Source organism: Neofelis nebulosa, chromosome 5, assembly GCF_028018385.1.
Source record: "Neofelis nebulosa isolate mNeoNeb1 chromosome 5, mNeoNeb1.pri, whole genome shotgun sequence".
Taxonomy (NCBI): domain Eukaryota; kingdom Metazoa; phylum Chordata; class Mammalia; order Carnivora; family Felidae; genus Neofelis; species Neofelis nebulosa.
This window is the reverse complement of record NC_080786.1, coordinates 4,921,887-4,992,795: the sequence shown is the minus strand read 5'-3', so window position 1 is coordinate 4,992,795 and position 70,909 is coordinate 4,921,887. Positions and strand designations below refer to the sequence as shown.

At 49.8% G+C, this 70,909-nt stretch overlaps 1 protein-coding gene across 1 annotated transcript; it reads left to right on the top strand.

The window, feature by feature from the left end:
• The first annotated feature begins 17,808 nt into the window (after positions 1-17,808).
• DCLK3 (doublecortin like kinase 3) lies at positions 17,809-70,709 on the top strand. The gene is made up of 5 exons (XM_058729351.1): positions 17,809-18,296; positions 40,757-42,591; positions 60,655-60,787; positions 65,266-65,433; positions 67,528-70,709. Exons 1-5 carry the CDS (start codon positions 18,230-18,232, stop codon positions 67,719-67,721), a joined length of 2,397 nt encoding a protein of 798 aa, XP_058585334.1. The 5' UTR covers positions 17,809-18,229; the 3' UTR covers positions 67,722-70,709.
• The last annotated feature ends 200 nt before the right edge of the window (positions 70,710-70,909 follow it).

Sequence of the window (70,909 nt, the reverse complement as noted above, 5' to 3'; positions counted from 1 at the left end):
CCGATGTGGGCTACCCCAGGAAGGGGGCCTTCTCCAGCCCTTCTCAGCTGAGGGGGTTTTCTGCAGATGACCCCAAAGGAAATGATGATGTAGGCAACATGTTCTCTCTCAGTGGAGACCCTGGGTGGTTCATTTCTACGTCTGAAGCACAAAGAAGGCCCAGAGCCCCTCCTTGAGGGAACTCTGTCCCCTTCCTAGTGAGGGGCATAACTGGTTCTGGGGTAGGACGGAGGGCAAGATACCATGGGAGGTACTTCTCTGAAGGTCATCAGCGGGGGGTGGTGCCCAGGGGAGGCCCATTCTGAGAAGTCAAGAGGTGGGTTCTCTGTGACGGACTGTGGTGTCTGAGGAACGGGCAAGCCTCTGCTGAGGGGAGAGTGGAAGCAGGACTCAAGGGTGGGTGTGGGCAAGGTCAAGAAGGGGGCTCAAAAGTGGAAGGGGGCCCCAACCCTAGTGAGGAGCCGTTGCCGGCATTTGGCTGTGCTAAAGCCAGCGAGGGGGTAGCCTGTCTTATGACCGATCTCTACGCTGACATGTGAGGAAGGAGCAAATGTCATCTAGATGGAAGGCTGAACAAGAGCATTTGGGGCAGAGGGTACAGGCTGGGCAAGGACCCTGAGGTGTAGAAGAACTTGACTGAGTCTTGAAATGAGGCCAATGTTCAGACCAGATCAAAATGAGCAAGTGTAGGAGAAAAGGCCAGAGAGGGGTACACATGGACCAAATCATGTGAGGGTATAGGCTGTGAGCAACTGACATTTTACTCTGAGAGCAAGAGAAGCCATTTGAGGACCCGAAGGAGGGGAGAGCCGTAGAAGAAAGGTCCAGGAACATGTAAGATATGGATCTGGGCTTCCTTGAGCAAAGAACGTGTGTTGAATTCTGAAAGGTGACCAGGAGTTAGACGGATGAAGGTGGAACAAGCAAGCGAGAGTGCTTGGAGCCAGGGATTGGCAAGTTTTTCTCTAAAGGGGCGGGTGGTAAATGTTTTCAATTTTGTACGTCTTACAATCTCCGTGGCCCTTGTCCTACCAGACAACTGTAGACAATATATAAATGAATGGGCACGGTTAGCTGCCTTCCAATAAAGCTTTCTTTACAAAAACAAGGAGCAGGCAGGATTGGCCTGTGCACCAGCTACAGTTTGCCAACCACTATTTCAGGCCAAGGGAACGGCAGGTGCAAAGCCACTGAGGCGGGAAGTCATGAGGTACCATCAAGGAACTGATTCCGGGTCAGAGTGGCTAGAGTTAGTAAGCCAGGGGTGAGTGGTTCACAAGAAGGCTGGAGGTGTGGGCAGCTGCTAGATGATTTACGGTCCTGTGGCCAGGCTGAGGATTTGGAATTTCTTCTTAATGGCAAGGGATGGAGTCATCTAAATAATTTTTATTTAACCATAAACACATACGGAAAAGTGCACGTAAGCACACAGCTTGCTGAAGTTTTCACAAATGACATATCCATATAATCAGCACCCAGATCAGAAAACAGAACGTTACCAGAAATCAAGAGAGATTCCTCCTGCGCCTGCCTCCAGTCCTGACTCTGCCTTCCCGGAGTAAGCACGATCTGGACTTTCAACAACATATACTGTATTCGTGTGCCTGTTTTTGTCCATTATATAAATGGAATTACAAGAGGTAATGGAATTACAATATGTAGTAATAGCTACAATTATGTACTCTGGTTTCTGGCTTCTTTCCCTCAAAATATTATCTCTATGAGATTCATCTGTCATTTTCAGAGATGTAGATTGGTCATTGTCATGGCATGAATATACCACACTTGGTTTATCTATTCTTTTTTTATGTTTATTTATTTATTTTGAGAGAGAGAGAGAGAGCACAAGCAGGGGAGGGGCAAAGAAAGAAGGAGAGGGACAATCCCACGCAGGCTCTGTGCTGTCAGCGCAGAGCCCAAAGCGGGCTTGAACTCACGAATGATGAGATTATGACCTGAGCCCAAATCAGGAGTCAGACGTTCAACCCACTGAGCCACTCCTTGGTTTATTCTAATGTGGATGAGCACTGGGGAAGTTTCTAGTTGGTGGCTGTTGTAAACCGTGCTGTGTGGAACATGCGTGAACATAATAGAGAAATGTAGGTTAGTGTTGGATATATACACTTAATGGTGTAATTGCAGAGTCACAGCATGGCTATATGTTCAGTTTCGGTAGACGCTATCAAATTGTTTTCCAAAGCGGTGGCATCATTTTACGTTCTCCTCAGCAAGTACGAGAATTCCAGCCCTCTCTCTCCACACTCACCTACACTTGGCATTTTACATCTTTGTTTGTTTTCAGCCCTTCTGGTTGTTTTGTAGTGGTATCTCATTGTGGTTGTTTTTTTTTTTTTTTTGAATGTTTATTGATTTGTTTATTTAGAGCGAGCGAGCGAGCGTGCATGCGTGCACGCACAGGCAGGGGAGGGGCAGAGAGAGGGAGGGAGAGAATCCCAAGCAGGCTCCACGTTTGGTGCAGAGCTCAACCGGGGGCCGGTCTTACAACAGCGAGATCATGACCTGAGCTGCAATCAGGAGTTGGCCACTCAGCCCCCTGAGCCACCCGGCACACCTCAGTGTGTTTTTAACGCCCATTTTTCTAACGAGTAAACAAGGGAACATCTTTTCGAATGTTTATTGGCCGCTGGAGACTTGCACGCAGGAACATGATCCAATCATATTTGCGTTCTAAGAAATCTTCTTCAGCTTCTGGTGTGGGATAGGTGGGTGACGAAAATTTAAGCAGGGATAGGAATCAGGAGGTCGTGGAGGTGATTGGGGCAGGTTGTGATGACAGATTGGAAGACGATGGTGGCAGTCGAGACGGAGACGGATCATCTGAGCGTCTCTTTGGAGGCAAGTTGGCAGGACTTGTGGTGTATTAGATGCAGGGGCTGAGAGAGAGAGGCATAAAAACTGTGGCTGGAAAATTTCTCGTGAACCCGCCATCCCCTTCCTTCTATATTTAGGTTGCTTTCATTACATATATTTTCTTTTAAGATTTTTTTTTTTTTGGTTACTTTCCAAAGACCAAAGAAGAAAGTTTTAATTGGAAAAAAGAAACAATACAGCAATTGAATATGACCTTTTTATTATTCATTTTTTATTTGATGCTTCTCTGCTCTTCTCTAGCGCCTCTGAATTTTAAAGTTTCGGATGACTCATAGATGAAACAATGCAAGGACCTGGATGACTATTATGTTGGTCGTGAGGGAATTCTCAGAAACGCAGAAACCTTTGGGGACTGTGGGTCTGGCTGGTGGGTGAAGTGTTCCGGGAGATTTCCTTATGACCTGTTCTTTCTGTGGCTTGTCGTCACGCAGATTTTGGGAAGGATGCAAATCCTATGGGAATCCAAAGGTTCCCCCAAGTTCTTAAGTGCACCCGTGCTGAGAAAGCCCTCCTCCCAAGCTGGCAGAGCTGAGGGTGTGAGAAGCAGTAAGGAGAAGGGTGGCGAACTAGGGAGGCCAGGCAGCACCCTGATTCCTGGCCAAAGCTCAAATAGGCTATGGTCACTAGTGGCCATCGCTGTCTTTTGTATTTTGTATTCTTTTCGAAAAGCCAAAAATTACTGTTTCTTTCCAAGGTATAAAGCCTGATCTTAACCAGGAGAACAGACCTTATCTCTGACTTTCAACAAGGCAAGTGTGCACCTGAGCGATCTTTGGCTCCCACCCCAAGACCAGCATGGCAGACATCGGCTGTCACTCAGAGTGCTCTTGCCCACAAAGTCCACGTCGGAATGGAGGATGTAGCCTGGCATTCCCTTGGGTTCCTTTCTTGGGGGGAGTGCCTTCTTCCCCTGCCCCGACTACCCAGAGCACTCGAGCCTGACGGGCCTCGTCAGCCTCATGTTGACTGAGCAGAAAGAAAGGGCTTTGGAAATCTTATTCACTATTCCCTGGAATATCCCTGAGTCACGTTGGATGTTCCATGATTTAGGTCTCACGGGAATCGCTGACGACTATTAACAGCAGCATTATTTTTATGTCTCCGGAACACATTTTTTTCCCACTGAGTGGATTTCTTGTAGGCAATTCCCAAGACACACTGACGTCTGTCTCTATGCACTTGAAGACGGACTTTTCACTGAGAATTGAGAACTTTACGAGGAGCTCCCACAGTTGCCTTCTCGGGTTTCTCCCAGAATTTCCTTTCCATGCAGATGTTTTCCGCTGACAGTTTCCCAAATGGAAATAAAGCAAAATTTCATCTGATGACATGTGTGTGGGAGGTAATCGGTGTCCTCCAGCTGAGGGCTTCAGTTGTGTCTCTTGAAACCTCAAATTCCCACTCAGCTTCTCAGAGCCATTGTGACTCCAGGTAAGAGGGAAGGAAGGTAAGGTGATACCAAGAAGTATGAGGGACGGCCGCTCTTCTGACTACCAGTTCTTGATCGTCAAGAAATTTCAAAGACACAGAGTTGGAGTCTTCAGAATGGGATAAAGCTGGACGAGAATGGCTAACTGTGTGATGTGAGTTAAGTTACTTAGACGTTGTATAAGACGGAATCAATAGTATTTATTTTATATCTAACGCATGGTTTTTCGGGGTCTTAAACCCTTAGCAAAACGTCTCACAGAGTAGGCATGGGGTAAACATTAGCTTCTTTCACCTTTCTGTACCTAAGATTATTTCTCCAGGACAGAGCCTTAGAAAAGAAATTTCTGAGAGAAAGGATGTAAATATTTTTTTTTTTTGCAGACTCTCAAAACTAATTGTTACTATTATTTTTAAAAGTTTATTTATTTATTTATTTATTTTGGGAGAGAGAGCACGTGGGATAGGGGCAGAGAGGGAGGGGGAAGAGAGAATCCTAAGCAGGCTCCATAATGTCAGCATGGAGCCTGATCCGGGGCTCGAACTCACGAACCGTGAGATCGTGACCTGAGCTGACGTCGGACACTTAACCGAGAGAGCCACGCAGGTGCCCCCAGAGCCAATTATTTTTTGGAGATTGTACCAGTATAAAAGCAACACTTGCGAGTGTTTATCTCACCGCACGTCGGTCAGCGTTGAGTACTCTGGGCAAAAAGAAGTTCTGTCATTATATTGTTTTTTTCCCGGTGTATTATGTTGCTTTGAGAGCAACTGAAGCTGAACATTTTCCCGCAAACTTTTCACACTCCACAGACATCTGGGTCACCTTCCCTTTTGTATCTTGGGACACCTTGCCGTTTGGATGCTGGGCCTTACATAATACCTTATCTTCCACAAGCTCTTATTTCAAAATTTTGTGTTCTCAAAAATGTCTCCTTGTGTTCATCACTTAATTTTACCATGAGTATGTTATAAATCTGACTATATAAAATGAATCTTTACCAAGAACATTCTGGTAAAGAATTTAATTTTATGTAAGATTCAGTTGAAAAAAGTATTCTGCTTTAAAAGAGAATGTTTGAAAATTGCTGTGATATCTACTATCATGGTGCAACATTAGAAAATACAACTGTCAATAATTAATAGATTAAATAGTAAAAAAAATCACTAGAGATATATAAAATTTAAAAACACAGTTAATAAGAATCATCTAGAAGACACATATAGAACATTGCATTCAGAATTGATGAATGCCCATTCTTTTTAAGGATATGTTGAATATGTAAAAAAGTTGCCTGCAGGTGAGTCCATAAAGCTATCCACAGCAATTTTTAAAAGAATGGCACTATGCCTATACACAGTTAAGTTAGAAATCGATAATAAAAATATAACTAGAAAAATCATACATTTGGAGATTAAAAATAAAGACTCCCATTTTTAAACAACTTCTGTTCATAAAAAAAAATCATGATGGAATTTAGAAAATACTTAGAATGGAAAATTGAGAGTGTTTTATGAATTAACTTATGCCAACACATTTAAAAAATTAGATTCATGGGTGAATTCTCAGGCAAACATAACTTATGAAAACCTATTCTTAAAGCAGCAGAGAATCTAGATAGTCTTATAGTCCTATGATAAATTGAATCAAGCATTTCTTTGTATTTCCTACAAAGAAAATACTAGACCTGGCTGACTTCACAGTAACATTTTATAAAACATAGCAATAACATTAACTCTAATTTTATATTTAGTGCTGTAGACAATATAAGAAAATGGAATACTTCTGTTCATTTTTAAGAAGCAGGCTAGTACAACCTCTCTGTCAAACTCTTATAAGGAAAGAATGAAGTAAGGTAATGTATAGATGAATCTCACTCATAAATAGCAATGCACATATCCTAAAGAAAATAATGCCAAACCAAATTCGGCAATGTCTGAAAAAAAATTAATACACTGTTATTTAGTTGAATTACTCGAAGAATACAAAATTGTCTGAAAAAAAGATTGTCTTAATTCTAGGAAATTAAATAAATTAACATATGGTCAATTATTCACATATCAAAGAATAGAAACCATAGGATTGTTCTAGTAGATACAGAAAAAATTTACTAAAATTCACCATACCTTTACTATGAAAAGCTCTTAGTAAACTAGGAATGGACAAGAATTTTCTTGACTTAATAAATGCCATCAGTTAAAACTATTAATGAAGGTCAGGAATAAGCAGGTAATTTTATAACTTGTTGTACAAACAGTACACTTTACATCTTAATAAAATTATACATTTACTTAGATTTCACCAGTTTTTCCACCAATGCCCTTCTTCTGCTTCAGGATCCAATTCACAAACCCATGTTGCTTTTAGTTGCCATGTTTCCTTGGGTTTGCTCTGCTGATCTGTAACAGTTCCTCAGTCTTTCCTTATCTTTCATGACCTTGACACTTTTGAAGGGCACTGGTCAGGTATGTTGAGGAACGTTCCTTAATTTAGGTTTCTGCGATGCTTTCTCATGGTGAGAGAAAGGCCGTGGATTTCTGGAAACAGAATCACAGAGGTGGTGCACGATGTGGCTTGGCAACTCCTGTCTTGAAGTGAAGTCTATGTGTCCTCTCTTGAATGTGAGCTGGCATTGTGACTTGCTGTGGGCAATAGAATGTGCTGGAAATGACGTGATGTGTCTAGGTCTCAAAAAGTCTTACACACTTCCACTTGTCTCTTGGGACACTGAGCAGCTACTATGTGTACAAGCCTGAGCTAACCTGTTGTATAACTAAAGACCTCAGGGAGCAGAGAAAAGCAATGCCAGTCAAGGCCACCCTGGACCAGATAGCCTCTAGCCAACCCATCAGCTGATTGCAGGTGCCCAGCCAGCATAAGAGGAACTGCCCATCTGAACCCAGCCTAAACCATTAACTCATAAAATCATGAGCAAAATAAGTGATTGCGATTTGAAGTCACTAAGTTTTGGGGTTATTTGTTACACAGTGAAAACTAACCAATACACTCATTTCCCAGCCGGCAACAGTGTGGTGTGGTAAGCAAACATAGACTTTGGTGTCCCCGGCAGATCTGGGTTCAAATCCTGTTTTTGTTGCTTATTAGCCATGTGATCTTGGAGAGTCACTTTATCGGATTCAGTTTTGAAACGGGAATGACAATTTCCACAAATAGGTTGTTGTAAGGAGTAAATAGGACAATTCATGTAAAACTAGCAAGACAGAACTTAGTATGAAATAGATGCTCTGTAACTGAGGTCCTGCCTAAGAACCAAGGTGAGACCTTCTTAAAGTTCAAGGTGTAGGAGGAGCCATCCTTCTGGGAACCAAGTCTCCTGTCACTGATTGTATGTCATTTGCTTTCGTTTTTCAGAGAAAACATTCTTTAAACCGTATCTTGACTATTTTCATTACCATTAATTTCCATTTGCACTTTTCAACTTCTGTTTTCCTAAAGACTGAAATACAGTGGCTGCTCCTGGAAGACATTTCCTTGGTGATAACCTTCGAGATCTGCCCTAGAGATCTCTGGAGATCTGAGGCATGAAGCTCTGTAGACACAAAGGAATAAGACGAATCCCACCCATTCCTTTGAACGAAAGTTACCATGCTGCCAAGTGCTGTAGAATTACATAATTATCAGTTTTGCTTTGTTAGATAATTGTGCTTTTTAAATGCTTTCTTGGAAATAGCTTTAAAAAAAAATCTACATTTTTCTAACATCTCTGAAACTTAATTTGAGGGGGTTTTGTCCAATTTTCTTGGTGCTAAATGCTGCAAGAAATGATATTCTTCAAAGTGAACCAAAACAAAGTTAGGGCATTTTTTTTTTTTCATCCTTAGTCTTTTCGGTGACACAGAAAAGGCTGTTTCATTTCCCCGGGTCTCATGTTTTCCACCCACTCTCAGTGCAAGTGGGATGGTCTAAAGATTCATGGAACGCTTGGAACATTCTTGAAATTTCAAACCAGGAAGGTTCTATGCAACTGTAAAGACAACTTCAAGGACTACATACAAAAGACAATGGATATCCAGACCCAGCAGTAAACTGCCCGGCTTTTATATTGCAAACATAGTTGTGCCACGGGTGGTATTTTTGTTTTTAACATGCTTTTTTGGGAATTTATTCTGTCTTTTAATTTAGACCACGCTTAGGGATTTGGATCACGCAACTTACCGACTTAAGGTTCAAAAAAATCATCACAATTTTCAAATATTACAAAGCATGACATTAAAAAGTCAGGACATACAGGAATAGGTTCAGATCATGTAGGAGAAGAGTGTTTTTTGTTTTCTCACAAGAGCATCTTTATCTCCCGGCATGAACGGGAGGTCGGGCTTACTCTCTCTCTAGCTGTTTTCTTTCCTAACTCCTTTATTTCTACTAAATCACCATCGTAGGCATTCAGGATACCAGCAGGTGTTTGATAGCTCTGTTAGTTGGTTTGGATATTGGAATTGGACTATCACCCAGAAAATTTCTTGCTGAAGATTATACTCAGAGTCTGTTAGGTTGCGAGTGACATTGCACTTTGAGCCCTGGAGGGTCGGTGTCTGAACTTGGAAGAGATTCCCACCGGCATGCCAGTTCTGCTCTTGCTTGACTTCTTGGCCCAGGAAAGATTTTTCTTCATGGACTGGTGCAGTGTTTGAATGTGACCTTTCAACATGTTCAATTATATGACAATGACTTTTCTCTGATGAATGAAGAAAAATAAAGCTTTGGGTAAAAATCCCATTCTGTGATGGACCCATTTGTGCCACAGCTCAACCTCTCTCTGAAATTCTGCTAACTTATCTTTGATCTTTCCAATTGCTATATATTTACTAGCTTTGAGGTTGTAAGTTCAGCCTCTCTAAGATGCTGAATATGCCACTGACCCTTGCCACTTGGAATCAGAGAAGAGATCTTTTTTATATTATCAATGGCATGAAAAAGCCATTTTTGCGATCTTCATCTCTGTAATTTAATGGGAGCACATTTCTTGAGTCGCCCTCGAGTGTGGGAAAAGCAGAATTGTTCTTGTTGCCGGTTCCTTGTCACAGCATGCTGAGAAAGCAAACGGTAGGTCGTTCTAATTCGATCATGTTCATGACGCTCACTGGCTCCTTCGACATGATACCAGGACCAGTGGGCAGGCTGTTGACCGCTGACAATCCTCTGTTGATCAAGCTGTGTATGGATTGGCCCTGAATATTCTTTTTGGCTTCCCATGTGGCTGAGGCTCCATCAGTCTTGAGTCCGACACTTGTTTTCCAATTCACAGCACAGGTGCCAAAAAAAAAAAAAAAAAAAAAAATCTCTTCTGGAGCGTGAGGGTCATTGAGAACTTTCCTCTCATATTTTTATCAAGAGCTTGATTCCACCCTTCAGTGCTTTGTCCAAATCGAGGCCAAAAGAACTTCTGTCGTTCACGCACACACACAGTGCAGACTGCCCTTTCCTCTTGTATCCTGCTGATTTTACGGGACTCCCTGTATGGTCATTAGCTAAGGGACTTTGGCTACGACCCCTCTCTGCTTTCCCCTCAGGCATAACTCTCTCTTGATCCTTGTGGCTGGTTTTATAAGACATTCATTCCTGTTTTTGCTGGCAGGAGGATGGCAGGGAGTGACACATCCACAGCCTTTAGTCTTTTTTTTCAGCCATTAATTCACAATTTGTCAGTTTCACACTGGGACACATAACATTCTGGGGAGGGTGCGGAGAAACCGGGTAGCCTGTAATTGTGGCTCTCACTGTGCTTCGTCTGAAAATGATGAAAAGTGTCGACAAGTTCCAGTCATCTGTTCAACAGGGGTTCAAGACAGATTGCTTCTGAGCATTGGGGTTTAGTAGATTGATGCTCCAGTGAAGGGAAGCTTTTATATCTTCACCGTTGAACCTCCGATTTGCAGAAAACCCCCCTGTGTGTGTGAAACCACACATCATTCCCTAGCATCCTTCACTTGTCACAGCACAGATTCACATTGGATGCTGCTACTGGAGTCTCACTATTTACATTTTTTTAAAAAAGAGTTTATTTATTTATTTTGAGAGAGAGAGAGAGAGAGCATGAGTGGGAGAGGGGCAGAGAGAGAGGGAGAAAGAAAGAATCCCAAGCAGGTTCCATGCTGTCAGCACAGAGCCGGACGTGGGGCTCAAACTCACGAAACCATGAGATCGTGACCTGAGCTGAAACCAAGAGTCAGACACCTAAGCGACTGAGCCCCCCAGGTGCCCACTATTTACATTTAAAACATTATTTAGAGTGGCAACGTTTACGATACTATTTTCTTTACCACTTTTAGGCTTCTACAAAAGGCTTCACACAGCTATGAAAGGTCCGTAGAAAGAAATAGTATAATTATCTTAAGTAACCAGAGCTGTCACTGGAAATTTAAGATGCTCTACCAAGAGTGTAGAATAAAATTCCAGTTTCTTAAGTTTTAGACAAGAAAGATTGCCTAAGACCATACTGAAAAAATAATGACACCCAAGTTAGAAAACCCAGCATAGTGACTGTGTCTGACTCATCACAGTCTGGTGGGTTCCACGCCAGCAGGACGCCAGAATTATGTCTGGAGTGGTGGTTAATATAAATTCAAAGGTAATCTAGATAAAGAAAAACTGAATCGTTGGAGAAATTGCTTCAGATTTCATGAGCCATTCTCTGACATGATGCCGACAGTCCCTACATAATGGATACGATCTGAACACTCAACACTGTATCGTTTAGAAAAATAAAATCATGGAACTATCGTAAGGATATAGTTACTCTTAATTTGTTTTATTAGACTGTGGATTGAGGGGGCTTCTGAGGTGGGAGGGGTCTCAGCAATCTTACTTGAAATGTGTCTTACTGTGGTTAGCGGTCACTCTTCATTGTTTCTGAGGATCTTTGTGTCCTCACCGTGCCTGGCATGGTGACATAGTCACCGAACACGGTAGATACTCCTGAAGGGCCTGCTGATTATTTACTGGAGGAATACGTGGATAAATCTATCAGGCAGCAAGACACGGTGGAGGGAACATGGGCACTGATGTCAGACAGACCCGGGTTCCAATTTGACCTCTGCCACTGACAAGGCTGCTGTGTGATTTGGGATGAGTTTCTTAACCTTTCCAATTCTCAGCTTTCCTAAGTGTCTAAAAATACGGGAAAATGGAGACAAACGGTAAGATGACCCTACTATCTCACAGCGTTAGGGGGTTAACAAGAGGTGTCCCTTCATGGAAGCTCCTGATAGATCAGAAATGCTCGTCTCCCCTCTAGCATTGGGCTTCTCTCCTTGGTAGGGATTTTGAGAATGTTCAGAGAGAGGGTAAATCTACTGAGCGGTTGGACACACAAAGGGTCGGATTAAAGCAGAATGACTGCCTTGAACCTGAGAATGAGGAGCTTTCACTTCTTTTCCATAAAAGTTTTCAACGTTATTAAGCTTGCAACAAATAAGTACTCTTTGGGGGCTTGCTTTTTTTTTTTTTTTCCCCATTTCATCCAAAGGCAGACCACAGAAACGTGTTGACGATACAAGGGTCCACAAACTTTTTCTGTAAAGAAAAAGATGCAATATATATGTTTGGTTTTGCAGAATACAGTCTCTGTCACAACTATTCAAAAGCAGCGTAGACAATACACGGAACAGATGTGGCTGCATTCCAATAAAACTTTATTTACACCCACTGGCAAAGGGCCAGATTTGGCAGTGAGTTCCATGTAGTGTTATGCGGATTCCTGCCTTAGAGCAACAAGCCTTCGACTAAATGTAAGAATCAGGAACGTTCCGTCCACTTTCTCTGTTTATCTTTGAGGATAGCAACCTTACCTGAGGTCACCTATCCTTCATTTGACATCTAGATAAACCGAAAGGATTTATTTAAGGCCAATGGAGTCATTGATACATTTGTCTTAAAATTTTAGATAGGATCTGGACCATCAATTTAGCAATTTCATTATAGCTCTGTCAGGGTCAGTGTCCCATACATAGTCATGAACCATGCATATGGATACATTTTGCAAATGTGCATGGGCCTATGTACATTTTTAACTTTGCGTGCCTACATGTCTTATTCTGGAATCTTAGGACTGGATGTCATTTACTTACTGCTTCTTCTTTTTTTTGAAGGCAAGTGTGGTGATTCAATACAGATTACACATATTGTTGTGCTACAGTCTAGTTTTCTCAGACTGAGGCCCAGTCCAGTTTTCTAGCTACTGTAATCTAATTCGATTACAGTCCACAACCCTGGGTTCATGACCTGAGCCAAAGTCACGAGTCGGACGCTCAACCGACTGAGCCACCCAGGCGCCGCACAAATGGGTTTGTTTTTATTGTGAAAATGCAGCACCGAGTGCCATATTCTTGGGCATCCGGAGGGCCTAAAGGGAGATTTTAGCAGACGTTGGAAAGACACTCATTTAAAAGCAGGAGCTTGTATCCGGAAAATGTGTTAACAGTTTGGATCTCTTCCTCCAATCACGTCTACACAGAGCTGACACAAAGGGTGACACAAAGCGGACTAAAAGGTGAAGCGAGATTACAGGCATGAAGGACATCCACAGGAAATCCTGTATTTTGTCTTGGGCAGCAGGTTTGACTTCATTCCCTTTTGAAACCTATCACTAGTGTTGACTCAGGCCAAGCCAGATGGAGGCATTTGGAATGACTTCCCGTAGGTAAGAATCACTGGCTGAACGGAAGGTGCCAGTGCCTGGGTCAGTTGTCAGCACGGGTGCGAGATCACAGTGGCCATGCTGCAGTCATTTCTAATACCCTACTTTCTTATTCTTCTGCTGGTAGAGGGAGCCGACGAGTTAGGGTTTGAGTCATGGCTTGGCAGCTTGCTTACTGTGGGGAGGTGACGCTGGAGTAAGGACTGCTCAGGGACAGATGGGGCGGTGTATGGAAAAACATGGCAGTCAAGACAAAGCAAGGAATGTGCGCTAGCTGGAGCCCAGAGTGCCCCTGGGGGAATGGCAGGAGATGAGAGTTAATAGGTAGACAGGACCAGAGGTTGAAGAGCCTTGAAGATCATTCTAAGGGGTTGGGAACTTAGTTCTCTGGGCACTCAGAGTCACTGGCAGATTTTTAGTGGCGAAATTATGTAACGTCTAGAGCCACATGGAGAAAGGTTTCCTTGGCTCCAGTAAGGCTGGTGATTTGGGAATAAGGATGGAAACGGTGTAGCAGGGCAAGGGAGGAGGTACTCGGGGTGGTCTGGGGTGGGATATAATGAGAGTGTGACCAAGGCAATGGCGGGGAGGTGGTGGTGAGAGGACAGGGTTTAGTGAATGGATGTGGAGTTGATAGTCATTCCTGGGCTTATGGCTTGGAACACTGAATTAAATGAGACCAAGAATCCAGCAGGAAGAACAGATCTGGGGGGACGGACGATGAGCTTTTTTTGGACATGTTGTGAGGGGTGTCAATGAGAGGCCCCTGAGGGGCTGTCCAGGAGGCCACTGAGCTGATCTTGGGGGAGGCAAGGCGAAACTGGCCTGAAGTTAGAACTAAGGCTTGGATCAGATCAAAGTCTCCCAAAGCCAAGAGCAAAGCCCCACACCATAGCAATTTAAGGCCTGAGTGGAGGACGAGAGACCCACGAAGCAGTAAAGATGTTTGCTTTTGGAAGGTGGGGTGGAATGAAAAGCAACTGGCACCATAGAAGCCAGGAGAGGAGAGAGTTTCAAGGCCGGTCGCATGCTGCAGTGCGATGAAACACAGCGAGGACTGTGTGGCGCTCACGGAGCCTGGCAGACAAGGTCGTTAGCGGGGTAGTCAAATCAGCAAGGCAGAAAGAGAGGAAACAAGGCCCACTGCGGCAGGTCTGAGGAGGTGGGGGGGTGGAGGTGCCTGGAAACGTCCTACCCATATGCTAGGGAGAAGTGTAACGTCCTATCCATATGATAGGGAGAACGCACGCTGCAAATGTGCTGGAATAGTGGTCTGTGTTAAGATTCTCAATTTTTCTCCTTTTCCTCCATCTCAATCTGGCGTCAGCCCGGGCAACGCTGGGAAGTGGAACAATTGCTCCTGGAGGCTTCATCACCCCCTTATGTAGGTCTCTCCTGCAAGCTTGTCTGGCAGTGATACCCCACCTGGGCTTGACCTCCCCGAAATGTTCCCAGCTACCTCCTTAGCAAAGCCGACCCGGTGTCCTGGATCTGTCAGTCAGCTTCCCTGCCGTTAGCAATTTCCCCTCCAGGCTTAGAATATTCTAGGCACAGCCTCTGAGAGGCCCCCATTCCACACCTTCCGCCTCTGCTTCCTTTCCAGCTGCTTTCCCGCGGATCCGTGGCTGTTGCCACCGGGGATGGACACTTACCCCAAAGCAGCCCATCCAATGGTGGCCAGTGGTTTAAGGAGCCTGGTCAGAATAAATAAGCTGGGCTGAGGATATTCCTTCCTGGACAAACTGGATTCTCAGGGGCGGCAATTGCAGGGGACATTCGGGAGTCAGGTCCCGAGGTGGTAGCCAACCTGCTTTTGGATGTTTGTGAGATTTCCTCGGATCCTGCGCTGCCTGCCGCCTTGAGCCGCTTGAGTGACTTTTGATCATTTGCAATCAAAATAGCTCTGAGGCCTCGTCCAGACCACGGGGACTGTTACTCCCTTCTTTTCAGCTATGCTAAGTGAGTTGCTCCTGAAGTAGATCACCCGTAAGCATGATGATTCTTTTCTGTGTTCCATTTGACCATTTGACGTAAAAGATTGCAAATGTATGTGGTCAGTGTTTCTCTTAATACGAAAATAAAGTGATTTCCTTTTGGAGCCAATTGATACAAATCATCCCTTAGCGACCAAAACAACAGACTCTGAGAATGGTAACTGACACGTGCGAGGATTTACTCTCTCTTTTTTTTTTTTTTAATTTTTTTTTTCAACGTTTTTTATTTATTTTTGGGACAGAGAGAGACAGAGCATGAACGGGGGAGGGTCAGAGAGAGAGGGAGACACAGAATCGGAAACAGGCTCCAGGCTCCGAGCCATCAGCCCAGAGCCTGACGCGGGGCTCGAACTCACGGACCGCGAGATCGTGACCTGGCTGAAGTCGGACGCTTAACCGACTGCGCCACCCAGGCGCCCCGGATTTACTCTCTCTTAAAAGGAGAGGCCAAAGTCGAGAGTTGAGGGGTGGTATGGTAGCTCCATGATGTTGTAAGAGACTCAGGCTCCTATTTTTCCGCTCTGCAATTCTGAAGGCATGGCCTCCATTTTCAAGGTGAGCACATGACCCCAGATGGCTGCCGAGGCTCCAGCCATCGTCAACCATCATGTTAGCTAGCTTTTGCTGCAATAATGCTGAGGAACAAAGCAGCCCCGAACTCCATAGCTTACAGCAATGGGCATTTGTTTGTTCACTCCTAGGTCTGAATGTCTGATGGGGTGGCTCTGCTTTGGTCTGCAGGTTGGCTGAACATAGCAGCAGGTCCAACTTTAGGTCTGCTGCATGTTTCCTGACATTTTGCTTGGACCAGCTGCCACCTGGGCCCTTGGCAGGAGCATGCAAGGGCAAAGCAAACCACAGGGGTACATTCCATGCTTCCATTCACGTTACGTCTGATAGCATGTCATTGGCCAAAGTCAGGAAAATGGTCAAGTCTAAAATCTGGGTTTGGGAAGTACATTCCATGTACTTGTCTAATTCTGTTAGGGTTGTTTAATTCTATCAAGCGGCGGGGTGAAGAGTAGAAATAATAATCCAACCAACCACAGACATGTGTGAAACACTGGACAAAAGACACAGGTTGGGAGGGACAAAGGACTGTACCTGTTAACCACATCAGAGTCTTTAAAGGAGCCCATTTGAAACTCCCACACAACACATCCTATTCTATTTCATTGGCCAGAAACTTTCCATATGGCCATTCCTGCGTGCAAGGGAGCCCAGGATATATATTCTTTATTCCAGGCTGCAATGTGCTCAGCTAAACTTTGAGGTGTGTTTCTAGGTCAGAGAGAGGGAAGAAGTATTAAGGAGGAAACTGATAATGTCTTGCAAAGTGTTTGACAAAGACGTATCATATTTATCTCTTACTGTTGCAGGGTAATCTGATAACTTCGGTGAAGGTGTTCATTGTACTTGTTTAATGTGTGTATCTAATGCACATATAGATGATTATCTAACCAGTAATTAAACACTGCTGGACTGTTGCTTTTGCAAGGAAGAAAATACAAGTCATATGATCTCTCTTCCACCGGTTAAAGCTTTTTTTTCTCAAACTCAGTTTAAATTTTACTTACTCTTAAAATATAAATGATAGGGCCAGGAGGAGTGACTGCTCAAGGCTGCTAAAAAGAAAGTATTTAAGTAGCTGAAGGGCACTTACCACCTAGAGAAATTTCCAAATAGGCTCTTCCTTCAGGCTTTTGCTTAAATACCACCTTGTCAGTGAGGCCTTTCCCGACTGCCCAGCTTAAAATAACAACATTCCCCCTTTCCTTACTTCCTCTTTCTCCATATCACTTGTAGTGATACTTGATTATTTCATTATCTGTCTCCCCCCACTAGAAGGTAAGTGACTTGAAGGCAGGTCCTTTGTCATTTTGGTCGTTGTTGGTGAACTGGATTACTGAATATGGTCCTCGATGATTGCTTTGGGTTGTCCGGTCATCCAACCAGCCGGAAGCAGAAGCTGCTTTTTCGCTCAATGGCTTCCTAAGGCTGCGGCAGCCATTCTGTGACCCCCAGGCAACAGCCTGAGTCTGAGGAGAAAGGCCAGCATGTTGAAGGCGGGCCTGTGGGAGCCTGGAAAGAGATTTGGTGCTGAGGTCATCCCTGAGCAGCAGAACAGTCTTCTTTTAGACTAGGTATGTGTGAGAGAGAAAGACAGATGCTGACATCTGGGACCTGGCCTGGGACGATCCGCTCAGCCTCGGGGTTCTGTGGAACCTGAACAATTTCACAGAACACCAGCATTGGACAGGGCCACTCTGTGACCCGATGGATCAGGGCAAAATCAAGACCACTTCTGGAATCTTGTCAGGGGCCATGTGGACAGGTGCGTGAACGGTGGTCCCCTGTATTCATCATGTCTCCCAGGAGGGGCCCCGCCAGTGCTTGAGGATACGCGTCACCTGGGACAGTGAGGCAGACCTGGGATACGTGCAAAGATGAGGACTGGGCGTACGGTGCTTGGAAGGGGTATAACAAGGCAAGGGGCATGGAGCAGCCTTCGGATGGTGCCAGGGAGACGTGAGGCTGAGGGCTGTTCTGCAGGCTGTGCCTTAGAAGCCAGGGGTGTGGTCAGAGTGTGAGCAGGTGTCCGAATCTGGGGGGGCGGGGGGGGGGAGGATGTAGGTGGCTGCAGGACGTGGGGTCAGGGTGCTAGGGGAGTGGGAGTGGGGTGGGACGGAGGGAGGGCTGCGGGAAGTCTGGACGCCGATCTGCCAGGAGGCGCGAGGGCTGTGGGGGTCCTGGGGACGTCTTCGGTTTGCCGCCTACAGAGGACGGGGGCGAGCCTCCGGCTCGAAGCAGGATCCCGCCCTGCGGGGCAGGAGCGAGCGCGGAGGGAGCGCGGAGAGGGCTGGACCGGGCGCGGGGGGCGGGGCCGCCCAGGGGCCCCCCGAGGGCCGCCGCCCGGCCCTCGCGGGCGGAGCAGGGGTGTGGGCGCCGGTCGCCCGCCCGGCCCGCCCCGCCCCGCCTCCAGGGCCCGGCGCGGCGCGCACGCCGGGCCGGCGCGGGGAGCGAGGCTGCGGCGCCGCGCGGTTGCTAAGCCCGGCGCCCCCGGAGACGTTGCCGGTGGCCGTCGCCGGGCGCGGCGCGGCGCGGCTCGGGGCGGGAGGGGGGAGGAGAGAGAGAGAGAGAGAGAGAGAGAGAGAGAGAGAGCGCGCGCGCCCCGCCTCCCCGCGCCCGCTCGGCCGTCGAGCCGCGGCCCCGCGCTCCCACCGCCGCCCCCCGGGCGCCCGAGCCCGCCGCCCCGCCATGCCCGCCGCCGCGCCCACCCCGCGCCCGCCGCCGCCCCCGGCCCGGCCCGCGCCGCCCGCCCCGGGTAAGTAAGTGCCGCGCGCCCCGGGCCCCAGCGGGTCGGGGGGCGCCGCGACCCCGGGCCGGTCCAGCGGGGGTGCCCCGAGCGCTGCGTGTGCGTGCGCGCGCGTGTGTGTCCGTGTGTCTGGGTGTGTGCGCGCGCGCGTCTACACCCACTGGAACTCGCTCGCCGGGGATGGGGGATAACGCTGTCGGCTGCTGCTTTCCTCTCCGTCGCCAGCCAGAGGGGGCTTCCCGGGAAACGCGTGGGCGACCTTCGAGGCGCGGTGGGGCTGCGGAAGAGTGCGGGCGTCCGGCAGGCAGGGGACACGTCGTGAGCGCCTCGGGGCGCCAGGGCTTTGCCTGGAGCTGGCCTCCCGCCCTCCTTCTCACAACCTGTAGGGAAAGTGGAGTTATCCCCATTTCTCCCAGGAGAAGCAGCGGTGCCCGGAACTCTCGACTTGCCCGAGGTCACTGGGCTGGGTAGCCGTGGAGCTGGGCTTTGAACCCGGGTCTCCAGAGCTCTCCGACCCAGCTAAAAGGAAGGGAACTCCTTAGAACTAGATACAGAGACACCGGGAAGAAGTAAAGACCTTCGGGATAAAGGCTACAGGCGAAGCGTCGGGGAATTCACGAGTTCCCGGGGAAGCAAACGAGTTCCCGAAATCCCCCATCACTTAATTTTGAATCTAGGGCCTCATTTACACTGCCTTCCACGTCTGGTTCTGGGGGGCGAGGTGTTGGGAGGTGGAGAGGAGACTGCCCCAGGGCCGAGCAGAGGCGGCTGGGGACACCTTTTCAGAGGATCCCTCTGCTGGGAGTGGGGGGGTCAGGAGAAGTGGAAGGAACTCAGTATTCACGCCCAAGGTTAGTCATCCCTCTGCCTCAACCTTCCCCCTGCACTCCATTTCCTTCCTTTTCTCCGTGTGTTGTCCAAGAGGACAGCGGTCAAATGGAAGCCGGTCCTGCTGCCATCACTGTGTTTCTGGAAGCATCTTGGCATGGGGTGGTCCCGTGCTTCCGCGACCGCGACCGCGTTACAAGCTGTGAAGTCAGTCTGGGTTGACGTGGTCTGCTGGGCCGGTGTCGAGCTGACAATTGCCATCACAACTAAGGAGGCAGGCAGCTCCAGCCGTAGTCAAGCATTGTGCTTTTTCTTAAGGGACAAGGTGGCAAATGGCAGGGGCCCCAGGAAGTAAAAAAGTAAAGGGATGCTGGGCGTGCGGGGCAGCCCAACTTCAAAAAAGCATTTCAACTTAATATTTGGCTTGCTTTGGGTGGTCCCGTAAAATGCCCCACTGGAGAAAGAGCAGAGAAGCACAGAAGGATTGTTCAAAGATACTCAGTAACTCTCTTCATTTAGGTTTGAAAGGTCTTTGAGCCATGTTCTTTGATGGTAAGCTGAAAGAATAGGAGAAGGGGGAGAATCCTTGCATGAGGACCCCACAAGGACTCAGACTAACAGAGGAAGTCTTAGTTTAACATGGCCAGTCTTTGGGCAAAGCTTGGAGAGAGGGATGCTGGGCTGTCTGGCTTCGGTGCTGGGCTCATTGTATCTGGTACCCATGGTTCCCCCCCCCCCCCCCCCCCCATTTTCCTTTGGTGGCCCCCTTCAACCTCTACATTTGGCCCTTCTGGTGGTGAACCAGAGCCCCTTTTGAAGACGTGTCTGTGGGGGGCTTCTTTGGAATGGATGTTTGTTCATGACCTGGTAATGTAGGTCGGAAGGGGGCAGTGCAGGGAGAGTAGAAAAGTGGGGAAGGAAGACATTCCTGTTGGGGAGTCAGGCCGTTGGGTTCCCTCCTCAGAGGTTTGTGGCTTCCTGGTGACCAGTCACTCAACTTCTCTGGGAACCTCAGTGTCTTCCACTTTCTTTGTTTTTTAAAATATTTATTTACGAGAGAGAGAGAGAGAGAGAGAGCGCACACCCACATGCAGGAGCAGGGGAGGGGCAGAGAGAATCCCAAGCAGGCTCCATGCTGACAGCACAGAGCATGACTCCAGCCGGAATCAAGAGTCAGAAGCTTAACCCACTGAGCCACCCAGGAACCCCTTCAACTTCCTTTACTTAGTAATAACGGTCTAAACTCAGAGGGTTGTTTGATGATCAAAAGGGAAATATTTTCATTGGCTTACCAAACAATTACTGAGCGAGTCCATAAGATCCTTACCGAGGGAGAACGGACAGCCTCTCTGGGACAGTGGTGTGTGGTGAGGGCATTGTGCTGTAGGTCGTAGGTGATGGGCTGGAGAGAGGCACCGGTTCAGTGGCTGTATGAAGGGGTACAGAGGTCCGCCGGGGTGCTTGGGCTGGTCTTGAAGCCTAAGCGTTTATAACACTTTGCAAATGGCAGTGCGTCCTTATGGGGGTTGGAGCTCTTGATCCATCTAGAGCTGCCTCCAAATCCTGGTCCTGATCTTCGAAGCTGTATAGTCCTCAGCAGGGTACCCAGCTACTCTGAGCCTCAGTTTCCTCTTTGGTAAAAAGGGCATGATCAAATTATTCTGAGGGTCTAGTGACCTAAAGCGCTTAACGGTGATTACTACAAATGGAAAGTATTTAAAAAAAATGTTTTTTAACGTTTATTTATTTTTTGAGAGACAGAGCGCGAGAGGGGGAGGAACAGAGGGAGGGAGAGCGAGACACAGAATCGGAAGCAGGCTCCAGGCTCTGAGCTGTCAGCAAAGAGCCCGACGCGAGGCTCAAACTCGTGAACCGCGAGATCATGACCTCAGCCGAGAGGACTGACTGAGCCACCTGGGTGCCCCGAAATGGAAAGTATTATTAAAGTTACCTTTTACTCTGAACAGATGCTATTTGGGTGCCTTCGGCCAGTGCTTCTTAAATATTTTTTGGGCATAGGACTCATCTGGGGATTTTGCTAAAACGTAGATTCTGATCCGGGAGGTCTGGCGTCAGCCTGAGATTCTCCTTTTCTCACCGGCTCCTAAATTCTGTGAGTGTCACTTGTTTGGAGATCACACTTTGAGTACTAGGCCATAGGCCACTCTTAGGGCTGGGGAGATGATGGTGAGGGTTGGGGCTTCCTAGGCAGGTCTGGTCTGGTGCGGGGGGGGGGTGGGGTGGCACAGAGACAGCTGGGACGTGTTCCCTATAGGGGTGATGGGTCTAACTTCCTTCAGGTGCCTTAGGACCAGCCCCCCGGAGGAAGCTCTTTCTGGCCGAACGGTGCCTGCTCCCCCTGCATGCTGGTCTTGAGGGTGTCGAGATGAGTAAGCCACGGATGCTGTTACAGTGTGATTGGGGGTAGGGCGGGGACAGGCATGGAAATGTGTGATTTTTACGTGGTGAGATAAACATTCTATATGGTTCATGGGTGATGGCCATGGGGGTCAGAGGGTTGGAAAAGGGAGGAAGACTTCTTGCTGGTGACGACGCCTGACCTGGTTTTGGAGGATGAATCACAGCGGGGGTGGGGGGTGCGGGGAGAGCAGAAGCGTATGAGGGGTGGCATTCTAGGATTAAGGAACAGCATGTGCACGGTGTCATGAAATAGCTTGATGTGTCCGGGTCATTGAACCAAGAGCTGTTTGGAGCGTATGATAAGAAGGGCTGGGGCAGGGAGGCCGAGCTCCGTTGCTGGGATGTAGTGGTCAGGACGGGCTGGGCTCTCCTGCAGTAACAAATCCTCAAAGCTTAACCCGGTCAAGGTCACTTCTCACTCACACTCAGTGCCCCTCACAGGCCAGAGAGGGCCAAGGAGGCAGAGCTTTTCCCTTTGTGCAGACATGCCGTTTGGAAAATGTGGCCTACGTGGCCACCAGCGTGGGAGAAGGAGATGATGGGAGAGCTGCCCTGTGGCTCCTCTGGCACTGAGTCGTTGCTCCGTGTGCCACAGCTCATTGGTCAAAACTCACTGCGAGGGGGCTGGGACACGATGGGGGCGGTGTGGACGGAAGTTCAGAGAACATCACTGTCTCTCCCACGTATGCCTCGGAGTGGGCCTTGAGCCTCGCTCTGCAGGCCGGAGTTTCTCAAATGGGAGCAATATGTGAATTCCTTTAAAGGAAACCAAATGTTGGAGAGTCCTCGTGGTGGCTCGAACTATTTTGATTATAACGACTTCATACACGTAGTCGCCTTAAAAGGGTCTGTACTCTATGCTTAGGGCTCTCGTATGACTATAAAACCAAAACACATGTCTACGTAAAATATCAACACGGCTGCACGTGGCGAAATTCAGATCAGCTTGATGAGTTTAGTGTGATGGATGGTGATTTTAGCTACAGCGAAACCACCGTTTCTGATTCTAAAAACAGCTGTTCAGGTCCTGCGAGTTTGGTAAGCTGTGGGCCGTGCCACATGGGTCGCCTGATGGCTCAGTTCTCCTCGGTGTTCTCCGGGTTAAGTCTGATTTTTTACCTTCTTACTAGCCTGTGACACACCTTTCTTGTCACCTGCTGTATTGTAAATGCGGGAGTACGCGTCGTGAGACCGTGTGGCAGCTCTGGGTCATAGCACGGTCGTGCACACGATCCAGAATGTGCTTCTGTTGCTTTTCTGTGGCTCGGCTTCAGAAAGATTTTCGTGGGAATGAAACACAAAGTCACACCGGCTTCGAGAGAACTTGCAGCCGGCCCGGAACGTGTCTGAGGATTCTCCAGAGTCTGAGAAGCAAGTGGAAATGCCCGTGGGGGGTCTAATGGAGGAGGCCGGTGACCAGCTTTGGGGTCCAGAGACCTTGCTTGTTCAGGTGTGGGTGGGTGAGGGGCGGGTGGGGAGGCCAGAGGCAGGTGGTTCAAGCCAGACGTGCGAGGGTGGGCACCAAGGCAGTAGGTAATAGACGCGATGGCGAGGAGGTGCTACGGTTGAGAGAGATTTGGGGGGTGGGATCCACGGGGCTGGGAGATTGGCCGCGGGAGGGGAAGGAGGGGAAGAGGACCCAGAGATGGCTCACTGTCATGGGTTCGGGGGGCCGATGGTGCCGCTGACCAGGGTGAGGACCACGAATGTCCGTGGAAAGAACAGAAGTGCTCTAGGCTAAGGCTCTGCGCCCATATCTATCAGCCTGCCTTTCCCGCCTGACTTGATCTTTCCTGAACCAGTCTCTCAGGAACTGCAGCATCTTGCAGGATCTATTTTTTCCTCTCCAGGACATTTAATCAGTACTCATTTGGACGACACGATTGGCTTTGTGAGCCTTTCCCTCGTGCCTGCTGCTTCTGACCCGTTGGAGTGGGCTCTGGCAACGTTCTTGCCTAATCAGGCGCATACTTTTTGCCTTCTACATATTTGAAGGAGGCGAAAACAATTTGAGAAAACTGTGGATGGTTCTGAGAGAGAAGCTGTCATACCATATAAGGGGAGATGAGTTATGCGCCTTCAGTTTTTAAGAGCACCAACTCTGTTTTTTTGGACACAGACACTCAAAATTCTCCGAGGAGAGAACAGACGTGGTGCGGGTTACATGATCTCTAGGTAATTACGTAACAAGGAATATGGAAACTGTGCCCTTTGGGGAGTCAGAGAGGGGAGAACACGAGGGCACCCGAACAGACAGACAGGTAAAAAGGTCCCAGACTGAAAGCAGATCCCTGTGGTGGCCAGAGTGGAGTCTTGTGTTAACGCAGGTTATTGGCACAGAATAGTTGAAAAGGTAACTTGGCCTCTCCTCTTTGTATGAATTATTAACCTAATATACCCTGGTGGAAGCGCCTAGAGCAAGCTGCCAGAAGCGGCTTCCATCCTGCTCGTTCCTGCTCATGGCAGACTCCCACTTGTCTCTTGGCCTTGGTACAACCATCACCTTCATGGCACAGCTTCTGAGGTCCTCCAGGGGGCGGGTGTGTAGTCCTCCCCCTCTGCTCCCCACTACATCTCTTTGGCACTTGGGACAAATGGTCTGTAAGCAAGTGCTGACCTGTCACCTGTAGAGACCACATGCTACTGGAGGACAGGCGTTGTGTCTCTTCATCTTGGACCCCCCCCCCCACCCCGTCCCGCCCCACCCCGCTAGACTAGTGAAGCATTTTTCCTGAGAGCTGTCTCCACACCCATGAGCTAGTCCAGGGCACCTTTAAGAACCATCTTGAGACCTCAGGGCTGGGTTAGAGGAGCAGATGTCCCAGCAACAACAGCTTGGTTTGCGGAACGTCTCTTCTAGGCATGGGTTGGATGAAGCTAGTTGTTCAGTCTGGTTCAGATGCTGTGTTGATTTCACATGCACTGGAACCAGAATCCCCGGGTCTCTACATCTGTGGCAGACTGTTCATGCTCCCCAGATATCCATGTGTCCCCTGCATTAGCAGATGCCATCAGCACCCCCCCCCCACTCCTCAGTCCCCATTCTTATGGTTCCCCTGCAACCCACTGCAGCCCTGTTTGAGGGCTTTCTCTGGCTGTAGGGGAATGGTTCCCCCATTCTTGGAGAGAGCCAGAAGTGCTGGGGAGGTAATGCCCCTGGGAGCCGCCCTCAACCCCTAATGGAGGGGAATGGGTGGATAAATATCACAGTTACCTTGCCCCTTTGGTGAGACAACCCTCGGCCAGGGTTCTCCCCATTCTTCCAGAAGGTTCCTCTCAGAGCTGAGCCCAGGTTGCCCACAGCAGTGACCAGCTCACCCGTGCCACTGTGCTGCCTCCGTTCTTTACTCTTCTCCAGTGCTTTCCCAAGAGCTCTTCCCCATTCAACACAAATCCTTATCCCAGGCTTTACTTTGGGTTTGGAGAGTCAAACCCAAGACCCTTTTGGGTTGACCAGGGCCCTCAGACTATGGTTGGGAATGCTGTGTGTCACTTCTCACGCAAAGCAGATAAGAGCCAGGGCACTCAGGTGTGACCATTCCGCTGCTGCAGCCACCTCGGAGGGTCTGAGAGGGAGCAGGGCTGCTTAGTCCACATGGAATTCATATGGGCAAGAACTCTTAATGGTAGCTGCCGAGCTTGGCATTTATCGGTTTAGGCTCCTACCTGCCTGCCACGTGGCACCAGCCCTGTCCCTTTGGGGGCCAACACTGAGGTCGGTCCACCCTCCGTTTCCCCATCCTGTACTGAAGCAGGGGAACTTGGGATCCGTTACCTGTGCTTCCAGGCTCCAAACTCGTTCCCTCTTCGGTGGTTTGATAAATACTAGAGTACAACTTATTTATGTTTGTCCACGGCTTTTAAGTCATCCGGAATTTATTTTGGTATATCCTGGAGAAATAAAAATCCAGATGTAGGGGTGCCTGGGTGACTCAGCTTGGTTAAGCGTCCATCTCTTGATGTCTGTTCAGGTCATGATCTCAGGGTTTGTGAGATCGAGCCCCACGTCGGGCTCCATGCTGATGGCGGGCTCCATGCTGACTGCACGGGTTCCCTCTTGCCCTCTCCCTGTCCTTCCGCTATGCTCTTTCTCTCTTTCTGTCTCTCAAAATAAAATAAACTTTAAAAAATGGAAATTTATTATTTATTTATTTATTTATTTATTTATTTATTTATTTATATTTAGAGAGAGAGAGAGAGCACACAAGTGGGGGAGGGTAGAGAGAGAGAGAGAGGAAGATACAGAATGCGAAGCAGGCTCCAGGCTCTGAGCTGTCAGTGCAGAACTAGGTGCAGGGCTCGAGCTGATGAACCGTGAGATCATGACTTGAACTGAAGTCGGATGCTCAACTGACCGAGCCACCCGGGTGGCCCCAAATGTATTTTACTTCCCGTTATTAACCAGTTGTTCCAATATTGAATAAAAATGATTCCCACCTTCCTGATGAGTTGGTAATGATCTTGTATTATACATTAAATGCTCCTTTCAAGTAGTATCTATTTTGAGGCTGCAATTTTCTTTTTCCTAAAACCCAGCTATTCCTGGGTAAGTACCAAGATCTTATAATTGTAGCCTTGCAATATATTTTGCTGTCTTCATTACTCATTGTCATCTCTCTCCTGTCCTCCCTCAAAAATTGCACAAGTACTTAAGTGGCATCAAACCTACAAATTATGATTAGAACTGGTATGTTTCATTGACTGGGACTTCACGTTCTGGAATGGATAGCCATTTAAATGGATCTTTTATTTCCTCTCTGAGTTTTGTAGTTTCCTTACATTGCTTGCTAAGGTTATTCCTAGAAATTCTCTATATGTTGACATTATATATGTTATTACTTTTTTTTTTTTAATTTTAGATAGTGCAAGAGGGGGGAGGGGGGCAGAGGGAGAGAGAGAGAGAGAGAGAGAGAGAGAGAGAGAGAGAGAGAGAGAATCTTAAGCAGGCTCCACACTGAGCATGGAAGCCAGTGAGGGGCGGGATCCTACCAGGGATCATGATCTGGGATCATGACCTGAGCCAAAATCAAAAGTCGGATGCTCAACCTGCTGAGCCACTCAGGCACTCCTATTGTGTTACGTTTTAAACTGGTACATTTTCCAACTGGTTATGGCTGTTCTATAGGAAAGCTTAATATAAATATAAATATGTATACTTAGAAAAAATTTCTGGCCTTATAGCTGGCCAGTTTCGAATTATATCTTGAAGTAAAAACACAAAATCTATTTCATGAGGTTCCATGGGCTCAAATTACCTTTCCAGGTGACTCAGAATAAATAGATAGATTCTTGAGTTGAAAGAAGTTCAGGGAAGAGGGAAAAAGGGGTAGAGAGAAAAGGTATACAAAGGAATTGGGCATGTGGTAGGAATCAGGATCCCTCTGCCCCCCCTGCCCCGTCTACTTGCAGAGTTATAGATGCTGTGAAAACAAATAGTTTGCATTCAGTATGTTTTCTCTTTGAGACATAATCTCTCGTGAATTTAAAAGTTGCTTGTCAGTGTCTCTGTCACTGTGATCGACACTTGTTAGTAACAGCATGTTTATACTGTGAGTCTTGATGAAAAGACAGGCCTAGTTATGAGTCGTTAATGTAAAACAAGATAAAAGGACACCGCAGCCCTGGTCAGGGTCTCACCTTGTGTTGGAGTTCAGAAAACCAAAATCATTGGACTTAGTAATTTATTTTTTATTTTTTTATTTTTATTTTTGAGAGAGAGAGAGAGAGAGAGAGAGAGAGAATGAGCAGGGGAGGGGGAGAGAATCCACAGAATCCAAAGAATCCACAGAATCCAAAGCAGGCTCTAGGCTCTGAGCTGTCAGCACAGAGCCCGACGCGGGGCTCAGACTCATGAACTTCGAGATCAGGAGCTGAGCTGAAGTCAGATGCTTAACCTACTGAGCCACCCAGGTGCCCCTGGGCTTAGTAATTTAAAAAGAAAAAAGAGAAAGCAGTTGAGTTCATTAGATTGAAGCTCCGTTTTCTTTTGGGAACTTGGAGTCAACCAATGCCCAATGGTTCCAGACCTCCCCAGGAGGGGAGCTGCTAAGGTGTTGGCCATTTGACCCTTGGAGTGCTTTCTCTTTAACGCCATTAGGAGTAATTTAGAATTCAAAGGAGTTGATCTTTCCTACAAGGATCGCATAACTGAAGATGTTTTACTGGTTTTGAAGATGGTATTTTCCAAAGATGTCTTGCAGTGTGAAAGGGAAACAGGAGTCCACACTCACATTAAGGAGAAATAGAGAATGAATGAAAAACTCTGAGAACCAATTGAAAAACCCCCGGGGTTCCCACCTTCCCAGGAACATTCCGTTATTTATTTGCTTTCCCCCCACTCGCTTTGTCTGCATTACAGAGCAAAGACAGCAGTGGTTGCTGGGGTTCTCTTTCTTAGTTTGCTTTCTTCATCATGAGCACAAAGCAGATGTTTTCTTAGAAAGGAAAGTGCAGTGTCGGTGTAGAGGTGGAGGGGGGATGGGTAAGGAGAAAGACTGTTATCTGCCCCTCTCCCCTTCCTCCCCCCCCTCCACCGCATGTTTGCATGGCCATAAACACGTTGTGTGGGCTTTTAAGTAGTCTTAATTGAGGATGTTAACAAAGGAAAAACCTACATGAGGGGGGTTTTATTCTACTGGGAGGGGGGAGTGGAGTTTTAAATACCTGCCCATCCCAGGAAAAAAAAAAAGGAAAGTTTTATAAAAACTTATAAAAAAAAAAAAAAGGAAAGTCCTTGCTGCCTTGAATAACTGTTAGAAATTCTCAGCAGTTTCTGGCTAGCCGGCTGCCTCCATCTGGAGGCTGGCATTGTGTTTTCTTAACCTACAACTGACTATCACCCTCTCAAAATTGAACCAGTAACAGTCATATCCTTTCGTGGCTTTTTAAGGAACTTTTTCTCAAAGGTTCTTACAGTTCTTTTCCTACCCTTGACAATAATCAGTTTTTAGTGTAAAGGTTACCCACTTAGACATTGAGAGATCACTGATGGTCACCACAAACTAGTTTTTCATTCACTCACATTTAGTTGCTGAGTATCTCCTATGCCACCTGCCATAGGCACAGTAATCTTTGTTTAAGTTGAAAGTGCAAATAGCCCTTTGTTGCTGGGGGCTGTTGTATTCGTCCATAAAGAGCTGGAGCGATGGAGGTCAGAGCATTAGGTGGGTATTGCAACATCCGTCGTGGTAAGCTGGGAAGGGAGGAAGGAACAGGAGGGTTGGTGAGTGAGGGGGATGGAACGGGTTGAGGGTCTTCATGGAGGGCCTCTTGGAGAAAGGATATTAAATGATCGATTACAGACCTGAACAAAGGTAGGAAGTGCGAGAAACGTGTGTGCGAGAAATAGTTTGATGAACACTCTAGGCATCTCTGGGTAATTAACTGCCTTTGGTTTTTAAGGAAACACGAACGATGGAATGCCTTCTACGTGTGAATTCGAGAAAACATGCCACAAAACCCTCAGTGCTCATTCTTGTTTTAAGATTTAAAGGACTTTCATAATTCTTTAGGCGATAGTGTGGGTCCATGTTCCCTAGAAGCAGAACCTGAGATCGGGATCCCTGTGCGTGTGATTTTGAGGGGAGAGCTGCCACGGGACGGGAGGTAGGGTAGCAAGGGCAGCGGGGGACGTGGCTAAGCAAGGATGTGGTCTCAGCTGGAGACAACCTCAGCCTGAGCCCACGGGAGTTCTGGATCCTGCACCGCACACAGACCTGGTCCCCCCTGGGTGACTGCTTGGTTTTTGGTACCCTTCCCTGTCCCCATCAGTCACTGATCATGGGCTGCACTTGAGGAGGTAGAGATGGGTGTAGAACCTCCTGGGTGAGGGACTCCAGTCAACAGAGGGTAATTCCAGAAGCTAGAGCAGCGGTGGCCCTTTAACAGCCAACGCTCATAAGAGTTGGTGGGTGAGGACCACCGCCTGGTAGGGGGATAGCGTTGGGCACCTGTTGCATCCATGACTGTGCTGGTCCTAGAGAATGCGGATGACTGGGTATCTTTAGTTAGATTTGGGGGCAGAAATAGATGGAAAGCGCAGGATTGCTTTGGTCACCCAGGACAACCTGGTGATTGTGGACCCAGCCAAGCAAGGTCCATTTTATTTACTAGACACTGTCCTTGCCAATGATATATTTTTGGCAAATGCCAGGAGAGAGCTTCGCAAGGGATCCCGAAGAAGCTTAACCGCAGAAGCTGCCAAAGTTGACTCATATCAAGGCTCTGAAGGCAACAGCCTTCACCAAAACATTTATAAATGATGCTCTCAAAAGACCTGGATGCAGCATTTGGGCTCTTTGAGGGAACCGTACGCATTTCTGCCCTCTGAGGTTGGCTTCTTAGCAGAGGAGCTGGCTTGCCTTGCTGCTGCTGTCACCAGTGTGGTTTAAGCACGATGTACTGAGTGCTTTCCATAGGCAGGTGACCTTACACCTGTCATCTCGTTGCAGTCTTTACCGCCATCCTGGGAGGGTGGCCGGTGGTGGCCATGCAGGTTCCCGTGGTGATGAGGACCACCAGGCACTCTGCCAGCAGGGCTGAAAATGAGGTCCCTCTTGGCTCTAGCACTCGGGGTGGGTGCCGGGGCCCCCTTTATGGTGCCTGTTGGATGCCTGTTGCAATCAGGTTCTTGGCACGGTGACTTTGGTACTTTTAGATTAGAGGATAACCAAACCCAGGTTGAATTCCCTAACGGCAGAAAAGCGTGTACCTTGATCTGCTTCCCTCTTCTTTGTTTGGAATCCTAACACACTTTGGGGAGTTGTGTTTTCAGATCAGCCTGTCTACAGGGATGTCAGGGAACAGCTCTCTTGTTTATTGCCTGCTGCAGGAACACCGTGTGACTTTATTTTGCCCAGTTGGGATGCCGGCTGTGTCAACAGGGCACAGCTAAACCGAGGCTGCTTTGCTTAGGGACCGACGCGTGTTGCTGAGTTGGTGTCCTGCTCTGTTTCCTCTGGTTGGTCCCGTGAGCTTTGTTTTATTCCATGGTTACGAATGGCAACCTGATTTTGTCTCAAGCCATCGATTGTTCTAGTTCTTACTTGCAGGCTGTGTGGCCTTGGACCCACTGCTTACCCCTTCTTGTCTACCCTTACATCTAAAAATTGAGGCTCCTGGCCTTTCAGTTCTAACATACAAAGATTCTCACTCACACAGCCTTTGCTGCCACACATCCTTAGGATCCCCTTTGCATCCTTCTTAGAATGAATCCAAGGCCAAATGCATCCAAAGGATGCATTTTTCAACATAAGCAATTTCTGAGGAGTTTTACCAGTAAGCCCAATCAATCACATAATGGCCATGTCCTGAATATTTATGGCAAGTTATTCCTCTGGGTGGTGTACCTGAACCTCAGATAATAGCACCATGGAGCTACTCGAGTTATTTATTTCTTCCTGAGGAAACTTGGGCAAGATGTATCTTTCATGGAATCCATCCATTTTATTAAGTTGTCTTATGTGTTGGCATAGGATAATTCACAGTATTCCCTTATCGTTATTTTATAGAAGCAGCCCCAGTATTTTTCGAACACCGTATATCGCCGCTCCTGAATAAGAATGAAAACTATAAATTTTTCGGAAATGTTTCCTCTTAAGTTGCTTTACGTGCTTGCTATTTAATTACATGTTGTACGTGGTGGTTGTCTCATCAAGAGGCCAAACCCCTTTAAAAAGGGCTTTCTAAAGAATCCACAGGCTCCCTGCCTCCCTTGCGCTGTCTAGTAATGCTTAGTGGAGGTATCCCCTGGCCCCTCCGATAAGCAGCTGATACATGAGGGGTGAGAGTCTGTGGGGCCAGGCGCTTTCAGGCGGTGGGTCAAATATTCCAGCGGTCTTTAGATCAATCTGAGATCCATCCAGACCTAAGCACGAAGGCGTAGACACGAGGTAGCTATGCTCAGTCTCTCTAGAAAAAAAGAACACAGCCTTTGCTTTTAGAATGATTTCGACAGCCTCCCCTATAGGGACGGACCGAGGTGCAGCTCTAGCTAGCCTGTGTGTTTCCGTGTTATTAGGACACAGGCCAGTGGAGACCGGTGGTCCAGGGAAGGCCTTCGGGAGTGACAACCAGCCAGAAAAAGGCTGACCAGAAAAAGGAGGTCTTCCTGGCCTTGAGTCGGCTGGAGACTATACTTCCCTTCCAAATGAACACACCCAAAGAGGCTCCCTGAAAGGCACCGAGAAGAGCGAAATTCAGCCCCAGTCAGGTTTATGGAACTGCAGCAGACAATCGGGATTAAAAATCCAGGTCATGGAACGCAACAGCCCAGCCTGGGGGCCGTGTCCTGTTGGAATTTTACTGAGCGAGAGGCGACGCCCCAGGGACGGGCTCGTGGGTGAGTTGGGGCGTGTCGGGAGGAAACATTAAACCCAGGGGTGAGACAGAAAGACAGGCTGTCCCCAGGGGAAGCTCGTGTCAAAGTAAACCAGCATTGGATGTTGCCGAGAAGGGCGACGTGAGCGACAGGGTGGCATCGGGCAAGGCTCAGCAAACGTTGGTACACAGAGCCGAAGGGGAAGAGAGGAGCATAAAAGCTTCACGTGAGGCAACAATGGGAAAGCGGGAGGAGAAGGGCTCGTCTGGGGGAAGAGGTGTTGGAGTGAGATGGCCATTCTTGCGGCCACTGGAATGTCTGAGGCCTCACGAGCCCTGGGAGCAAACGAGGCCGTGTTTAATATTAATGCCCGGCTTGGAGGCCCGGTGGCCCCACCTGCTTACACAGGACCTCAGCCAGCGTCCTCGGAGTCCCCAGGACAGGATGTCACTGTCCTCAGGTACCAGGTGGCTCCTGTTCTTTCCCCAGTGGTTGAGTCACTCCTCACTCCCCCGCCCCTGCTGTCAGTGTGTCCCCGAGGCCCCACATTGTCCTCTGTGCTGTGCTGGGGAAGGCTGGGCGGCTGCCTTTGAACCTTGTCACCTGGGTCCCAGAGCCCCACACGGGCTTAACTGACGAATGGAGAAAGAAGATGTGGTTTGTGTATACAATGGAATACTACCTGGCAACGAGAAAGAGTGAAATCCGGCCATTTGTAGCAACGTGGATGGAACTGGAGGGTGTTACGCCAAGTGACATAAGTCAGGCAGAGAAAGACAGATACCCTATGTTTTCACTCATCCGTGGATCCTGAGAAACTTAACAGAAGACCAGGGCGGGAGGGGAAGGGGGAAAAAAGTTACAGAGAGGGAGGGAGGCAAACCATAAGAGACTCTTAACTACTGAGAACAAACTGAGGGTTGATGGGACGTGGGGGAGGGGGGAAAGTGGGTGGGTGGTGGGTGTTGAGGAGGGCACCTGTTGGGATGAGCACTGGGTGTTGCATGGAAATCAATCTGACAATAAGTTATATATGTATATATATATATATATATATATATATGAAGACACATAGCTTCTTTAGTGTCCTTTGTTAACCCTGTGCTCCAAGGATTGGGAGGGCAGGGCAGGGGCAGATGCCATTCCACTGTCTCTTTTGTCATTGTCTCTTATCCTGCTGCTTCCTCCGGGGGTCTGATGCCTGTGCATGAAATGCCTCCTTCTTCCCCCTACATTCCCCTCCTTGCTTGCCCGTTTGTCAGCCGGCACATGTGGATTGCAGGGGAATAAACCCGCCACTGGGCGAGGGCCAACCCTGGATCCCACTTTGGCTTGGGTTGGGTCACGCTGCCGTGCCTTCGGGGTTGGTCAAATGGGGATGCACTAGTCCGAGGACCTCGTAATCTCTCCCGTCGTGGTCTGCATAGTTTGGTTCCACTAGCCACCTCGGAGAGGCAAGAGATGGTCTATAGCGGTGCTTCTTAAGATTCAGCACGCGTCAGACCCCCCTGAGGGTGTTGTTAAGATGCGGAATCGGATCCGGTGGGTCTGGGGTGAGGCCTGCGATCCTGCACTTCCAACAAGCTGTGCGGGGGGGGGGGGGGGGGGTGCTGTGCCGCGGGCCCCCCTGGGTCTTCAAAGTGGTCACCGCCTCCTTCATTTCTGTTTGCTGTGCTTAACGGAAAACCCTGGCTAGGAAATCCTGACCGGACTTTTTGTTTCACTGCACGGGTGATGTCATGTTTTAATCACCTATCATCTTCCTACTCGCATTATGAAAATAAGGGTACTGTTAGTTGTAATACTACTTTAAGGAGTTGGTGTGTGGACCCACTTAGAAATTGCCAATAGGTGACTGGCATTCCCAGAAGGATACTCTGGAACTCGTCTCTGTATCCTTGTGTCTCACGGTGGGGTCCATGTGCCAGCAAGATGGGCATCGCCTGGGCCCTTGTCGGAGAGGCAGAATCTCAGGAGCTATCCTCGACCTTGACTGGCTGACTTAGGACCTGCACGTGAACGCAGTCCCCAGGTGGTGTCTGTGCCCTCATATGAGAGATGTGAGAACACAGCGCATCGGCAGCGGGAGCTGCTGGCTTCGCCACTTTAGCGGGACGCCCAAAGGAGGCACGTCAGTGACAGTGGGGAGAAGTCCATCCCTTGGTCATTGGTCCTCTTCGTCACGGGGTGTCCCGGGGGACGTCTGGGGAGAGAGGAACACAGGCTTTCTGGCTTGCATGGAGCGTGAAGGTTCTTCAGACAAAATACAGGCAGCAGAGGAGGAAGGGAGGTGCGATGTGACGGTGAGACGGGTAGGTGTGCAGGATGAGAGCAGGGTGCTGGGAAAAGCAAGGGCGGGAGGAGGAGTGTTATTGAGGGGGTTTGGGATGAGCTTCGAAAGCGAGCAGATACGGAAGCTTGACTTTCAAATCCCTTTCTAACTCGCTGCGACTCCAAAGTAGCTGCGATGGTAAAGTTCCAGAAATGTACTGTCTCACGGTTCTGGGGGCCAGATGTCTGAAATCAGATGCTGGTGTGCCGGTTCCTTCTGAGGGCCGGTGTCGGCCCCTCTCCTTGGCTTGTAGGTGACCATCTCCATGTTCACGTGGCATTCTCCCTGCGTGATTGTCTGTGTCCAAATTTCACCTCCTTGTAAGGACACCAGTCATGTTGGATTACAGCCTACCCCAGGGACTTCCCTTGAACTTGACTGCCTCTGTGAAAATCCTGTCTCAGAATAATGTCACTTTCTGAGAGCCTGGGGGTGGGGAGTTTGTATGAATTTAAGGGTGGGGGAGGGGGACACAATTCCACCCATAACGAGGTTATATAGGCAACTGTTAGTTTGCCTGGTCGGTATCCATTGCATTTTCTTCTTTTTTATTGATTTTTTGTTGTTGTTAATTAAGTATAATTGGCACACGATGTTACATTAGTTTCAGGTGTACATCATAGTGTTTTGACAAATCTGTACGTTATGCTGCGCTCACCACGAGTATAGCTGCCATCTGTCACCGTACATCGCTATGGCAATATCATCGACTATATCCCCCGTGCTGTACCTTTCACGTCTGTGACTTATTCATTCCGTAACCGGAAGCCTGAACCTCCCACTCCCCCTCCCCCGTTTTGCCCCTCCCCCCAGTCCCTCCCGTCTGGCAGCCATCAGTTTGGCCTCTGCGTGTGTGAGTCTGATTCTGCTCTCTGTTTAGCAAACTCCATCTTTAAATCAGTGAGCAGCTTAGGAAGCAAATATCAGGCATCTGTCAGGCGGGCTATTACAAGGACTGGCAAATATCCTTCAGTCAGAGACCAAACAGGGTTCCTGTGCCAAGAAGCTGGGAGGCACGTAGGGAAATTGGCATGAGTAGGTCAGCGGATTAAAAGACAACCCAGAACAGGGGCACCTCTGAGATGAGAGCTGGAAAGGTCTTTTCAATTACTCCGTTCCTGGTGTCTCAGTTGACGTCCTGTTGGTAATAAAGATTAGGTAGCGACAGCATTAATTAGAGATTGAAGGATCATCAGCAGTGACAGCCAATAAATGGCACGGCACGTTCGTCGTATTACCTTACCATTATTAACGTCTCCAGCTTTGATCGATACAGACTTTGGCCAGGCTGGCAAGTTAGGAAACTGTAGCACTTTTGAGGCTTACTGACTGGAGGCTGCATTCCAATTTTTTATTCGTTTAGAAAACCCTCCTTGGGATGTTTGCATAATCAAACGTAAGTTCACAAATGTTTCTCCTGCCTCATAATCTGCATATGAGCAAAATGAGTTTGTTCCCAAACAGCCCCTGGAAAAAGCCCAGGACAAATGATTACTCAGTGGAAAGGAAACTGAATCCAGCCGGTCCGTCTTCAACTTCTACAAAAGGATGGAAGTGAACAGCCTTGCAGCACTGCAGCCTTGGGGCCACACGTGATCAGTCTGGTGAAACCACCCAGAAATACGAGGTCGATAAAAGGGAACACATTTCAGGGGAAGCGTCTCTGCTAGGAATGGGGACTGTGTGCCCCTAGATGCGTTCGCTTTTATTTTCCCATCAGTTTTTGGTGTTGCATTGCGTGTCCCCAGATGCTTTGAAACACCGATTTCCGTTTCTTTCAGCACTCCTATTTCGTCAATGCTTAAAAAGTGATTATGGATTACTTATGCCTGACGGCAATTTGGATGCGATTCTCCCATTTCTTTTTCTTGATGGGTCATTGTAGCCTTCTAGGAACCAAGGTGAGAATTCCAAAGTTAATGCTGACCTCAGACACAGTTTTTCTTTGTTAGACATACCGGTTATGATTTAAAAATGAGTAGGAAAAGGTACATTCGTTTTGTTCTGATTAAAAAAGACAAGTAAAAGATTAATTTTAGCAGTGAGCGCAGCATAACGTACAGATTTGTCAAAACACTATGATGTACACCTGAAACTAATGTAACATCGTGTGCCAATTATACTTAATTAACAACAGCAAAAAATCAATAAAAAAGAAGAAAGTGCAATGGATACTAACCAGGCAAACTAACAGTTGCCTATATAACCTCGTTATGGGTGGAATTGTGTCCCCCTCCCCCACCCTTAAATTCATACAAATATATATATATATATATATTTTTTTTAATCTTGGTACCGCCCAAAGTGTTATTAAATGATCACACAGGAAACTGGATTAACGTGATGTCCAGTCATTTTGGTAGCCTTGTCTGTATGATAAGGTGTAGGGCTGACCCTTGTAGAATCAGGTTATGAATCGTGGCAGCCGATAGGAGACAGGATTGTCAGGGGCCAAACCCACTGGAGGCAATGACAGCAAACTGTCTATGCAGTTGCCGCGTTTACTGGCTGATACCAGTCGGAGAACCTAGGATCAGTGAGCAGGAAGTTGGCTTATCCTCCCAGAATTGCTGTATGCTTCAGTTTGCTGGAGTGTTTCTCTTAGTATCCTATCCCTCCTGTCTCCTATCCAGACAAATTCACCCACTGAGTCACATTTAGCATCGTGTTCTCTTTGCTCTTAAGATCTACGTGGATTTGGGGGAAAGCCAGGGTTACAAGACCTTGTTTTCTTTTGGAGAGGGAAGAAAACAAACACACGCTGAGCGCCTTCAACACGACCGAGGTATCGTGGTTGGCAGATGTGGAGACTGGGGCTCAGAGAGATGCTATAGCTCTGCGAAGGTCGCATGGCAAGTAAGAGCCTGCTAGAACCAGGATTTCAATGAGGTCTCTGACCCTGTGTCCAGTGTTCTTTGCACGCCTCTGGAACGAAGCTGTCACAAACTCTGCAGAGATGTACTGCTGTCCCCTACCTGTATCAGTCCCTCTTTATAAATGCTGCATTGGCAGATTTCCTTGAAGTAAAGTGGATGTCTGTGATCGTGTCTTCTTTTGCCTTTCCAGTCTCTTTAGGAGGCCTGGGGTGTGATGTCTGCCAGAGCTGAAAGGAGCAACACTCCGTTGTCTACAAGGAGAGCCGGCAGACTGAGACTCGGGGCTTGTGTTGGATGTGAGGGCTGGGAACCGACTCCCCAGATCCGCAGTACCGGCTGGGGGGCGGGGGTGCTGGGGGGATTTACACAGTCTATGGTGTCTCTGTCTTTAGGGGGCTTGATTTCAGTCGAGAGGGAGAGTATTTACACCTGTGAAGATGAACTAACAAGTAGCCGAGACGTGCCGCAGAGGAGACCGGATATGGGGCAGCCAAGCGCCGGTATTGGGTCTCGAGCATCCCTGCCAAGTGTTGCTTTAAGGAACGAACCGAGCTTCAGAGGAGGGAGTGGACTGTGAAAGTGAGGTCAGGGAAGGTTTGGTGGTAGCCGTGGGTCCCAGGTCTTCTGACATGGTGAGGTTTCGGTGGCTGTGAGGACCGAGGGTGGTGTGGGGCTGGGATGGGCGGAGGCCACCGCGTTATGGAGGGCCTTACCTATCCAGGGGAGGGGTTTGGGTTTGGCCCTCCGGGAAGATAATAAGGAGCCACCGTAGGTTCTTGAGCAGAGGAGTGACTCGGAGAAAGCAGTGTTTGTTCTGCTGTGTGTGGGGGTTTAGATTGGCCCTGGGGAGAGACCCTGCACATATTTGTGTCTGGGGTATATGAAGCAAAAGCAGTGTATTGTCAAATCAAGGCCAATTGATGTCGCTGTAGGAACCTAGAAAAACAGGGCTATGAGAGCATCCTTTTCTGCGTCCGTTTCCGGGAAGCTCCAAGCGTGGTGACCGAGGACTGGGCCTTAGGGTGTTTACTTTTTACTCTCTGTACTTTCTTTAACTGCTTGTGGTTGACGTGGGGACAGGGTAGGGGTTATTATCCTAGATCGTTGCAGGTGAAGCCACATGACATTTCCGCTTCTTTGCCGGTCAAGATGGAAGTACTGGCAATCTCACAGGTTCCATTTTAGTCAATTCTGTAAATTGTTGGAGATAAGCAGACACAGCCTGGTCTTCGGCTTTCTGCTGGGATGGATGGGGGGTGGGTACCAGGAAACTGCTGCTTATGCTTAGCCTAAATGGACCACTGTGCCATGCTCTCGGGAGGTGAGGCTGTTGCTGGAGGCTGAACCCAGGGCCCCAAGGTCGGGCTATGTTGTTCCTCTCCCTAATGCTTGCTCCCCGTGCTTAAAGACCAGGCCTTCACAGTCTGCTGATGTTATCCTCTCACCCTTAAAGAAGAAAACTTTGCTCTGGACTAAGGATTTTTAAAAGGGGGCTTGTGGAAGAGAGGATAAAAATATTTACACTTGGAGGCTGTGTTTTCTTAGCACCCCAGTTTGCTCCTCTAGCCACCAGGAATCAGGGCTGGTTCTGAGGTAAGGTCTGCTGAATCTGGCTGGGCATAGCCATCCCAGAGAGCATGCCCACCCCCCCCACTCCGACTCTGGGTACCACAGGGCCATACCCAAACTCCATAGTTTCACTGGGACCTTGAAGCCCCAGCTCCCATCACGACATACCTGCCTGTCATCCTTGGTCACCATTCAGTGTGTCAGCCCTATCAGCGTCTGTCCCGTTCCATGAGTACTCTTGTAGGGTTCCCTGACATCCCATCTGGACCCTTCTCTGGGACCCTCCTGAACCCCCTTCTGTGCTAAACTCTTCCCACATCCCTAATGTATTCACCAAATGCTTCCCGTGTTCTTCCCTGAAAGCCTCTCTCCTTTCCCTTCCCTGGAATAGAGAACTCTTTTCCATTTAGTTAGCGTGCCGAATGTGTATAGCAGGTCCTTCTCTTTGAGAAGGTCGTCTTCCTTGGCATCCTTCCTTAATGTTCCCCATGAGGAAATACAGACTAGCATTGCTTCTGTAGATCTCTCTAAACTCTCTCAGACAACAATGGAGGCAGATGACAGAGATTATGAGAAGAAATGGTATACCAGATGTCCGCAGTCTCACTGTAAATGTGAGCGCTAAACTTATAAATGCATGACATGTGAGAAGATCAGTCGGTACCAGCCACTGCTTGTCATCTAATTTGACACCTGTGTCTAGATGGAAATCATCTCAGAACAGATTGTACGTTGTAATTGAAAAACAAAAGGCATTCCGTGTAAATATGTTGGGCCAAATTGCGCATCTTGGCACAACTGGGGTTCCGGCTACAACTCAAATGCACGTAGAAAGGATTATCTTTAACTTCTTTTTATTATTTATTTATTTATTTTCATTTATTTTTTTACATTTTTTTATTTTTGAGAGATGGAGAGAGATAGAGCGTGAGCAGGGGAGGGGCAGAGAGAGAGGGAGACACAGAATCCGAAGCAGGCTCCAGGCTCTGAGCCATCAGCACAGAGCCCGACGCGGGGCTCGAACCCACAAACCGTGAGATCATGACCTGAGCCGAAGTCGGACGCTTAACCGACTGAGCCACCCAGGTGCCCCAAGAATGAGCGTATTTTCACTATTAAAGCTTTCCCTTTTTCTGAGAGGAAAAGCCATTTGAAGAAGAAAGTTTCTGTACCTACACCGAACTTGTTTCCACCTTCTTTTCTTTTCCGCCCCCTCCCCCCCCCCCCCCCCCCCCCCCCCCCGGTGTAAGAGAATCTCAATCACAGCTTTAAGAAATACCCGCCCTGTCGTGCTGGTCCATGAGTTCTTGTGATGCCAAGTGGATTCTGCCTTCCCAGTGTAATATATTACTACCAAAATGATAATACCATACAAAAGAGATATTGAGACTCTAAGGACAGTTTTAATCACTGACAATTACTGTGCCCTCCCTGTGTGCCAAACACCCCTTTAAGTGAACCGCAATCATTTTCCCATTTGCCCCTCATAAAAACCCTTTGCATCCCCATGTCCTCGCTGAAAAGACAGAAGCATGAGTGATTTGCCCACATTCACACAAGTAGTCAGTGGCTGTGCCAGGGTTCAAATACAGGTCTGTCTCAGAGTCAGTGGTCATCACCCCTTCAGGTACCACCTCACCTCCAGTGAGTTGAAAGTCAAGCTGAGAAAACTCTTCCTGGCAAAGAGGTGGGGGAAAGTTGGGTTCTTTCCAGCTCCGGAACGTTCTGACTTGTTGGCGTTTCCTGGGTGGCAAACCCTGGACCTTTGATCTCCGTTGTGTATCGTGGAGAGTCGGCTCACTTCAGGGGGGCAGAGGCTGCGTTTCCAGGGTCAGGCCTAGCCTACTGAGAACTCTCCACGTGTGGCCCATTCTGGGGGTTCCTGGGAGGCACAGAGGAGTGACCCAGGCCCGAGGCTGACTCAGTTCGGCGTTCCTCGTCTCTTACAGGGGAGACTGGGGATAAGGTCCCAAGTGCACAGGCTTCCATCGTTTCAAACAGACCCTCCACGATCACACGTACAGACCACAATAGAACCCGTGACCTTCAGTAAAGTTTTGGCGAAGGCCAGTGGGCCCCTTGAACCCATCACGACTGACACAGTGTTGTCATTTTCCTCTTGCAGGACGCGGAAACCTGTGTGACCATTCTCTAAAATCTTTAAGCTCCAGAATCACGGTGCGGAAGCTGCAAGGCACGTGGCTGCCTGCGGGCCGCGGGAACCCGGAGAAACCACTCCTGGGGCCGCGGGGCTCCGTCGCGCCCGTGCTCGGCCCACAGAATGGCCTCCACCCCGTCCACGCCGAGAGCAGCCCGCTGAAGCCCAGGGTGGTGACCGTGGTGAAGCTGGGCGGGCACCCGCTCCGGAAGGTCACCCTGCTCCTCAACAGACGGTCGGTGCAGAGCTTTGAGCAGCTCTTGGCGGACATCTCCGAGGCCTTGGGCTTTCCCAGATGGAAGAACGATCGCGTGAGGAAGCTCTTTAACCTCAAGGGCAAGGAGATCAGGAGCGTCTCCGATTTCTTCAGGGAAGGGGATGCTTTCATAGCCATGGGCAAAGAACCGTTAACCCTGAAGAACATTCAGGTAGCCATAGAAGAACTCTACCCCAGCAAAGCCCGGGCCCTGACCCTGACCCAGCACAGCCGGGCCCCTTCTCCGAGGCTGCGAAGCAGGCTCTATAGCAGGGCTCTGGGAGGGGGTCACCACTGTGGGGAGAGCGACGCGGCCAAGGGCCGCGGGGAGGCTGGCGCGTCCAAGGCGGCCCCCGGACATCGGGGCCAGGCCCCCGTGGAGCCAGCGCCGGAGGACAGGGCGAGGCCCCAGAAGAAGTGGGTCGGGGGCAAGCGGGAGCCCGAGCCCGCCGGCGGGCCGCCCAGGGAAGCCGCTCTGGACGGACCTGCCAGCGGCGAGAAGCACCTGGGCGTGGAGATCGAAAGGACCTCGGGTGAGATCATCCGGTGTGAGAAGTGCAGGCGGGAGAGGGAGCTCCAGCAGGGCCTGCAGAGGGAGAGGCTGTCCCTGGGGACCAGCGAGCTGGACTTGGGGAAGAGCCACAGGTACGAGGCGGCGGCCGAGAAGCTGGTGAGGACCAGGAGCTGCCGGCGGTCGCCCGAGGCCCACCCTGCAGCCGGGGAGGAAGGGGGCAGGGCCGAGAGCCACAGGAGCAGCCCCAGGAACCCCACCCAGGAGCCCAGGAAGCCCGGCAGACACCCAGACAAGAAGGAGGACAGAGACCCCGAAGGTCAGGAGGGGCACGCTCAGGCCGCGGCCAAGGCCAGGAGGGAGCCGGGGGACGCGCCGCCGGTCAGAGAGGAGGGGCTGCGGGACGCGAGGAGGGAGGCCAGGAGCGCCTGCGGGAGCAGGCAGGGCGGCTGGCCGCGGAGGGAGCAGCCAGTGGACCCGGAGGCGCGGCCCGGGCCCCGCGGGGGCGAGCCGGACGCGCACCGGGAGCAGCAGACCTGTGCGGCCGCGTCAGGGCCCAGGAAGCCGGCCGCCCGCGGGGACCGGGAGCCCAGGGGCGGCCGGAAGCGGCGGCCCGCGGGCCTCCTGGCGGCCGACGTGCACAAGTTCTACGAGGCGGGCCGCGTGCTCGGGGACGGCAACTTCGCCGTGGTCAAGGAGTGCCGGCACCGCGAGACGCGGCAGGCCTACGCCATGAAGATCATCGACAAGTCCAAGCTCAGGGGCAAGGAGGACATGGTGGACAGCGAGATCCTGATCATCCAGAGCCTCTCCCACCCCAACATCGTGAAGCTGCACGAGGTGTACGAGACCGACGCGGAGATCTACCTGATCATGGAGTACGTGCAGGGCGGGGACCTCTTCGACGCCATCATCGAGAGCGTGAAGTTCGCCGAGCGCGACGCTGCGCTCATGCTCATGGACTTGTGCAGGGCGCTTGTGCACCTGCACGACAAGAGCATCGTCCACCGGGACCTCAAGCCCGAAAACCTGCTGGTAAGCCCTGACTGCCTGGCGGTCGGCAAGTACGCCTCCTAGCGGTTCTCCCCCGCATCCTGGGACGTGGCCCTCGTGCTGCCTTAGCATTCTCGTTCCAGTATTTAAAAGCCCGGTCGTCGGTCACAGGCTGCTGAGATGCGTTGGGGTTGATGATGATTGAAAAAGAAACCTTCCAGTTTAGATAAAATGGGACATGCTTTCTCATTCCTGGGAGAAAAATGCTTTCACCTTGACAGTGACCAGGCGGACTTAATTTCTCGGGCATTTGCGCATCGCCTGGTCTGGGGTGGGGGGGTATCTACCGGGCGGCAGCTTCCCCCAAGGGCTTTGCATCGCCCTCCCACCGGAATGCCCCCTGGCCCTTTGGAAGGTAACAGCTTGTCAAGGGTATTCAAAAGGCTCAGCGCTGCGGGGGGGCCCCTGTGTGAGGTGGATGTAAGAGGCTGGCCCTGGAGTCAGATAACCCGAGTTTGAATCCTGGCTTTCTGAGTTGCTTGCCGGAGGATAAGTCTTTCACCTCTCCGGGCCTTTGCTTCCTCATTTATGAAAGAGAAATAGCAATAGTACTTGTCTGGCAGGGTTGGAGGAAGACGGGGCACAGGAAAGAGAAGAGCAGGCCCTGATGGCTGGGAGCTGGCCTCGCACGCTCAGCTCGGCCGTGGTGTTCTCCTGGTTCACGTAAATAGGCTCCCAAAACACCACCGTCAGATAAAGATGGGTTAAGACAAAAGCAAGAACCCTTTATCATCGTGTCCAAATGCACATAAAACCAAGATTGCCCAAACCACAAGTAAGGCCCCCGTCAGCTAGTAGGAGGGGCTGCCTCATTTCATTCCTCCCTTCTCCTTGGTAAGAATTACTAAGACACCGAATTGTAGAACGACCCTCCCTTCCTGACAGTGTCCCATTCAGAGCAGAATCCTGCTTTCTCGACCCCTCCCCCAAGTCACCTAACAAGCCAAATCCTAAGGTAAGTCCTTTGAACACCCTCTTATTTGGATGCCTGGCTCCCCGTGGTGTGCATTCTCTCTTGTAGCAGCGAGTTAGTAAATGCAGTGTTCCTGAATGGCATGCGTGTTCCCGGTGGTCTCTGTTAGGACAGCATGCTTTCACACGGTCACCCCCTGGGACCCTTATCCTACTTCGTTCGTAGCCCTGGTCACCCCCTGATACATCCCTTATTTATTCTTCTGTTTTCTTTCTCCTCTTACTGGAAAGCTCATTCTAGGCCAGCGGGAGCTTTGTTTTATTCAGACTTTACCCCCAAACCCAGAACAGTTCTGTCACATGGTGGACCTTCTTTAAATCTTAGTTAGATGAATGAGTGAACTCGGACCATAGCATGCTGCCCGCACAACAGCGAGCATTCCATCAGCGGTGCGACTGTCGTGCTTTAGAAATGACTCGGATGTTAAGGTGGATGTCAGGAGCAGGCATCCAAAGCCACACTGCTGCAGATAGAGCAGTTGGGAATGGGGAACACGATTTCGATGAGCCACGTTACTTTTTCTTTCTGGCAGCACGTGAGCTTGCTTTCTTTCATTTCGTGGCCGTAGACCCAGCCCGGGAACATGCTGCCACGGGGCATTCATCTGTCTGTAAACTGCTCCCACACGCAACAGAAATACCGAGTGAATCCAGCCAATTAGCTGGCGAAATGAGGTCTGTGTTGACCACCCAGTCAAGCAACCTTGGTTTTGCCTGAATTTAAGAGAACTGAAGAAGCAGTCTGGTCGCCTGAGAGATCTGCATTACTATCCGATGGCTCCCTTTGAAGAAATTTCCCTTCTGCGTTAGGGAAGTGTTCTTCTCCTCTCTTCACTTGCTTCCTGACTGTTTCTTTTGTCTTCTGGGTCTGAGCCCTGGTGTTCTCCGTGTGTGGTGTGCCGTGCGCTGTTTATAATGGACGCTTTGGAATGAGCCTCTGATGTTTTACTGAATTGTCTAAGCAGAAGAGATTCTGCTTAGAGGCCCGGGTGGGTCCCCCTGAACTGAGCATTTTGGGCATATGCCTACTAAAGCATTCTAACGCTGATACAAGTTCTTGAATATGTGGACTGACATAATTTATCCTATAGGATTGTTTTCTTTTGGGGTCAGTCATCTAAGCTCGCGTTTTCTCAACAAGGTCCCAGAACCATGTGCTGAACCAGCTCATCTCTTGAGCCACAGAGGCTCTTACTTGTGTCAAGGGACTTACTTGTCAGCAGTTTTTACTTTTTTTAATTTTTTGTTTGTTTATTTTTGAGAGCGAGTGAGTGGGGGAGGGGCAGAGAGAGAGGGAGAGGCAGAGGATCCCAAGCAGACTCCGTACCGTCAGCGCAGAGCCAGATGCGGGGGCTCGAAGTCACGAACTGCGAGATCGTGACCTGAGCCGAAACCAAGAGTGAGACGCTCAACCCACTGAGTCACCCAGATGCCCCTACTTGTTGGCAATTTTTAAAATGGAGAAAACAGCGGTTTAGATTTCGGGGAGAAGTTTTTCCTTGAGGAATTAGAAGACGTGCAAGGAATGTTCCGCATGGACAGGCTAACTGCCTCTGAGAAGTCGTTTGGCAACGCTTCATGGGTTTAAATGTCAGTACAGGTGTGTTTTTAGTGCCCTTAAGGGCAGTGAAGTGTGTGTGTGTGTGTGTGTGTGTGTGTGTTCTGAGAGGCACATTTTTCAGTCTCAGTACATGACTTATTTATTGGTGTGGATTGTAACTTGTATTTAGACCCTTCTCTCTTTTCTGATTTCAAAGAAAGCCCACTTCTTTTTTTTAAATGTTTTTTAAATGTCTATTTATTTATTTATTTTTAATTTTTTTTTAACGTTTATTTATTTTTGAGACAGGGAGAGACAGCATGAACGGGGGAGGGTCAGAGAGAGAGGGAGACACAGAATCCGAAACAGGCTCCAGGCTCTGAGCTGTCAGCACAGAGCCTGACGCGGGACTTGAACTCATGGACCGTGAGATCATGACCTGAGCCGAAGTCAGATGCTTAACCGACTGAGCCACCCAGGCGCCCCTAATGTCTATTTATTTTTGAGAGAGAGAGAGAGAGAGACAGAGCATGAGCCAGGGAGGGGCAGAGAGAGAGAGGGAGACACAGAATCCTAAGCAGGCTCCAGGCTCCCAGCTGTCAGCACAGAGCCCAGCGCACGGCCTGAACCCATCAACCATGAGATCTTGACCTGAGCTGAAGTTGGACGCTTAACCTGTGAGCCACCCAGGTGCCCCCCTCCCTTTTTTCTTCTTCTTCTTTTTTTTTTAATAAAACCTTTTGTGTGTGTGTGTGCGTGTGGTCGTATGGCTCCTCAGAAACTGCAAGAAGATACATATCTGAGCCATCTTTTGTGAAATAGTTTAATATCTTTTCTGTCCTGCAGTTTGTCAGGTTGCATTTATCTGAAAATGAACAGGTCTGTCGCATTTCTAGGCCATATTGGTTCTGTTTCTGGGTGAGTCAAGTTCAACGTGTTGTTATGTCAGAAGTCTAAATGGTCTCTGATGCCAGTGTTTATTGGCTTTTCAGACAGAGCTCTGGATAGTGCTGGATCTGACAGTGGACTTGCGGTCTGGGTTTAGAAGGTCGTCCTCTCTAAATTTGCTGGTACGATAAACACGCCCCAAACTTGCCTGGTCTTCTAAGATCTACTCTTCCTGAATATGACCAGGCTGGCCACTGTTCATCAATTAATGTTCTTCAGGTGCCCTTCATTTAGTGTTTTGCACTTGTACGGAGCCTTGGGTTATCAAGGTGATTCTTTCTTTGTCCTTCAGCGGATGGCTACAGTCTGAGTTAAGACCTGACTTTGCCAAACTTAGTTCTAACGTGAAAGCACTTTCCTAACTTCGGATTCCATGAGTGATTATAACTGTTGCTTCTTTTAGAGACTTTCTGAATGTGCCCAGAGCTCCTTAGGACTATAGCAAGCTTCTCATGTTATTTTAATCAACAGAAATATTTGTGTCTAATAATTCGGCCCCAGGGTACAATTTTAGGCCCGTATTACTGCGTTTATCCGTCTCTCCCGACCACGTGTCCTGATAAGACGCCTCTTCCCCTTGGGTTATCTCGACTCCTGAGATCTTGCAGGAGAAGTTTTAATTATGAGAATTTCCAGCTTGCAGAAATGTTAATTGCTTCTTCTGCCAGTGTGTGTTCCCTTGGTGGGGTTGGAATGTGCTGTGTGGTGTTGACTGGGCCCTGGGAGGAGGGGAGGGGGCACACAGGAGCCAGAGAGGTGAGGAGGACTGGAGCAGCCCACACAGCCTAGGGGGTGGCTACTGTTGGCCACTTACGGCCAACAACTGAGACACCTTGGCGAAGAAAGCTGAGGGTGTGGCGGGGGGGGGGGGACACACTGAGGGGATGTCAGATGTGAGCACAGGCCATTTGAGGTCATCTGTCCCACAGAAGGGCAGGGTTTGGCTTTGGAAACGGGCTGAAAGGCAGGGGGTAGGCGGCAGGCACTGTCGCCCTGAAGTGTTTGAAGCAGAGGCCCTCGGAGTCCAGGGGAAATGGTGTGGGGACAGGTCCCAGCTCATCAAGGATAAAGGTTGTGCTCTTTCTGGCCTCTCGTGGGTTCTGGGAAGGGAACAGACTTTTCTAGATTTTCTGAATGTGGCTAGGACAGGTCAGAGACAGACGTCCCCAAGGGTGGTAAGGAAGATATGGAAGGTTAAAAATAATGGCTCAGAGCCCGGAGCCTGCTTCCGATTCTGTGTCTCCCTCCCTCTCTGCTCCTGCCCCACTCACACTCTGTCTCTCTCTCAAAAATAAACAAACATTAAAAAAACGGGCAAACGCACACCTTGCCCATTTTCCCTCGGAAATAACCCTGTCCAGTCACTTTGTGTGCTCTAGTTCTCTAAGTTCTTTTTCCCACTTCTGCTTTGATGCGCAAGAAGGACTCAGCGATTAGTGCTCTGCTAGCAGTTACGGTGCGCAGTTCTCCCTCGCCAGCAACACGACTTCTCTGTCCCAGCTCCAGTTTCCGTCTCCTTTCCCCGTGGCATCTGAGACGGGTGTCCAGGTCCTCTCCTTCATGGTCCAGGCATTCACACGTGCATTTATACACCCGTTGCATTAATTAAAAATTGGAGGACTAGGAAGCGTATCTTGTTAAGGTACACTTAGCACCATCAAGAAATGGGGATTTCAGCAATCACACCAAGTCACTAAAGCAAAAGCACAGTGATACAAGCCTTTAGGCCATTGGCCAGTATTGATCACATCGGTGAGAAGACGGGTTTATAAGAGCTCCAACTCATCTCAAGAACCCCAGGGTGAATTCCACAGGAGACATCAAGAGTTACGACTTCAGGTTTGTATCCATGAGAGTGGTTCTCGGCCTCCATGTGAACAGTTTCCAGGAAAATAAAAAGTGTCCATACAGTGAACCCACATATGTGACTTGACCACAGAGCTGAAAGTTTCAGGAGATTTAAGTCGTCACAATTCTAGATACCGGGTCATTTTGATAACCGCGGTTTTCTTTCGTCTGTTCCTTTTGAAAGAGTCACCTAACAACGGTCGATGTCTCCTAATATACTGCAGACAGTAAATTATCAGTAATGGAGGCACCTTGAAAACCTGATTCATAGTTATCAACCTTGTTGAATCTCTTCTAGAATTGTGACTTCATTCCCCCCAAGGAGTCCTGAAGTGCAAATCATTTAGTAAAGGTAAATATTACAGCCGTCTGTTGTCCTCTCAATACTTGTGTTCGTGTGTGTTGCTGTCACTCCAAGAGACTGATGGCCTGTGAGCCATTTGAGGGTCTGACGTGAAGTTTCTTAAAAATCTCTGTTTTCGAAACGCCCTTCCCCTGGGGAAGCAAGTTGGTAAATCTCTTCAGGACATTCTGTGTGCATATGGATACTGTTGATCCCTCCCCAGCCTTTCATTGGCAAGGAGAGTCCACTTTTCCGTGTCTGGACAGAACCCTTCGAATCCTTTCAGCCAGTTGGATAGAACATGTAGAATCAGGTTAAAGGGCGATGTGTCTAAGAATCTATGAGGGCAGCACGCCCAGGCATTTGGCCCCAGGTGCCTTCTCAAGATGCTAAATTGGCCCTCTGGGAACCGTCTCTGATGTTTTGACCTTGTCAGATCCCAGGGTACCCCTGGAGGCCCATGAATAAATAATGGCGACCATGGCAATAATAATTCTGTTTCTGATAACTTTGGCTTTCTTTACTGGGGAGGACCTCGACCGTGTGAAGTTTGATCAGTTATGTGCGTGGCCCTGTCACTGTGGGCTTGGTGTTTTATGTCGGCTCATTAGCTTTTTCTGGGAGGGAGTTGGAAGCAGGAACACAAAGGTGTGTGCCCATGCAGGTACTGCCTGTGTCTGCGTCCAGGGGAGCCAGACGCGTCGTAAGGGCCGAGGAGCGGATAAAGAGACGGAGGGGACCCTCTGACTGGCTCTCCTGGTGACAGCGGACCTACCTTCCGGCTGTGGCAGGACCACCTGACTACAGTGGGGTAAATCAGCACTTCTCAACCCGTCTTGTGCACCGGAGGCACCTGGATCTTGATGAGAGGCGGCTGCTGATGTCGTGGGTGTGGGGAGGGGCCTGAGACGCTGCAGTTATAATAAGGCCCAGGGGATGCTAAGGGTCCACAGAGCACACCTTGCGGAGCAAGGGCTCCAACAGTGGAGGCCTCTAGTTGTCTCACGTGACCAGAAGTTTGGAGACAGGCGGTTACAGGGGTGGTTAATGGAGCAGGTCAAGCACGTCCAGGCCGTTTTTGCCATTTCTCTCAGGGCCCCCAAATGTCTACCGCTCTCCACGGATCGCATTGTCACAGCCACATAAACGGCAGGAAAAGTAGGGGGTAGACTCTTGCTGGCCTTCTCCCTTTTGAAAGTCGAAGAGAATCTGCCCCCTGGGCACACCCCCCGTTCTAGCTCGTTGGCCAGGACGCATCACGGGGCCCCCCTTGGAAAAGAGGCATGGTCGCAGTGATGGACTTGGGCCCAGTCACAATGGGCCCACCTTTCCTCGTGCAAGTTGCCCGGCGGCTGGGTGGAGTCTGGGTTCTGTGGGAAGGAAGGGGAGCCTGCGGGAGGAGCGGCACGAGCCGTGGCCGCCCTGCAGCTCAGAGTGGGCCTGGGAACCGGCGGTGCCTGGAGACGGGGTGCACACACGGTGCGTTGCCTCTGCAGACTTCTGTGTCTCCTAGAGGCGGCCGCATAGCTAGGGAGGAGGTGACCCAGCCAGCAGGCCCTGCCGGCCTGTGTATCTTCCTGTGCCAGCCAGTTAGGGAAGGGCTGTCTATGTTTCCGTGTCACATGGCCCTGCGGGGAGTATGGTTCTTTGGCCACTACACGTTTCCACCCTGTTGCTTACGCCGTGGCCTGTGTTTTAGCCTCACCTCGGCCCCCCGACCAGGTACAGTGAATGGGGCATGAGAAACTTTCCAAACGCCCATTTTCCTAGCCTAGGACACTTTGGAGATGTTCACTTGTGCTTTCTCTTGGGGACTCTGCCCAGTGGCCAGGCCCTTAGGTACCCTTCCCTGTTTGGAGGGTTTGGGTGGGGACGTAGAAACCACCCGCCAGCTGTTTCTTGAGGTCACTGAAGACAGTGTGCTCCTGGAGTGGGTGGGGGAGGGGGGGACCACCCACGTGGGCCCCTCTGGGTCCCTCCGCCGCTCAGCATGGGGCTGGCTCAGGGCCATTTTTGGGGTGGCCGCCCTCACTCTTTTCTCCATCTCTATTGTGGGATTATAGGGATGATTCTGAGTCCTCTTAGGAGGTCTCGGGGACTGCTGGTTGTAGGGCAAATCTGGGAGACTGTACCCTTCAAGAAGCCATAGATAAGACGTGCCCACCAGACCTCTGTTTGTAGAATCACCCAAACTTCATGGGTAATTTCTCTGGATCTCTTGGGAGGCTCCCAACTTCACGGAAAGTTGGGCCTCCTCATCCTATGGGACAAGGTGTCTCTCAAATGCTTTCCAAAACTTCCTCTCAGCCTGCTTTTGTTTAAACGGGCTCAGCAAAAGACAAGGTGGAGGCCATCTGGCTCTTCTGGCAGGAGCAGAGCTAAAACCGAGACCCAGGTAGTTTCAGTCCTAGTTCTGAGCTCTTCTGCAAGATGCGTGCAGTCTCTCGCATCTTTGCAAGATCTTCGACGGTTCCGTTGCTTGACTTTGGGTTGAATGATTTCCTTGGGAAGTTCTATGCCCGAGTGTGGACTTTGCTCCTTGAGAGTCGGGGAGCTGGGTGGGTTCCGGTATCAGGGAGACCGAGAAGCTGGTGGGGAGGAGCGCAGTCTTTGTGTTTCCATACGAAGAGACAGCAGAGTGTGGAAATCACACGCTAGTCCGGGCCTTTGTTTGAAAACATCCTGCTGGTTACCTCCGTCGTGTCCTCTACCAGGGCGTAATCACTCTAGTCTGAACCTGATGCTGGTGGCCCTATTTCTGTCGTTCTCCACCAGGATTCTCAACTGTGCCACTGTGCCTGCGTTTGGGCAGGATGACTGTGCTGTGGGGGCCCGTCCTGGGCATCGTAGGTTTGGCAGCCTCCTGGCACCCGCCCGCCAGAAGCCAATAGCATCCCCCGAGTTGTGACAAGCAAAGATGTTTCCAGACAGTCAGGCATCTCCGGGGCGGTGGTGGTGAAGGACCCCCCTGCCTGTACTTGTTACACTGTGACGTTGACTCTTAGCTCTGTGCTCCCCCCCCCCCCCAGGAACCCACACCTCATTAGAACTTTCCTGTCACGTGATTGTAGCACATTGCTCGCTGCTGTCTGCATCTTGCAGTTTCACAGAATTCTCAGGTCAACTCTGAGGAAGGCTTCGTCACTTGCATGTACACATGGGGAAACTGAGGCTACACTAAGCTGAGGGGCTTGTGGGAGGTCCCCCAGCTGAGAGCATCTGGCCGCGGAACCTGGGGTGTGGTCCAGTGTCTGGTTCAGATGTGGCCCGCCCCGCTGGTGAAGGAGTGGCTGGTGAGCCGGAGATGTTTCCTGGGTCACACGGGGTGGGCTCCCATTTAGCTGCTTACTTCAGGTCACCACCTGGTTGTCTGATGTGATGGGCGTCTCACTCCCAGGATGTCACAAGCTGGTTTCACCCGGAACCTGCTTCTCTCTGGACTTCTCTAACCCAGAGGATGGCTCCATCATCACAAAAACATACGTAATATTCTCCCAACTTAAGAAAACGAAACCTTGTCTTCTCCACATCCCCCTTCAGTTATTACCCCACTTTATGAACTACACACACACACACACACACACACACACACCCTGAAACATGTGTCTGTACTCACCATTTGTAGTTTTCCACGTTCCATTCTGTCCTGAACTCCAGCCAGGCTCTCACCCCCTACGGTGCCAAAACCACCCTTTTCTGTCACAAAGATGGGGCCTCCACCCACCCAGCTGCTCACGGCAGGAACCTCAGAGTCTCCCTGGAGCCCCTTTCCCCACCCTCCCCGTTCAAGTCTTCTCTCCACCCTTAGGTGGGACATTTCTCCCCACCTCCCCTCTACCACCCTAGACCAAGCCACCATCAGTCATCTCCTGCTGGGATGATTGCAGTAGCCTCCTTGCTGGTCCTCCTTCTTCCTCTAAAGGCCACCTTCCTCAAGGAGCCTGAGTGATCTTCTCCAAATGTAAATCGGACCCTGTGACTCCTCTGCTTAGGGCCATCACTGGCTTTCGGTTGCACTCAGAATAAAAGCCAAGTTCATTTCTGTGGCCTCCAAGGTCTTGCACGATATGGCTTCTGGCTTCCTCTTAAAGCTCCACTGCGAACACTGACGCCTTCACTCATTCTGCTTCTGCCCCTACTTGGTGTCCCTCCAGGCCAAGCATGCCCCTGGACCTTTGCGTTCGCTATTTCCTCCACCCAAAAAGCTTTCTCCTCGGATTACGGCTCATGCTTGACTTTTTCAGACGTCCCTTTCTCAGTGAGTTCTGCCTTAACTCTCCTATTTAAAATACCAGCCCCTGTCACTGTCAGTCCTAGCACTGTCCAGTAGAACTTTCTGTGATGATGGAAATGTCTTATCCCTGCACTGCCCGGTACAGTAGCCACTACTGCATGGGCACTTGAAATGGACCTTGGGTGTCTGAGAAACTGAGCTTTAAATCTTCTTTAAAAATAGCCACATGTGGGTAGTAGAAACGACACTGCACAACACAGCCTTTAGTTCACTTTTTCTTTTTCATAACACGTATCATTTCACATATCACACATATCATAACACGTATCACATATTCATTTGAACATTATTTATTAGTAGAAAGAAAGCTTTATGAGAGCGAGGACTTTATCTGTTTCGTTCCCTATTCCGAGTTCCTAGAACAGTACCTGGCACACAGTAGGCATCCAGACAATTGTTGGATGCATATCAGATGTTAGTTAAGTAGAAAAGAACTAGGATGAAGGCCTATCATTGGCCTGTCATATGACAGTTCCCAGGAAAGACTTTGTTTTCACTAAAGTTTTCAGTCACTCTTTTGTATTGCTGTTGACACGTAAATTGATTTTAGGCATTGGTATTTCAGTGTGAATTGGTTTTTAAGATTATCTAAGTCCACACAGCCAGTCGAAGATGGAACCTTGGAGGGAAGAGGCCAGCAGGACCCTGAAGGATCAAGAAGAAGATAAGTAGGCTTACCCCCCTCTCAGTTTTTCTTACTTGCTGTTTACCGTCTGTACTCTGCTGCCACCTTCTGTTCGGAGGTGAACATTACAACATCACATTTAAATGGAGGTACCATTTTGAAGGGGAGGAGGCTGTTCATTGTTCGGAAAAAGAAGGATTTCTCTTGAATCTTTGAAACCATCCAGATGGTTTATGGCTGCTTATGTAAATAACATGGACCACCTGGATTCAAATCGGGGAATCTTGGCGTGGCTGGAAAAGCAGGTGACGGATGCAGACGGATCGGCAGTCCAGATGGCACCGTGCCATGTAAATTCATCCCTAACACCTTGGCGGTTGGAGGGTGGCTGAAAACACAGCCCAGGAAGGAACACGACCCGGGGCCGTGGGTTTCGATGGACCAGAATACAGAGAAATGGAGATGTGGGTGAGACAAGTTCAGATGTGCGCACTGGGGCTGTGGTGGGCCCTCAGCCAAACCTCGCCCCCTAAGGTGTAGGGGAGGAATAAAACCTTTCTTCCTCCACCCTTCTGGGTTCTTTGGCAGGGCCCTGGAAATTAAGTTGACAAAAGACAGATTAACGAGAAAAACAGAGGGCCTGTGTGCATCATTCACACGTGGGAGAAATTCAGTGGTGAGTAACCCAAATGGCGAGTTGGAACTAGGGGCTTTTAGAAGCATCTTAAAGGAACAATGAGACTTCAGAGAAGTGCCAAGATAAAGGAAAAGGGGTTTTTAGGCTTTTAGGAGCAGCAAGTTACGGAAAATAAAATCGTGGGAGAACTAGTGGAAGACAGGAGTTGTTTAATAAGGTTTCTATGCAGAGTCTTTTCTCAGCGCCTCTCTGGCCTGGCCAGAGCGTCTGGATTTACAGTGGTCTGCCCTGGGGGCAGGGAGGGCACCTTCCTCACTGGAGACTTTGTGTCCTGCTTTTAAGTAGAAAGGGGAAGGTCAGAGAGTACTTCTTGCCTGCCCCTGCTATTTCTCAAGGGTCTTCAGCTCAAGAGAATCAGTATGTCAAGGTGGCATATTTTGAGGTAACATGTTCTGATCCACTGCGAAGGCTTTCTGAGGAAGGGGCATCAGAGAGGGACACTGAGTGGAGTCTTTGGCTGCCTTTTTTTTTTTTAAGTTTATTTATTTTGGAAGAGAGAGACACACACACGCAGAGACAGAGAGAGTCAGAGAGAAAGGGAGAGACAGAATCCCAAGCAGGCTCTGTGCTATCAGCATGGAGCCCTACCTGGGGCTTGAACTCCTGAACCATGAGATCATGACCCGAACCGAAGTCGGATGCTTAACCAACTGAGCCACCCAGGTGCCCCTCTCTGGCCGTCTTTATGGCAACCCAGTGTCCCATCCACTGAGAGGCCTGAGGTCCACTGTCCTGATGAAAACACACCTGGCATGTAGTGTTCATTCCTGGGTGTTCTTTGTTAAAAGAGGCATCGAGGAAATGGGAGACGATCCAGAACTTGACTGTGCACACGAACCGCCCTGGGGTCTTGTTGACATGCATGGATCTGGGGCAGCCTAGATTTCTAACCAGCCCTCAGGCAATGACAGTGCTCTTGGTTCAAGCAGTGAACTTAGAGCGGGAGGGAGCAAGGAAGGGGTGATGGTCAGGAGGGTAGGTCTTATAAGGATCAGGTGAGGATCCTCGGATGTGAAGTTAGAGAAGGCAGAGGTGATCTGGGGATCGTGATACCGGTTTCCCATCTTTGGGAGGACCGTGCCCTTCTTCAGCATCACCCCCGAGGGCAGGCTTAGAAAACAGGGTAGGGGGTGAAATTTGGAATCAATGTAGGGGTGAACCTCTTCACAAGTCACGCTGGCCATTAATGGGCTGAACTGCTGGATCAAGTTGTGGAATCTTTTCCGGGTGGAGATTTCAATCAGAGGCAAACAGTACTTGTTACAAGCTCCTGTCTGGGTGGAAAGATCTGGTGGTTTCAGAAGTCCCACAGAGGCCAGGAGGAAGAATTATCCTGGGAGGATGTCACTCATTTGATTTCGAGATTATGATAGGTCTTGCTCAGAAGCCAAGAATGGTAGGTGCCTGTTAACAAAACAAAACAAAACAAAACTCACACAGTCAGTGCATGATCTTAAAGGCAATTAAGCCGCTCATGTAGGTGAAATAAATGAGAAGCCTCGAGTCCCACTGAGGATGTGCAACTGAAGGATTGTGACATCCCTGCTGACAGCAGAAGCTGGAGACCGGAGAATTAAAACCACGAGTGGTCCCGAGCCACTTTCTGGAAGGGACAAGGGGCCCCACAGATCTTAACCACGCCCGGGTCCCAGCGCCTGCTATTGGTGGTGCTGTGGGCATGATCCTTGCTGTGGCCAAGAGAGCGGCACGAAACCGGGAAGAGGCCAGGGGCAGCATAATATGTTTCAGAAAGGCCACGGAATAATGTAAAACACAGATCTGGTGTATGAAACTGTCGGCATCAGCATCTGGACATCTAATATAATAAATGTCCAGAATAAAAGATGGCCTCTCCACCATGTTGGATCTGGTGGGTCCTTCAGTTGGGCCAGGTTTTGGAGTTGGGGTGGGGGGGATAGTTTCTTTCACATGGGGATACATATTTCATTGTGGGCTATTAAATCAACCAAATGCTTCTATTGCTGATCATTTGGTTGGGAATATTTACAAATGTTTGTGAGGGACGTATTTTTCTCAGCGATTACCCAGCAAATGTGATTAATGTAGATGATCCATCTGGAAACTCTCGGCACCGCACTATGTTTTGTCCTTCCCTTCCAAACTAGATTTTCTAGTCTAGGTTACTCTGATAATTACCTCCCTGTCTCCTTCCGGGCTGTATCCGTCTCGATACGCAGAGCAAAACCGAATCGAGTTTTTGTCTACGTCTGTGACTTCCCCTTCGGTTAGGTTAATTATGGAGGCATTGATTAGGCGGCCTTGGGGTGACTCAGGCTCAGTAATTAAGACACACGTTCTGCTTACAGAGACGTAAGCTCACTGGCAGGATCCAGAGCAAGTTCTGAGAGCTTACTCAATGCTGGCGGAAGCGGGGAGCGCTGCCTGCCCCGGATTTTTGGGTGTTGCCTTGCCCTTGGCTCTGTTGGGGCTCAGGGAGAGCTGGAATCTTCCCATTGCCCTCGGCACCCCCCAAACACTGCTGGGAGCACTGGGGGCCTTCGCCCCTATTCCAGTAGAGATGTGCGAGCCTGTGCCCGCAAACAAGTTGATAATTGCTCCTACAGCTCCTATAGGTGGCCCCAAGGAGCCTCTTGCCTGGGGTGATACCAGCCAGGCTTGTCCCTGTTTTACTGTCGCTCGGTAATTAACTGCTCAGCTGGCCTGTGCCCTGAGCAGTCAGCTTCTATGTAAGAGTGGGGACCGGGGATGGAGCAGAGAATGGCCCAGGGCCGTGCCTGGTTTGGAGAGGGAAAATATCAAGGATGGCTTCTGGCACTTCCATTTGCCGGAAGTCAGTCCTGCTCTCCAAGAGGTCACGAAGGCGAAAATAATAGGGTTTACTGCACAAACACTCGTGGCGTGGTTCTTAGGAGCCAGGCGCTCTTTATAACACCTTAGAAATATATATATATATATATATACATATATATATATATATATATTTAAATTTTTATTTATTTTTGAAGGAGAGAGAGTGAGCATGAGCTGGGGAGGGGCAGAGAAAGAGAGACACAGAATCCGAAGCAGGCTCCAGGCTCTGAGCTGTCAGCACCGAGCCCGACGCGGGGCTCGAACTCACAGACCGTGAGATCATGACCTGAGACAAAGTCTGATGCTTAACCGACTAAGCCACCCAGGCACCCTGCACCTTCGAAATATGAATTCATTAAGTTGTCATTACACATCCCATTCACCCCTCACTTTATAAATGAGGAAGTGGATGCACAGAGAGGGCAGGTTGCTTAGCCAGTTACACAGTAAATGCTGAGCTGGAGTTGAACCCTGGCAGGGGGGCTTCAGAGTCTGTGCTTGTGACACTGACTCTTCCCGCCAAGGGTTATTTCCGTGCAGGCCATGAGGAAGCCCGCCCAAGCCTTACCCCCGCCTGCCTGCCATCACCCCCCTGCCCGCCATCACCCCGCAGAACCAAGAGGCGAGGGGACCAGAGGCACACCTCTGTCAGGAGGGGGCAGAGCTCGTCTCTCAACTCTGAATTTTACCAAGTTGTTACAAAAAAGGGCTTTTGCCATGGACCCCTTAGATGGTGCTGGGTCCAGGAAGGGTGCCTCTAGGGGCTGTGTCCCTGGGGCATTTCTGCTGTGTGACCAAGATCCCCAGAACACTGGCTCGCTATCTGGGTTTCAAGACAGCAATAGGGGCCATAAATTTTGTTTTGTTTTGTTTTTAATTTGAGAGAGAGAGAGAGAGAGAGAGAGAGAGAGAGAGAGAGAGAAGGAGAATTGCAAGCAGACTCCACACTCAGTGCAGAGCTGAACACAGGGCTTGATCCCATGACCCTGGGATCATGACCTGAGTCAAAAATCAAGAGTTGGAAGCTCAACTGACTGAGCCACCCAGGTGGCCCTTTAATTTGTTTTTTAAGTGGAAAATGAAAGTTTTATTGAGAACTTGCCTTGGGAAAAAAAACCCCAAAATATAAGTGTATGTAATCTTATATTTAATAAAACTTATGCTTTAATTAAAACTATGCATTAATTTCTCCCCCCAGCTTAATTGAGGTATAATTGACAAATAAAATAGTAATATTCTTAAAGTATTCAACATGATGATCTGATGCGTGTATACATTGTGGAAGGATTCCCACAATCCAGTTAATTCCCACATTCATCACCTCATAGACTTACCTTTTGTTTTGTTTTGTTTTTGGTAAGGATGTTTATTAGCAAATTTCAAGTACACGATACGGAATTATTACCCACAGTCACCATCCTGTACATTGGATTCCCAGAACATATTCAACTTTTTTTTAAGTTTGTTTATTCATTCTGAGAGAGAGAGAGAGAGAGAGAGAGAGAGAGAGAGAAAGAGAGAGAGGGAGAGAACAAGCAGGGGAGGGGCAGAGAGAGAGAATCCCAAGCAGGCTCTGAGTTGACTCGGGGCTCGAACTCACAAACCGTGAGATCGTGACCTGGGCCGAAATCAAGAGTCAGACACTTACCCGACTGAGCCACCCAGCGCCCCCAGAGTATATTCATCTTATGACTGAACGTTGGTACCCTTGGACCACCTTTCCCGGTGCCCCATCCCCCCCACCCCCGCCCTGGTCCCTGGCGACCATTCTACTCTTTGTAAGAGCTGGACTTCTTCCATTTGTTTTTCAAGACTCCACTCTTCTCTCTTCCCTCTTACGGATGAATTCTCCTTTGGGCCTGAGACCTTGACAGCCCCAAGTATTGTCCTTTCTATTGGGGGGCAGGGCGCCAGGCAGGATGTGGTTGTGCGGGCTGCCGGCACCTTTCCCAAGAGGCAGACAAGGCCGGAGGAAAAGATACCACGCTCGCAGAATCCGCCCTTCAAAGCTCCCCGGTTGAGGCCGTGCGGCCTTCTTGCCGTGACAAAATGAGGTCAGAGTGATCGCTGGCTGGCAAGGCTGCTAAAGGGGCTCGGAACACCTTTCTGAGGTGGAAGCAGCGTCTTCCAGGTGTGCACAGACAGGCGGCCAGGGGAGCCCCAGAGCGGGGCCCACGTGGGGCCCCGAGCCGCGTCAGCCAGAAGAGTGGGAAGCAGGCAGGTATCGCCCAGGCGTGCTTCGCTCGCCACCTCCTGGGAATGAGGGGCTGTGGGGACCCTTTGGCTTGTGCCTTTATTTCTTGGTGGCTTGGGACTTCGTCAAGGTGAGACTCCTATGGGGAAGGCAACTGCTTGAGGCTTAGCATTGTCTGATATGTTTGTCGAACAAACCTGCTGCGGGCTGCCTTTCTGCATTGCTTATTTGGGTACCAGCGCGTATGGAAGAAGGTTGGAGTTTTGATGTGCCCGATTTAACCCTTCCGCAAAGTGGAAAACGGCCTCCATAGCATGGAGGGAACCAATGCATCGTTTACTTGCTGCGAGATAGGCTAGCTTTGCCCCCTCACACGACGTCTGTACCTTTATCCGGTCTTGCGGGGTGGTCCAAACACCTGCTATGCTCACCTGTTGAGATTCATTTCTTCTAGGTGAAGCCCCGCCTCTTCCTAACACATCATCTAGCACGCATATGAACTTGAGGGTGAAGGAGGACAGGATTCATTGACCTGGCGGTGGGAATTGGTTTACCAGCCATCAGAAAGCCAGTCACCAGGATTTGTTTGAAAGAGGGAGACTCAGGCTGGATCCCCTTTGACGAGGACAGAGGAGGGCAGCGGTTCTCCGCACTCATTTCAAAGTGGTGAGGGTGGCCGTCTTTTCCGTGTTCTCAAAATGACTGATTCTGCCCTTCTCTAAAACCCGATGGAAATGGGGTCTCAAGGAAGAATCAGAGCTGACTTCTTTTGCCTTCATGAAAAACGTTAACAGAGCCCAGTGTATCAGTTCACATACGCAGGAATAAATCACAGTTCAGTAGCATTAATTCTGCATTATGTGCAGACAAGGACAACCACCTCATCCTGATTTGCCCGAGGCTGTCCCAGTTTTAACATCCTGGGGACCCTTCAGCCCCCGGCAGCTTGGGACCGTTGGTTACTCTAGATGAGAACTTTGCAAGGTAGATTATGGATACTGAATGGAACTCCTGACATAAGCCTTCTTGCTGGAAATGATCACCACCCCCCTTCTTTTTAAACAAATGAGAAAACAGAGGCTTCGATTAGTAAAGAAATCAGTCCACGACCATCCAGCGGCAAGTCTGGGATTCGGAATTGAAGACTCCGGGTCTGTTTGGTCCTTAACGCCTCCCGCTGCCCCCAAATTAGGGCCTGTACTTAGCCTGTTCCACTGCTTGTCTACTTCTCTCCTTCCAATTCTTACTTTCCCTTTCTTTTTTTCTCCTGCCCAGATTCTGCATTACCCGCCAGGAATTCTCTAGTCCTCCCTAAAGCTAGTCGGTGCTCAAAAAATCATTGATCCTTGTGCCAACTCAGTGGTGCCCAATGGAAGTTTCTGTGATGATGGAAATGTTCGCTCTGTATTTGCACCGTTCAGTATGGTAGCCATTAACCATCCGTGGCTCTTGAGCACTTGAAAGGTGGCCAGTGCATCTGAGACACTATATTTTCAATTTGATTTGATTTTAATAGCCATCTGTGGCAATATGGTGCTGCCATGTTGGACAGCACGGGGAATCTAACTCCTTTGTTTCTTAGTTGAAAAGGTGAGCGAGCATCTGTCACTGCAGTCAGGTTGGGCTTATCAACGATGAGCTCCTCTAGGTTTATCGTTTGCTTATCCCGATCTTGCACGGTTGTTGTCTCGTTCACTTTCCTTCTTCGCTCTCATCACAGTTTTGGTGATTTGGGGTTTTGTGTTCTGACAGGTTCAGCGAAATGAGGACAAATCTACCACCTTGAAACTGGCTGATTTTGGCCTTGCAAAGCATGTAGTGAGACCTATATTCACTGTGTGTGGGACCCCAACGTATGTAGCTCCTGAAATTCTCTCTGAGAAAGGTAGGTGTTATACATTGCTCCGTGGGATGCTAGCTCCCTTACTAACAAATGTTTTATTTTTAATATTTCATATTTTCCACTTTTCAATACGGAGCAGTCGAAAATCTCAGCGTGTTGGCACCCAGCTGGCACTTGGATTTTAACGGGAATATTTGAAGCTGATCTTGACCAGAGCACGTGGACTTTTTCCTCATCGGGGCAGCCCTCATAGAGGAGTGTGTGTGTGTGTGTGTGTGTGTGTATGTTGTCAGGATCGTGAAATGATGGAAAATTGGCTGGGGAACTCAAGCGAGCAAGGCCATTTATGCCACTGGCCCCAGGATATCTCTAATGGGAGAAAATTGAAGTGGTTCTTATGGTAAGCAGCTTACAAATTTCTCCACCAACCTTGCATTTTAAGGAACAAGGTGTCCCATTTCAAACCCCGTGAGTAATATTTATTACCAGTTTGTATATATAGTATGAAGATCCAGTGAACGGTTTTAGTGACACATTCTGTAAAGTGTATAAAAGGAGACTGTTATTATTATTATATGGCTCCAAATACATGAATGACCATTTAGCCCCCATGGCCACTTTGAGAGAGATCCATTTAGGCCCTGTATGTAAGATGGGAAAGCTCGGGATGGGTTGTGGGGCCGGTGGGGAAGATGGGGAGACTCTGGATGGGTTGTGGGGCCGGTGGGGAAGATGGGGAGACTCTGGACTGGTTGTGGGGCCAGTGGGGAATATGGGGAAACTCTGGACGGGCTGTGGGGCTGGTGGGGAAGATGGGGAAACTCTGGATGGGTTGTGGAGTCTGTGCGGAAGATGGAGAGACTCTGGACAGGTTGTGGGGCCGGTGAGGAAGATGGAGAGACTCTGGATGGGTTGTGGGGCCGGTGAGGAAGATGGAGAGACTCTGGATGGGTTGTGGGGCCGGTGGGGGAGATGGGGAGACTCTGGACGGGTTGTGGGGCCGGTGGGGGAGATGGGGAGACTCTGGACGGGTTGTGGGGCCAGTGGGGAAGATGGGGAGACTCTGGATGGGCTGTGGGGCCGGTGGGGAAGATGGGGAGACTCTGGACGGGCTGTGGGGCCGGTGGGGAATATGGGGAGACTCTGGATGGGTTGTGGGGCCGGTGGGGAAGATGGGGAGACTCTGGATGGGTTGTGGGGCCGGTGGGGAAGATGGGGAGACTCTGGACTGGTTGTGGGGCCAGTGGGGAATATGGGGAAACTCTGGACGGGCTGTGGGGCTGGTGGGGAAGATGGGGAAACTCTGGATGGGTTGTGGAGTCTGTGCGGAAGATGGAGAGACTCTGGACAGGTTGTGGGGCCGGTGAGGAAGATGGAGAGACTCTGGATGGGTTGTGGGGCCGGTGAGGAAGATGGAGAGACTCTGGATGGGTTGTGGGGCCGGTGGGGGAGATGGGGAGACTCTGGACGGGTTGTGGGGCCGGTGGGGGAGATGGGGAGACTCTGGACGGGTTGTGGGGCCAGTGGGGAAGATGGGGAGACTCTGGATGGGCTGTGGGGCCGGTGGGGAAGATGGGGAGACTCTGGACGGGCTGTGGGGCCGGTGGGGAATATGGGGAGACTCTGGATGGGTTGTGGGGCCGGTGGGGAAGATGGGGAGACTCTGGATGGGTTGTGGGGCCGGTGGGGAAGATGGGGAGACTCTGGACTGGTTGTGGGGCCAGTGGGGAATATGGGGAAACTCTGGACGGGCTGTGGGGCTGGTGGGGAAGATGGGGAAACTCTGGATGGGTTGTGGAGTCTGTGCGGAAGATGGAGAGACTCTGGACAGGTTGTGGGGCCGGTGAGGAAGATGGAGAGACTCTGGATGGGTTGTGGGGCCGGTGAGGAAGATGGAGAGACTCTGGATGGGTTGTGGGGCCGGTGGGGGAGATGGGGAGACTCTGGACGGGTTGTGGGGCTGGTGGGGGAGATGGGAAGACTCTGGACGGGTTGTGGGGCCAGTGGGGAAGATGGGGAGACTCTGGATGGGCTGTGGGGCCGGTGGGGAAGATGGGGAGACTCTGGACGGGCTGTGGGGCCGGTGGGGAATATGGGGAGACTCTGGATGGGTTGTGGGGCCGGTGGGGAAGATGGGGAGACTCTGGACTGGTTGTGGGGCCAGTGGGGAAGATGGGGAAACTCTGGATGGGCTGTGGGGCTGGTGGGGAAGATGGGGAAACTTTGGATGGGTTGTGAGGTCGGTGGGGAGAAGGGAGAGAGTTTCCCAGCAGCAGCATGGGGAAAAGGTAAGACAAGGAGATGGGAATGTGCATGGGGATTGGTGGTAGAGACATTAGGAAGACTGGTCTTCTCAGTGTTGCAGAGGGAAGTTCAGTTGGCTTAATGGGGTTGAGCCTGGGGTCTCCACAAGCGGGGAGGCTGAGGAGAGGAATTTGGACTCAGCGTGGCCAGGCAGAGTAGCCATGGCGGTGTGGAGACAGACAGGAGAATGCTGAGCAGAAGAGACAATGTTAGTGGAGGTGTCGATGAGCTGGGTAAGAGAAGAAGGGAAGCGGATAGTCTACCTGGACGCTTAGGGAAACCTCGGCATTGGTGCTGGTACCAGCTAAGATCGGGTGTTAGAAAGAAAGCTGCCTGGGGAGATGGGGGTGGATACGTTAAAATTTTAAATGCACCGACTTGGTAGCGATGTGAGAATGGACACTGGGGTTGTCCACTTGGCGGGGAGGTCAAGTCCTGGGCTGACCGTGCCTTTTTGAGACTCCTCGACTCAGGAATGGCAGTCCAAGTGGGCAAGGTAACGAGCCCCTCATGGTACCAGCAAGGGCATCTGGGGGAAGAGTCTGGAGGGAGGCCAGGAGTTGGGGGATGAGTGAGAGAAGGATGGGTTAGCGGGGGACAAGGCAGTGGAGGCAGGAAGAGGAAGAGGAAATTACTATGTCATGGAGGCCAGCAGTGGGGGGGCGCGGGGGGCAGATTTCAAGATGGGAGGCTGAGCCGAACCAGACCCTCCTGAGCAGGAATTCTAGAACAGAACTGAGAAAAGACCAGTGAAGTGGGCCAGAAAGAGGTCAGGAATGATTTGTTTCTCTAATAATTTTCTGCTGATTTGTCTTGACAACATTGCTCTGGGGCTTAATAATGAATTCATAAGAATTATTAATTTGGAATAACTTCCAACCTACAGCTGCCGACAGTTTTCCTTTTCCAAAGGTAAAAAGTTGCAAAGTGTTTGCAGATGTATATACTGCTGTTTACAGAGTGTTGTGACGACGATTGGGCACAATCGTTTGCTAGAACGGTTTTTGCAGTTCTAGCAAAAACCGTTATTGTTTATTTCTTTGCGCATTTAGTTTCCAGAAAGTTATTTCAAGCATATACTAAGAGAGGTGCATAAATATTTAATAGGTAAGGATGTTCGCCACAGAATTACTTACAGTGTAAAAAAATTAGGGAACACGTACATTACATCAGAGAGGATTTATTATATCAAGGGAATACTAACAGCTCTTAGAAATCATATTCCTTAAAGATTTTTAAATGTTCTTTATGGGAAGTTCCTATATAGGAAATACCATGATATATTAAGTGTGTGAAATAAGGGATAAGATATGGACAATGTGATTTTAATTTTATTACAGAAAATATAAGTGTGAAACGTGTGTTCATGGGAGATACAAGTCTATAATCAGAGAAGAGAGTCAGTAAAAAAAATTTATATTAATACATATTAAATTTTTTCCTAATGTTTATTTATTTTTGAGAAAGACAGAGAGAGAGAGAGAGAGACAGTGTGAGTTGGGGAGGAGCAGAGAGAGAGGGAGACCCAGAATCCGAAGCAGGCTGCAGGCTCCGAGCTGTCAGCACAGAGCCCGACGCGGGGCTCGAACTCACGAACCGTGAGATCCTGACCTGTGCCCAGTTGGATGCTTAACTGACTGAGCCCCCCAGGCGCCCCAGTAAAAGTACTTTTTAACGGTGAGGAGACGATGAATGCCTGGGACGTAGAGGCTGCTGGTGCAGACCAAGGCTTCTCGAAACATCTCTGGTGAAGGTTTTAACTTTTCTAATATAATGGGGACCCTGCTACAGGGTGACTAGATCACTGCTCATGCCACATGCAAGTTACCACGTGTGTTCGACAACCCCCGAACTCCGATGTCTATACTCTCTTCATGGAGATGTGTCCTCGATCATGCGGTCGGATGTCACAGTCCTGCCAAATTGCTCCGAGTTTCCAATTGTTTATTTTCAATTTCTGTGCCGATCTTTATCACAGACCGGTAATAAAACATCACAAACTGCTGGTTGTCCGAGGACCAAACGTTGAGTACCAGAGGTGCAGACCCGTGTTTATAGAAGCTGGTAGCAAAGCCGACCCTCATGTTTAGACGTGGCTGGTGCTTATCGAAAGCTGAGGTCTCTGTGACCTTGAAACCCCAGTTCTCCACTCTTTCTCCCCTCACATCTGACCCAGCCTGGCCTCCGTTTCGCTTGTGTCTCTGCCTGTCGCACAGGTTACGGGCTGGAAGTGGACATGTGGGCCGCGGGCGTGATCCTCTACATCCTTCTGTGTGGCTTCCCCCCCTTCCGCAGCCCGGAGCGGGACCAGGACGAACTCTTCAACATCATCCAGCTGGGCCGCTTCGAGTTCCTGGCCCCTTACTGGGACAATATTTCTGACGGTGAGATTGGGGCTTCCCCGAGCAGGAGGAGAGGGGACGTGGGAGCTGGAGCCTGTCCTGGGTTCTGACCGCAAAGCAGGTTTTAGGTGTGGAATGAGACGCGCAGAGGGCCCACTGCAGAACTGGGCACAGCCGCGGGCCGTTGACAGGTGCCTCCTCCTTTGTCTCCTGGAAGCTTCCTGAAGATTTCTTTGTGTGGCACTCCGAAAACATGACTTGCTTTAGGTTCAGTGAAAAAGTTTGACCACTGGTTGCAGTCACTAGATGCTTTTTCTTAAGGCAACGGAGGACCCTTAGAACGGAAGAATGTTGACAGCGCAGATCCCTCATTTGGAAAGGTCCAAGTCCTCTCGTATATAGACGTGCTGTGAGTTGAACAGACTAGGAGTGCATATCTCGCTCGTGAACAGCCAGGGGTCCTGGAGGGGTATACGTGGGACCCAGGGGCTCTGGCAGGTAGGGCGTGAAGGCCTCAGCTACTTTCAGTGGAGCAGAAGCACGCGGGGTCTTTTTGGCCCTTTCAAATGCAACTTTCCCCCTTTTTGCTACTGATTGGTTGGTATCGCCCAGCGCCCTTGTAGAATTGGGAACTAGACATTCAGGGAGTTTGAGTCTTTGAGTCTTTAGCTTAAAACGTAGCAGTGATAACTTTACTTTGCCTCGATTTTCCTCCGACCACGTCACCTAAGATTAGTTATCAAACTGCCCTCACCCCCAGCCTCAGTCTCCTTACTTGGGGTTGGGAGATGAGGGAAGGAGAAGGCTTCATTTTTTCCTGAAAAAATGGTGGAGTGAGGGTCTTGAGCTGATCAAGCCAACGGCGACTTGGGAACTGAAGAGCTGAAAATCATTTTAGAAGGTTCTGTGCAGCAGTGTCCTTAGATTTGGGGATGGTGGCCCCTGCCCTGAGCCCCATACCTTAGAGGGCCCTGCTCTGGTTACACCTGACCCACAGAGTGAGGAGACTCTGGAGTCAAGGACATGTGTCTCCCCAGAGCCCAGATTCCCCCCGCTTCTAGATCCCTTAATCAGGACCCCAGAATCCCCTGGCCAAATGGCTCAGGCCCACTCCCAAGACTGGGGAGACCTCTTTTCCCAGCCACTCCCCACAGTGAGCCAAGGGGCGCCTGTTCAGAGGGGTAGAGAGACCTTGGACATGTGGCCAGGTGTCCAGTGGTCCACACCTGTCCATGTGAGTCTGAGAATTTCCAGTTTAAGCCTGACCTGCTCGCCGCTGAGTCCTTTGAGGACCTGGACGGAGTGATGCTGGCCGGATGGGTACCAGGGCACTTTGTGGGCGGAGCTTGAAGTGGGTGGGGCAGGAGAAGTCCTGCGGCTTCCATGCCCAAGAGGTGGTTGGACAGGGGTGTGGAGGCGGGGCTGATTGGTGGCTGAGCAGCTGATCGAGAGCCAAGGGTCATCCCCCGAGAAAGGTTCTCACGTGTTTGAAAAGGAGGCTCAGGGAGCTGGCCAGGGAGAGCCAGCAAGTCCCAGGAGGAGAAATCTTTTCTCCTGGTCTTGGGCAGAAAATGAAGTGCATTTTGAATTTGTGCTCTTTTTTACTCCGGTTTCTTTCACACGTTTCTCAGTTTTGTCAATGCGAAGGCATATTTACCAACCTAGGAGACTGAACATATTTTCCTTAACAGCCCGACGATCGATTTCACAACTTAAGATCCATGGACATATGGTAGGTGGCCCCCATTTGTTCCCTTGCACTGGGCGCCGTGGCTATCACGGGTGGGGCCTGGCCTGTGACTCTAGAAATGAACAGTCGTCCTCTAGAGCTGTGCTGTCCCAACATGGTAGCCCGTAGCTGCACGTGGCTCCGGAACTTTACGTGTAGAGTAGCTGAAGGTAAACAGAAGAAACGTTCAGTTCCCCGGTCTCACTAGCCGGATTTCAGACGCCCAGTGGGTAGTGCAGACCTGGAAGGTTCCCAACGTCACGGAAAGTTCTGCGGGGCAGCGCGGCTCCAGCGTAGCTCGCGTGGTGCTGACACGGATGTTTGTGCTCTTACCTCCTGCGTGGGGAGAACCGTTTCGGAGGCACCCGCATTCACTTCTTTCCCCCCTCCTTCTCTCACCTCAACAGCTGCCAAAGATCTGGTGAGCCGGTTGCTGGTGGTGGACCCCAAAAAGCGCTACACCGCCCACCAGGTCCTTCAGCACCCCTGGATTGAAACGGCGGGAAAGACTAGCTCGGCGACCCTACCAAAGGAGGTGCCCCCCAGCAGTGAGGGGCACGCCCGGAGCCAGCACAGGCGGTCTGCGGAGAAAGCCTTGTAGCCCCCGCCTCGGGTACCGGTCAGCCCCCTTCTCCCCCAAGGGCAGAGAAGGAGCTAGAAGTCCAGGAGACAGACAGAATCAGGAGAGGGGGAGAAATGCTTCGTATGTTTTAAGGCGTATTTTACAGAAACAAACTTGAGTCTTAATGTTACATGTTGTACCATATTTTTAGATTTGTATATTTGGAGACTTTAATACATTTTGGGGGCAGGGGGCGGGGAGGCCGTCGGTGAGGACTTTTTGGTAATAATGCTGTGTTTTGCCTCCTCCTCGTAACCCAGTCCATGGTATACTACCTGAGTGGTGCTTGCCAGGATCTGAACTCCCCCTGCGAGGTTAACAAGGCAAATCGTGCTCTTTCTCTGTTAATAAAACGTGCTCTGACTGACAGAAGTGGGTTGTATTCTGCTTGCTTCTTAATGCTGGTGATGGGAGCCTGGGAATTCTAGTTTAGACATGCTTCCTAAGACCGATGTGACTACATGTAAATGTTGTGACGGACACTTGACTAACTGGCAGGACGCGTTTATTTGGGATGTGCTCGTCTCGCTGTCCAGCGTGTCCTGAAAATCCATTCTGGTGCTGTCGGAGAAATGGAAAAAAAAGAAATCGTTGATTTATTCTTGCCCCTTCAGTACCCCTTTATTCTGTTTTTCAGCCGAGTGTACCTGAGCCTGAGTCATTTCCACATGAAGTTAGGCACTCAGGCTGTGACTGTGGTAACATTTTCAGATCACCCGGGAGCCATTTAGTGCATTAATATGTCAGCGATGCAGTCAATGGATTACACTCAGGCTCGAAGTTGCTCAGACAGTTCAGGCACGTTCCTACCTGCAGGGCAGACACGCGGAGGGCACGGGATGCGTGTGCTCTGATCATTTCAGTCCAGGTTTCTGGGTGGAAACCCTGGGCTTTTCAGATGACGTGGGGGCGGGATACGCGTGAGCTGAAAGCAAAACGTAATTCTCATGTTTCCCGAATGGACCTTTCTGGGTTATATGTAACTCGGCCAGTGGGACGCAGAACCAGCCCCCAAGTGTGGGTTTCGCCCCCTGCCCCCTCCTTCCCTAATGATGCTGGAGTCATCTGGTGGAGGATGCACATCGGGAAAACGGGAGGAGCCAGAGAGAGCGTTTAGTGTAAGGAATCGCTTAACCGGGTATTGAAACCTACAAAAACACCCTGGAGACTCTGAAGTAATTTGGCAACGGTAACGGCAGGAAGCGGCTTCCGATCCTGGGTGGGGAACCGAAGGAAGAGCCTGGGCCATGAGAACCTGGCAACTTGGAGGAGAATCGCCTTGTGGGTGCTGAGTAGGCCGCCCTGAACCCCCTTGAAGACCGAAGGGAACAAACAGGTTGTGGGGCTGGCAGCTCTCAGCCGTCACACCTCCCTCCCGGGGCAGGCTGTGTCCAATGACTGGTGCACGCAGGGGACGAAGGCTCAGCCCCCACACCCCCGTGGGGACAATGCCAAAGGGCCATCCCAGCCTCAGGGCTCCTCGTGGGCATTGGCTGAGCCCTTCGGTGACACTGCTTCCCAGCCCAGCATCCGCCTGGCCCAGGCTTGCTTCTTTCTGTCCTCGGAGGTGACAGGGGAGACCACGCCCTGATACACCGTCTGCCCATCTCCGTCCCACGGTTGGCTTCCCAGGAGACGGGGCTCCGAAGGTCGAGCTGGGACCCACACACCTGAGGAGGGGATGCTGCTCGGTACATGGACTCTTGTTCCGCAAACATCGAAAGAGGCTGGAAGCTGGAGCCCAGTTGCTCCCGGAAGGTCACCAGAGGCGCTAAGTCCAAGTGAGAACGTTCAGTTCGCGTTCGCGTCGGTTGATATCAGGTGGTTCTCCTGACCACTGTCTCTGAGCCATTTCTCCTGTTGACTTCTGTGATGCCACGTTTCTCTGATCTTCTTACCCGCTTCTCTGTCTTCTCCTTTGGGACTCCTGTACCAAGTTCAGCCTCCTTCCAGTTGCCAAAAGCTGTTTCATCATCAGGATGAAACATCAGGAAAACGCAAATTAAGACCACAATGACATAATACTGTGTACGTATGAGAATGGCTAGAAGTTAATGGCCACAGTGAAAAGACTGACCGTACCAAGCGTTGGTGAGGATTTGAAGCAACCGGAACTCTCTCTCTCTCTCTTTTTAATATGCACTTATTTTGAGAGAGAGCGCATGTGGGGGAGGAGCAGAGAGAGAGAGGGAGACAGAGAATCTGAAGCAGGCTCCGAGCCGTCAGCGCAGAGCCCGACGCGGGGCTTGAACTCACGAACTGCGAGGTCACCATGGCCTGAGCCGAAGTTGGACGCTTAACCCTGAGCCTCCCAGGCACAACCGGAACTATCGTAAGGGGCAGGGGAGCGTTTTCAGTGGTCCTCCCCCTCTGGAGAGCAACTTGGCAGTTCCTTTAATCGTATGCCGACTGTGTGATGCAGCCATTCCCCCTCTGGGTATTTTTGAGAGAAATTACAGTGTGTGTCCGCACAAAGGCTTACGCACAAATAGTCATAGGTGCTGTGTTTGTGGTAGCTCAAACGTACAAACAGCCTGAATGTCCGTAAATTGGTGATGTATAAATTATGGTGCATCCATGCGGTGCATACAGTTCAGCAATAACAAGGAGTGAACTCTCGAGACGAGCCACAACACGGACAAAAAGAAAAACGTGAAAAGTGATTAGACTGAACAGAAGAGGCCAGACCGAAGCAGCTTATGTTCTCTGTGATCCCTTTTGCCTACAGTTCTAGAAGCTGAAAACTAAGCCACAGAGCAGATCGGGGTTGCCCGGGGACAGGAGGGAGGAGGGATCCCCAAGGAACAACACCAGGTAACTTTGGGGGTGAGGGATACGCTTGTTATCTCGAATGTAATGATGGGTCTGTGGGCGCGTACACGTCGAAACTTAACAAATTGTGCACTTTTCACTTTGTGCTGTATATTGTGTGTCACTTACACCTCAATAAAGCTGTTAAAAAATATAGTTGCAGTTGCTTCAAGACCAGTCCTAGACCCTCTTCCTTGCCCCCGTACTCTCTCTTGGCAGTTTCACCTGCACTGGCTGTAGATTTGCAGGTGATCGTCTGCCTGCCTCCCCCAGGATGTCTCCAGCCCAGGCTTCTGGGCTCAGACCGTCTGTCCTACCGGCCCTGTGACACATCCAGGTGTAGGTTCAAGTTCCTC

Excerpts from the sequence above, each read along its gene's own strand:
- DCLK3 (XM_058729351.1), top strand. The coding sequence starts at position 18,230 with ATGCCCGCCGCCGCGCCCACCCCGCGCCCGCCGCCGCCCCCGGCCCGG. Across the intron at positions 18,297-40,756 it reads GCCCGCGCCGCCCGCCCCGG|GACGCGGAAACCTGTGTGAC; the intron begins GTAAGTAAGTGC and ends TTCCTCTTGCAG. Across the intron at positions 42,592-60,654 it reads TCAAGCCCGAAAACCTGCTG|GTTCAGCGAAATGAGGACAA; the intron begins GTAAGCCCTGAC and ends GTGTTCTGACAG.